Genomic DNA, 72,089 nt, shown 5'->3' on the forward strand with positions numbered 1-72,089 from the left:
AAAAAGATATGAGGCATAACAAAATGAAAATCTTAGTCAAAAAAATTTGAAAACTATAATAAATGTTAGTGAACGCACTAAAAATGAACTCCAAGTTTTGGTTATCCATGTTTGGGAAATTCCACTAGTACATCCCCAAATAATAAAATTGGTGGAATTTTATAGGAAATGGACTTCTAACTGATCCTAACATGCTTTAAATGTGGTTGACATGTATGCCGGTAACATGTTGAGGATGCAAGTGGCCTAATGATCCAAAAATTTGAAAGAGTAGAAAAAATCAAATTCTCAAGCGGTTGGATATTTCCCAGAGCCAAACAACCCACTTTCTTGCCTACCATTAAAAATCACAGATACTTTTTGGATTATATCTCTCAGCATTTGTACATTTCCAATTTGGATGTTCAATTTTTTTTTCAGATCCAAAACTCACTCTCCCATTTTTCTCGTAAACAAAAAAGATATTAGCCATAACAAAATGAAAATTTTATGCAAAAAAATTTGAAAACTATAATAAATGTGAGTGAACGCACTAAGAATGAACACCAAGGTTTTGTTATCCATGTTTGCGCGTAGTTCCTCTAGTACAACCTCTAATAATAAGCTTGGTGGAATTTTATAGGAAAGGGACTTCTAATTGATTCTAACATGCTTTAAATGTGGTGGACATACATGCCGGAAACATGTTGAGGATGCAAGTGGCCTAATGATCCAAAATTTTCAAGGAGTAGAACAAATCATATTCTCAAGTAGTCGGATATTTACCAGAGCCAAACAACCCACTTTTTGCCTATCCTTAAAAATCACAGATACTTTTTTGAATTATCTCTCTCCGCATTTGTGCATTTCCATTTTGGATGTCCAAATTTTTTTCAGATCCAAAACTCTCGCTCCCATTTTTCTCGTAAACAAAAAATACATGAGGTATAACAAAAAGAAAATTTTCCTCAAAAAAATTTTAAAACTATAATATATGTTAGAGAATGCACTAAGAATGAACTCCAATGTTTTTTTATCCATGTTTGGGAAATTGCACTAGTACAACTCCTAATAATAAGCTTGGTGGAATTTTATAGGAAAGGGACTTCTAACTGATCCTAACATGCTTTAAATGTGGTGGACATGCATGCCGGAAACATGTTGAGGATGCAAGTGACCTAATGATCCAAAACTTTCACGGAGAAGAAAAAATCAAATTCTCAAGTGGTTGGATATTTACCAGAGCCAAACAACCCACTTTTTGCCTATCCTTAAAAATCACAGATACTTTTTGGAATGATCTCACTCAGAATTTGTGCATTTACATTTTAGACATTCAAAATATTTTTTCAGATCCAAAACTCAATCTCCCATTTTGCTCGTAAAGAAAAAGATATGAGGCATAACAAAATGAAAATTTTAGTCAAAAAAATTTGAAAACTATAATAAATGTTAGTGAAGGCACTAAAAATGAACTCCAAGTTTTTGTTATCCATGTTTGGGAAATTCCACTAGTACATCCCCAAATAATAAAATTGGTGGAATTTTATAGGACATGGACTTCTAACTGATCCTAACATGCTTTAAATGTGGTTGACATGTATGCCGGTAACATGTTGAGGATGCAAGTGGCCTAATGATCCAAAAATTTGAAAGAGTAGAAAAAATAAAATTCTCAAGCGGTTGGATATTTACCAGAGCCAAACAACCCACTTTCTTGCCTACCATTAAAAATCACAGATACTTTTTGGAATTATATCTCTCAGCATTTGTGCATTTCCATTTTGGATGTTCAATTTCTTTTTTCAGATCCAAAACTCTCTCTCCCATTTTTCTCGAAAACAAAAAAGATATTAGCCATAACAAAATGAAAATTTTATGCAAAAAAATTTGAAAACTATAATAAATGTGAGTGAACGCACTAAGAATGAACACCAAGGTTTTGTTATCCATGTTTGCGTAATTCCTCTAGTACAACCTCTAATAATAAGCTTGGTGGAATTTTATAGGAAAGGGACTTCTAATTGATTCTAACATGCTTTAAATGTGGTGGACATGCATGCCGGAAACATGTTGAGGATGCAAGTGGCCTAATGATCCAAAACTTTCACGGAGTAAAAAAAATCATATTCTCAAGTGGTTGGATATTTACCAGAGCCAAACAAACCACTTTTTGCCTATCCTTAAAAATCACAGATACTTTTTGGAATGATCTCACTCAGAATTTGTGTATTTACATTTTGGACATTCAAATTTTTTTTTCAGATCCAAAACTCAATCTCCCATTTTGCTCGTAAAGAAAAAGATATGAGGCATAACAAAATGAAAATCTTAGTCAAAAAAATTTGAAAACTATAATAAATGTTAGTGAACGCACTAAAAATGAACTCCAAGTTTTGGTTATCCATGTTTGGGAAATTCCACTAGTACATCCCCAAATAATAAAATTGGTGGAATTTTATAGGAAATGGACTTCTAACTGATCCTAACATGCTTTAAATGTGGTTGACATGTATGCCGGTAACATGTTGAGGATGCAAGTGTCCTAATGATTCAAAAATTTGAAAGAGTAGAAAAAATCAAATTTTCAAGCGGTTGGATATTTACCAGAGCCAAACAACCCAATTTTTTGCCTATCATTAAAAATCACAGAAACTTTTTGGAATTATATCTCTCAGCATTTGTGCATTTCCATTTTGGATGTTCAATTTTTTTTTTTCAGATCCAAAGCTCAATCTCCCATTTTTCTCGTAAACAAAAAACATATTAGCCATAACAAAATGAAAATTTTATGAAAAAAAATTGTAAACTATAATAAATGTAAGTGAACGTACTAAGAAGGAACACCAAGGTTTTGTTATCCATGTTTGCGTAATTCCTCTAGTACAACCTCAAATAATAAGCTTGGTGGAATTTTATAGGAAAGGGACTTCTAATTGATTCTAACATGCTTTAAATGTGGTGGACATACATGCCGGAAACATGTTGAGGATGGAAGTGGCCTAATGATCCAAAATTTTCAAGGAGTAGAACAAATCATATTCTCAAGTAGTCGGATATTTACCAGAGCCAAACAACCCACTTTTTGCCAACCCTTAAAAATCACAGATACTTTTTCGAATTATCTCTCTCAGCATTTGTGCATTTCCATGTTGGATGTCCAAATTTTTTTTCAGATCCAAAACTCTCGCTCCCATTTTTCTCGTAAACAAAAAAGATATTAGCCATAACAAAATGAAAATTTTATGCAAAAAAATTTGAAAACTATAATAAATGTTAGTGAACGCACTAAAAATGAACTCCAAGTTTTTGTTATCCATGTTTGGGAAATTCCACTAGTACATCCCCAAATAATAAAATTGGTGGAATTTTATAGGAAATGGACTTCTAACTGATCCTAACATGCTTTAAATGTGGTTGACATGTATGCCGGTAACATGTTGAGGATGCAAGTGGCCTAATGATCCAAAAATTTGAAAGAGTAGAAAAAATCAAATTCTCAAGCGGTTGGATATTTACCAGAGCCAAACAACCCACTTTCTTGCCTACCATTAAAAATCACAGATACTTTTTGGAATTATATCTCTCAGCATTTGTGCATTTCCATTTTGGATGTTCAATTTCTTTTTTCAGATCCAAAACTCTCTCTCCCATTTTTCCCGTAAAAAAAAAAAGATATTAGCCATAACAAAATGAAAATTTTATGCAAAAAAATTTGAAAACAATAATAAATGTGAGTGAACGGACTAAGAATAAACACCAAGGTTTTGTTATCCATGTTTGCGTAATTCCTCTAGTACAACCTCTAATAATAAGCTTGGTGGAATTTTATAGGAAAGGGACTTCCAATTGATTCTAACATGCTTTAAATGTGGTGGACATACATGCCGGAAACATGTTGAGGATGCAAGTGGCCTAATGATCCAAAATTTTCAAGGAGTAGAACAAATCATATTCTCAAGTAGTCGGATATTTACCAGAGCCAAACAACCCACTTTTTGCCTATCCTTAAAAATCACAGATACTTTTTCGAATTATCTCTCTCAGCATTTGTGCATTTCCATTTTGGATGTCCAAATTTTTTTTCAGATCCAAAACTCTCGCTCCCATTTTTCTCGTAAACAAAAAATACATGAGGTATAACAAAAAGAAAATTTTCCTCAAAAAAATTTTAAAACTATAATATATGTTAGAGAATGCACTAAGAATGAACTCCAATGTTTTTTTATCCATGTTTGGGAAATTCCACTAGTACAACTCCTAATAATAAGCTTGGTGGAATTTTATAGGAAAGGGACTTCTAACTGATCCTAACATGCTTTAAATGTGGTGGACATGCATGCCGGAAACATGTTGAGGATGCAAGTGGCCTAATGATCCAAAACTTTCACGGAGAAGAAAAAATCAAATTCTCAAGTGGTTGGATATTTACCAGAGCCAAACAACCCACTTTTTGCCTATCCATAAAAATCACAGATACTTTTTGGAATTATATCTCTCAGCATTTGTGCATTCACATTTTGGATGTTCAAATTTTTTTTAGATCCAAAACTCACTCTCCCATTTTTCTCGTAAACAAAATAGATATGAGGCATAACCAAATGAAAATTTTACTCAAAAAAATTTGAAAACTATAATATATGTTAGAGAATGCACAAAAAATGAACTCCAAGGTTTTTTTTATCCATGTTTGAGAAATTCCATTAGTACAACTCCTAATAATAAGCTTGGTGGAATTTTATATGAAAGGGACTTCTAACTGATCCTAACATGCTTTAAATGTGGTGGACATGCATGCCGGAAACATGTTGAGGATGCAAGTGGCCTAATGATCCAAAACTTTCACGGAGTAGAACAAATCATATTCTCAAGTAGTCGGATATTTACCAGAGCCAAACAACCCACTTTTTGCCTATCCTTAAAAATCACAGATAATTTTTCGAATTATCTCTCTCAGTATTTGTGCATTTCCATTTTGGATGTCCAAATTTTTTTTCAGATCCAAAACTCTAGCTCCCATTTTTCTCGTAAACAAAAAATACATGAGGCATAACAAAAAGAAAATTTTACTCAAAAAATTTTTAAAACTATAATATATGTTAGAGAATGCACTAAAAATGAACTCCAATGTTTTTTTCTCCATGTTTGGGAAATTCCACTAGTACAACTCCTAATAATAAGCTTGGTGGAATTTTATAGGAAAGGGACTTCTAACTGATCCTAACATGCTTTAAATGTGGTGGACATGCATGCCGGAAACATGTTGAGGATGCAAGTGGCCTAATGATCCAAAACTTTCACGGAGTAGAAAAAATCATATTCTCAAGTGGTTAGATATTTACCAGAGCCAAACAAACCACTTTTTGCCTATCCTTAAAAATCACAGATACTTTTTGGAATGATCTCCCTCAGAATTTGTTCATTTACATTTTTGACATTCAAATTTTTTTTTCAGATCCAAAACTCAATCTCCCATTTTGCACGTAAAGAAAAAGATATGAGGCATAACAAAATGAAAATTTTAGTCAAAAAAATTTGAAAACTATAATAAATGTAAGTGAACGCACTAAAAATGAACTCCAAGTTTTTGTTATCCATGTTTGGGAAATTCCACTAGTACATCCCCAAATAATAAGCTTGGTGGAATTTTATAGGAAATGGACTTCTAACTGATCCTAACGTGCTTTAAATGTGGTTGACATGTATGCCGGTAACATGTTGAGGATGCAAGTGTCCTAATTATCCAAAAATTTGAAAGAGTAGGAAAAATCAAATTTTCAAGCGGTTGGATATTTACCAGAGCCAAACAACCCACTTTTTTGCCTATCATTAAAAATCACAGAAACTTTTTGGAATTATATCTCTCAGCTTTTGTGCATTTCCATTTTGGATGTTCAATTTTTTTTTTCAAAACCAAAACTCACTCTCCCATTTTTCTCGTAAACAAAAAAGATATTAGGCATAACAAAATGAAAATTTTATACAAAAATATTGTAAACTATAATAAATGTAAGTGAACGCACTAAGAATGAACACCAAGGTTTTGTTATCCATGTTTGCGTAATTCCTCTAGTACAACCTCAAATAATAAGCTTGGTGGAATTTTATAGGAAAGGGACTTCTAATTGATTCTAACATGCTTTAAATGTGGTGGACATACATGCCGGAAACATGTTGAGGATGGAAGTGGCATAATGATCCAAAATTTTCAAGGAGTAGAACAAATCGTATTCTCAAGTAGTCGGATATTTACCAGAGCCAAACAACCCACTTTTTGCCTACCCTTAAAAATCACAGATACTTTTTCGAATTATCTCTCTCAGCATTTGTGCATTTCCATTTTGGATGTCCAAATTTTTTTTCAGATCCAAAACTCTCGCTCCCATTTTTCTCGTAAACAAAAAATACATGAGTCATAACAAAAAGACAATTTTACTCAAAAAAATTTTAAAACTATAATATATGTTAGAGAATGCACTAAGAATGAACTCCAATGTTTTTTTATCCATGTTTGGGAAATTGCACTAGTACAACTCCTAATAATAAGCTTGGTGGAAATTTATAGGAAAGGGACTTCTAACTGATCCTAACATGCTTTAAATGTGGTGGACATGCATGCCGGAAACATGTTGAGGATGCAAGTGGCCTAATGATCCAAAACTTTCACGGAGTAAAAAAGATCATATTCTCAAGTGGTTGGATATTTACCAGAGCCAAACAAACCACTTTTTGCCTATCCTTAAAAATCACAGATACTTTTTGGAATGATCTCACTCAGAATTTGTGCATTTACATTTTGGACATTCAAATTTTTTTTTCGGATCCAAAACTCAATCTCCCATTTTGCTCGTAAAGAAAAAGATATGAGGCATAACAAAATGAAAATTTTAGTCAAAAAAATTTGAAAACTATAATAAATGTTATTGAACGCACTAAAAATGAACTCCAAGTTTTGGTTATCCATGTTTGGGAAATTCCACTAGTACATCCCCAAATAATAAAATTGGTGGAATTTTATAGGAAATGGACTTCTAACTGATCCTAACATGCTTTAAATGTGGTTGACATGTATGCCGGTAACATGTTGAGGATGCAAGTGGCCTAATGATCCAAAAATTTGAAAGAGTAGAAAAAATCAAATTCTCAAGCGGTTGGATATTTCCCAGAGCCAAACAACCCACTTTCTTGCCTACCATTAAAAATCACAGATACTTTTTGGATTATATCTCTCAGCATTTGTGCATTTCCATTTTGGTTGTTCAATTTTTTTTTTTCAGATCCAAAACTCACTCTCCCATTTTTCTCGTAAACAAAAAAGATATTAGCCATAACAAAATGAAAATTTTATGCAAAAAAATTTGAAAACTATAATAAATGTGAGTGAACGCACTAAGAATGAACACCAAGGTTTTGTTATCCATGTTTGCGTAATTCCTCTTGTACAACCTCTAATAATAAGCTTGGTGGAATTTTATAGGAAAGGGACTTCTAATTGATTCTAACATGCTTTAAATGTGGTGGACATACATGCCGGAAACATGTTGAGGATGCAAGTGGCCTAATGATCCAAAATTTTCAAGGAGTAGAACAAATCATATTCTCAAGTAGTCGGATATTTACCAGAGCCAAACAACCCACTTTTTGCCTATCCTTAAAAATCACAGATACTTTTTCGAATTATCTCTCTCAGCATTTGTGCATTTCCATTTTGGATGTCCAAATTTTTTTTCAGATCCAAAACTCTCGCTCCCATTTTTCTCGTAAACAAAAAATACATGAGGTATAACAAAAAGAAAATTTTCCTCAAAAAAATTTTAAAACTATAATATATGTTAGAGAATGCACTAGGAATGAACTCCAATGTTTTTTTATCCATGTTTGGGAAATTCCACTAGTACAACTCCTAATAATAAGCTTGGTGGAATTTTATAGGAAAGGGACTTCTAACTGATCCTAACATGCTTTAAATGTGGTGGACATGCATGCCGGAAACATGTTGAGGATGCAAGTGGCCTAATGATCCAAAACTTTCACGGAGTAGAAAAAATCATATTCTCAAGTGGTTAGATATTTACCAGAGCCAAACAAACCACTTTTTGCCTATCCTTAAAAATCACAGATACTTTTTGGAATGATCTCCCTCAGAATTTGTTCATTTACATTTTGGACATTCAAATTTTTTTTTCAGATCCAAAACTCAATCTCCCATTTTGCTCGTAAAGAAAAAGATATGAGGCATAACAAAATGAAAATTTTAGTCAAAAAAATTTGAAAACTATAATAAATGCAAAGTGAACGCACTAAAAATGAACTCCAAGTTTTTGTTATCCATGTTTGGGAAATTCCACTAGTACATCCCCAAATAATAAGCTTGGTGGAATTTTATAGGAAATGGACTTCTAACTGATCCTAACATGCTTTAAATGTGGTTGACATGTATGCCGGTAACATGTTGAGGATGCAAGTGTCCTAATGATCCATAAATTTGAAAGAGTAGAAAAAATCAAATTTTCAAGCGGTTGGATATTTACCAGAGCCAAACAACCCACTTTTTTGCCTATCATTAAAAATCACAGAAACTTTTTGGAATTATATCTCTCAGCTTTTGTGCATTTCCATTTTGGATGTTCAATTTTTTTTTTCAGATCCAAAACTCACTCTCCCATTTTTCTCGTAAACAAAAAAGATATTAGCCATAACAAAATGAAAATTTTATGCAAAAATATTGTAAACTATAATAAATGTAAGTGAACGCACTAAGAATGAACACCAAGGTTTTGTTATCCATGTTTGCGTAATTCCTCTAGTACAACCTCAAATAATAAGCTTGGTGGAATTTTATAGGAAAGGGACTTCTAATTGATTCTAACATGCTTTAAATGTGGAGGACATACATGCCGGAAACATGTTGAGGATGGAAGTGGCATAATGATCCAAAATTTTCAAGGAGTAGAACAAATCATATTCTCAAGTAGTCGGATATTTACCAGAGCCAAACAACCCACTTTTTGCCTACCCTTAAAAATCACAGATACTTTTTCGAATTATCTCTCTCAGCATTTGTGCATTTCCATTTTGGATGTCCAAATTTTTTTTCAGATCCAAAACTCTCGCTCCCATTTTTCTTGTAAACAAAAAATACATGAGTCATAACAAAAAGACAATTTTACTCAAAAAAATTTTAAAACTATAATATATGTTAGAGAATGCACTAAGAATGAACTCCAATGTTTTTTTATCCATGTTTGGGAAATTGCACTAGTACAACTCCTAATAATAAGCTTGGTGGAAATTTATAGGAAAGGGACTTCTAACTGATCCTAACATGCTTTAAATGTGGTGGACATGCATGCCGGAAACATGTTGAGGATGCAAGTGGCCTAATGATCCAAAACTTTCACGGAGTAAAAAAAATCATATTCTCAAGTGGTTGGATATTTACCAGAGCCAAACAAACCACTTTTTGCCTATCCTTAAAAATCACAGATACTTTTTGGAATGATCTCACTCAGAATTTGTGCATTTACATTTTGGACATTCAAATTTTTTTTTCAGATCCAAAACTCAATCTCCCATTTTGCTCGTAAAGAAAAAGATATGAGGCATAACAAAATGAAAATTTTAGTCAAAAAAATTTGAAAACTATAATAAATGTTAGTGAACGCACTAAAAATGAACTCCAAGTTTTGGTTATCCATGTTTGGGAAATTCCACTAGTACATCCCCAAATAATAAAATTGGTGGAATTTTATAGGAAATGGACTTCTAACTGATCCTAACATGCTTTAAATGTGGTTGACATGTATGCCGGTAACATGTTGAGGATGCAAGTGGCCTAATGATCCAAAAATTTGAAAGAGTAGAAAAAATCAAATTCTCAAGCGGTTGGATATTTCCCAGAGCCAAACAACCCACTTTCTTGCCTACCATTAAAAATCACAGATACTTTTTGGATTATATCTCTCAGCATTTGTGCATTTCCATTTTGGTTGTTCAATTTTTTTTTTTTCAGATCCAAAACTCACTCTCCCATTTTTCTCGTAAACAAAAAAGATATTAGCCATAACAAAATGAAAATTTTATGCAAAAAAATTTGAAAACTATAATAAATGTGAGTGAACGCACTAAGAATGAACACCAAGGTTTTGTTATCCATGTTTGCGTAATTCCTCTTGTACAACCTCTAATAATAAGCTTGGTGGAATTTTATAGGAAAGGGACTTCTAATTGATTCTAACATGCTTTAAATGTGGTGGACATACATGCCGGAAACATGTTGAGGATGCAAGTGGCCTAATGATCCAAAATTTTCAAGGAGTAGAACAAATCATATTCTCAAGTAGTCGGATATTTACCAGAGCCATACAACCCACTTTTTGCCTATCCTTAAAAATCACAGATACTTTTTCGAATTATCTCTCTCAGCATTTGTGCATTTCCATTTTGGATGTCCAAATTTTTTTTCAGATCCAAAACTCTCGCTCCCATTTTTCTCGTAAACAAAAAATACATGAGGTATAACAAAAAGAAAACTTTCCTCAAAAAAATTTTAAAACTATAATATATGTTAGAGAATGCACTAGGAATGAACTCCAATGTTTTTTTATCCATGTTTGGGAAATTCCACTAGTACAACTCCTAATAATAAGCTTGGTGGAATTTTATAGGAAAGGGACTTCTAACTGATCCTAACATGCTTTAAATGTGGTGGACATGCATGCCGGAAACATGTTGAGGATGCAAGTGGCCTAATGATCCAAAACTTTCACGGAGAAGAAAAAATCAAATTCTCAAGTGGTTGGATATCTACCAGAGCCTAACAACCCACTTTTTGCCTATCCATAAAAATCACAGATACTTTTTGGAATTATATCTCTCAGCATTTGTGCATTCACATTTTGGATGTTCAAATTTTTTTTAGATCCAAAACTCACTCTCCCATTTTTCTCGTAAACAAAATAGATATGAGGCATAACCAAATGAAAATTTTACTCAAAAAAATTTGAAAACTATAATATATGTTAGAGAATGCACAAAAAATGAACTCCAAGGTTTTTTTTATCCATGTTTGAGAAATTCCATTAGTACAACTCCTAATAATAAGCTTGGTGGAATTTTATAGGAAAGGGACTTCTAACTGATCCTAACATGCTTTAAATGTGGTGGACATGCATGCCGGAAACATGTTGAGGATGCAAGTGGCCTAATGATCCAAAACTTTCACGGAGTAGAACAAATCATATTCTCAAGTAGTCGGATATTTACCAGAGCCAAACAACCCACTTTTTGCCTATCCTTAAAAATCACAGATACTTTTTTGAATTATCTCTCTCAGCATTTGTGCATTTCCATTTTGGATGTCCAAATTTTTTTTCAGATCCAAAACTCTCGCACCCATTTTTCTCGTAAACAAAAAATACATGAGGCATAACAAAAAGAAAATTTTACTCAAAAAATTTTTAAAACTATAATCTATGTTAGAGAATGCACTAAAAATGAACTCCAATGTTTTTTTCTCCATGTTTGGGAAATTGCACTAGTACAACTCCTAATAATAAGCTTGGTGAAATTTTATAGGAAAGGGACTTCTAACTGATCCTAACATGCTTTAAATGTGGTGGACATGCATGCCGGAAACATGTTGAGGATGCAAGTGGCCTAATGATCCAAAACTTTCACGGAGTAGAAAAAATCATATTCTCAAGTGGTTAGATATTTACCAGAGCCAAACAAACCACTTTTTGCCTATCCTTAAAAATCACACATACTTTTTGGAATGATCTCCCTCAGAATTTGTTCATTTACATTTTGGACATTCAAATTTTTTTTTCAGATCCAAAACTCAATCTCCCATTTTGCTCGTAAAGAAAAAGATATGAGGCATAACAAAATGAAAATTTTAGTCAAAAAAATTTGAAAACTATAATAAATGTAAGTGAACGCACTAAAAATGAACTCCAAGTTTTTGTTATCCATGTTTGGGAAATTCCACTAGTACATCCCCAAATAATAAGCTTGGTGGAATTTTATAGGAAATGGACTTCTAACTGATCCTAACATGCTTTAAATGTGGTTGACATGTACGCCGGTAACATGTTGAGGATGCAAGTGTCCTAATGATCCAAAAATTTGAAAGAGTAGAAAAAATCAAATTTTCAAGCGGTTGGATATTTACCAGAGCCAAACAACCCACTTTTTTGCCTATCATTAAAAATCACAGAAACTTTTTGGAATTATATCTCTCAGCTTTTGTGCATTTCCATTTTGGATGTTCAATTTTTTTTTTCAGATCCAAAACTCACTCTCCCATTTTTCTCGTAAACAAAAAAGATATTAGCCATAACAAAATGAAAATTTTATGCAAAAAAATTGTAAACTATAATAAATGTAAGTGAACGCACTAAGAATGAACACCAAGGTTTTGTTATCCATGTTTGCGTAATTCCTCTAGTACAACCTCAAATAATAAGCTTGGTGGAATTTTATAGGAAAGGGACTTCTAATTGATTCTAACATGCTTTAAATGTGGTGGACATACATGCCGGAAACATGTTGAGGATGGAAGTGGCATAATGATCCAAAATTTTCAAGGAGTAGAACAAATCATATTCTCAAGTAGTCGGATATTTACCAGAGCCAAACAACCCACTTTTTACCTATCTTTAAAAATCACAGATACTTTTTCGAATTATCTCTCTCAGCATTTGTGCATTTCCATTTTGGATGTCCAATTTTTTTTCAGATCCAAAACTCTCGCTCCCATTTTTCTCGTAAACAAAAAATACATGAGTCATAACAAAAAGACAATTTTACTCAAAAAAATTTTAAAACTATAATATATGTTAGAGAATGCACTAAGAATGAACTCCGATGTTTTTTTATCCATGTTTGGGAAATTGCACTAGTACAACTCCTAATAATAAGCTTGGTGGAAATTTATAGGAAAGGGACTTCTAACTGATCCTAACATGCTTTAAATGTGGTGGACATGCATGCCGGAAACATGTTGAGGATGCAAGTGGCCTAGTGATCCAAAACTTTCACGGAGTAAAAAAAATCATATTCTCAAGTGGTTGGATATTTACCAGAGCCAAACAAACCACTTTTTGCCTATCCTTAAAAATCACAGATACTTTTTGGAATGATCTCACTCAGAATCTGTGCATTTACATTTTGGACATTCAAATTTTTTTTTCAGATCCAAAACTCAATCACCCATTTTGCTCGTAAAGAAAAAGATACGAGGCATAACAAAATGAAAATTTTAGTCAAAAAAATTTGAAAACTATAATAAATGTTAGTGAACGCACTAAAAATGAACTCCAAGTTTTGGTTATCCATGTTTGGGAAATTCCACTAGTACATCCCCAAATAATAAAATTGGTGGAATTTTATAGGAAATGGACTTCTAACTGATCCTAACATGCTTTAAATGTGGTTGACATGTATGCCGGTAACATGTTGAGGATGCAAGTGGCCTAATGATCCAAAAATTTGAAAGAGTAGAAAAAATCAAATTCTCAAGCGGTTGGATATTTACCAGAGCCAAACAACCCACTTTCTTGCCTACCATTAAAAATCACAGATACTTTTTGGATTATATCTCTCAGCATTTGTGCATTTCCATTTTGGATGTTCAATTTTTTTTTTTCAGATCCAAAACTCACTCTCCCATTTTTCTCGTAAACAAAAAAGATATTAGCCATAACAAAATGAAAATTTTATGCAAAAAAATTTGAAAACTATAATAAATGTGAGTGAACGCACTAAGAATGAACACCAAGGATTTGTTATCCATGTTTGCGTAATTCCTCTTGTACAACCTCTAATAATAAGCTTGGTGGAATTTTATAGGAAAGGGACTTCTAATTGATTCTAACATGCTTTAAATGTGGTGGACATACATGCCGGAAACATGTTGAGGATGCAAGTGGCCTAATGATCCAAAATTTTCAAGGAGTAGAACAAATCATATTCTCAAGTAGTCGGATATTTACCAGAGCCAAACAACCCACTTTTTGCCTATCCTTAAAAATCACAGATACTTTTTCGAATTATCTCTCTCAGCATTTGTGCATTTCCATTTTCGATTTCCAAATTTTTTTTCAGATCCAAAACTCTCGCTCCCATTTTTCTCGTAAACAAAAAATACATGAGGTATAACAAAAAGAAAATTTTCCTCAAAAAAATTTTAAAACTATAATATATGTTAGAGAATGCACTAAGAATGAACTCCAATGTTTTTTTATCCATGTTTGGGAAATTCCACTAGTACAACTCCTAATAATAAGCTTGGTAGAATTTTATAGGAAAGGGACTTCTAACTGATCCTAACATGCTTTAAATGTGGTGGACATGCATGCCAGAAACATGTTGAGGATGCAAGTGGCCTAATGATCCAAAACTTTCACGGAGAAGAAAAAATCAAATTCTCAAGTGGTTGGATATTTACCAGAGCCAAACAACCCACTTTTTGCCTATCCATAAAAATCACAGATACTTTTTGGAATTATATCTCTCAGCATTTGTGCATTCACATTTTGGATGTTCAAATTTTTTTTCAGATCCAAAACTCACTCTCCCATTTTTCTCGTAAACAAAATAGATATGAGGCATAACCAAATGAAAATTTTACTCAAAAAAATTTGAAAACTATAATATATGTTAGAGAATGCACTAAAAATGAACTCCAAGGTTATTTTTATCCATGTTTGGGAAATTCCACTAGTACAACTCCTCATAATAAGCTAGGTGGAATTTTATAGGAAAGGGACTTCTAACTGATCCTAACATGCTTTAAATGTGGTGGACATGCATGCCGGAAACATGTTGAGGATGCAAGTGGCCTAATGATCCAAAATTTTCAAGGAGAAGAAAAAATCAAATTCTCAAGTGGTTGGATATTTACCAGAGCCAAACAACCCACTTTTTGCCTATCCATAAAAATCACAGATACGTTTTGGAATTATATCTCTCAGCATTTGTGCATTTCCATTTTGGATGTTCAAATTTTTTTTCAGATCCAAAACTCACTCTCCCATTTTTCTCGTAAACAAAATAGATATGAGGCATAACCAAATGAAAATTTTACTCAAAAAAATTTGAAAACTATAATATATGTTAGAGAATGCACAAAAAATGAACTCCAAGGTTTTTTTTATCCATGTTTGAGAAATTCCATTAGTACAACTCCTAATAATAAGCTTGGTGGAATTTTATAGGAAAGGGACTTCTAACTGATCCTAACATGCTTTAAATGTGGTGGACATGCATGCCGGAAACATGTTGAGGATGCAAGTGGCCTAATGATCCAAAACTTTCACGGAGTAGAACAAATCATATTCTCAAGTAGTCGGATATTTACCAGAGCCAAACAACCCACTTTTTGCCTATCCTTAAAAATCACAGATACTTTTTCGAATTATCTCTCTCAGCATTTGTGCATTTCCATTTTGGATGTCCAAATTTTTTTTCAGATCCAAAACTCTCGCTCCCATTTTTCTCGTAAACAAAAAATACATGAGGCATAACAAAAAGAAAATTTTACTCAAAAAATTTTTAAAACTATAATATATGTTAGAGAATGCACTAAAAATGAACTCCAATGTTTTTTTCTCCATGTTTGGGAAATTCCACTAGTACAACTCCTAATAATAAGCTTGGTGGAATTTTATAGGAAAGGGACTTCTAACTGATCCTAACATGCTTTAAATGTGGTGGACATGCATGCCGGAAACATGTTGAGGATGCAATTGGCCTAATGATCCAAAACTTTCACGGAGTAGAAAAAATCATATTCTCAAGTGGTTAGATATTTACCAGAGCCAAACAAACCACTTTTTGCCTATCCTTAAAAATCACAGATACTTTTTGGAATGATCTCCCTCAGAATTTGTTCATTTACATTTTGGACATTCAAATATTTTTTCAGATCCAAAACTCAATCTCCCATTTTGCTTGTAAAGAAAAAGATATGAGGCATAACAAAATGAAAATTTTAGTCAAAAAAATTTGAAAACTATAATAAATGTAAGTGAACGCACTAAAAATGAACTCCAAGTTTTTGTTATCCATGTTTGGGAAATTCCACTAGTACATCCCCAAATAATAAGCTTGGTGGAATTTTATAGGAAATGGACTTCTAACTGATCCTAACATGCTTTAAATGTGGTTGACATGTACGCCGGTAACATGTTGAGGATGCAAGTGTCCTAATGATCCAAAAATTTGAAAGAGTAGAAAAAATCAAATTTTCAAGCGGTTGGATATTTACCAGAGCCAAACAACCCACTTTTTTGCCTATCATTAAAAATCACAGAAACTTTTTGGAATTATATCTCTCAGCTTTTGTGCATTTCCATTTTGGATGTTCAATTTTTTTTTTCAGATCCAAAACTCACTCTCCCATTTTTCTCGTAAACAAAAAAGATATTAGCCATAACAAAATGAAAATTTTATGCAAAAAAATTGTAAACTATAATAAATGTAAGTGAACGCACTAAGAATGAACACCAAGGTTTTGTTATCCATGTTTGCGTAATTCCTCTAGTACAACCTCAAATAATAAGCTTGGTGGAATTTTATAGGAAAGGGACTTCTAATTGATTCTAACATGCTTTAAATGTGGTGGACATACATGCCGGAAACATGTTGAGGATGGAAGTGGCATAATGATCCAAAATTTTCAAGGAGTAGAACAAATCATATTCTCAAGTAGTCGGATATTTACCAGAGCCAAACAACCCACTTTTTGCCTACCCTTAAAAATCACAGATACTTTTTCGAATTATCTCTCTCAGCATTTGTGCATTTCCATTTTGGATGTCCAAATTTTTTTTCAGATCCAAAACTCTCGCTCCCATTTTTCTCGTAAACAAAAAATACATGAGTCATAACAAAAAGACAATTTTACTCAAAAAAATTTTAAAACTATAATATATGTTAGAGAATGCACTAAGAATGAACTCCGATGTTTTTTTATCCATGTTTGGGAAATTGCACTAGTACAACTCCTAATAATAAGCTTGGTGGAAATTTATAGGAAAGGGACTTCTAACTGATCCTAACATGCTTTAAATGTGGTGGACATTCATGCCGGAAACATGTTGAGGATGCAAGTGGCCTAATGATCCAAAACTTTCACGGAGTAAAAAAAATCATATTCTCAAGTGGTTGGATATTTACCAGAGCCAAACAAACCACTTTTTGCCTATCCTTAAAAATCACAGATACTTTTTGGAATGATCTCACTCAGAATTTGTGCATTTACATTTTGGACATTCAAATTTTTTTTTCAAATCCAAAACTCAATCTCCCATTTTGCTCGTAAAGAAAAAGATATGAGGCATAACAAAATGAAAATTTTAGTCAAAAAAATTTGAAAACTATAATAAATGTTAGTGAACGCACTAAAAATCAACTCCAAGTTTTGGTTATCCATGTTTGGGAAATTCCACTAGTACATCCCCAAATAATAAAATTGGTGGAATTTTATAGGAAATGGACTTCTAACTGATCCTAACATGCTTTAAATGTGGTTGACATGTATGCCGGTAACATGTTGAGGATGCAAGTGGCCTAATGATCCAAAAATTTGAAAGACTAGAAAAAATCAAATTCTCAAGCGGTTGGATATTTCCCAGAGCCAAACAACCCACTTTCTTGCCTACCATTAAAAATCACAGATACTTTTTGGATTATATCTCTCAGCATTTGTGCATTTCCATTTTGGATGTTCAATTTTTTTTTTTCAGATCCAAAACTCACTCTCCCATTTTTCTCGTAAACAAAAAAGATATTAGCCATAACAAAATGAAAATTTTATGCAAAAGAATTTGAAAACTATAATAAATGTGAGTGAACGCACTAAGAATGAACACCAAGGTTTTGTTATCCATGTTTGCGTAATTCCTCTTGTACAACCTCTAATAATAAGCTTGGTGGAATTTTATAGGAAAGGGACTTCTAATTGATTCTAACATGCTTTAAATGTGGTGGACATACATGCCGGAAACATGTTGAGGATGCAAGTGGCCTAATGATCCAAAATTTTCAAGGAGTAGAACAAATCATATTCTCAAGTAGTCGGATATTTACCAGAGCCAAACAACCCACTTTTTGCCTATCCTTAAAAATCACAGATACTTTTTCGAATTATCTCTCTCAGCATTTGTGCATTTCCATTTTCGATTTCCAAATTTTTTTTCAGATCCAAAACTCTCGCTCCCATTTTTCTCGTAAACAAAAAATACATGAGGTATAACAAAAAGAAAATTTCCCTCAAAAAAAGTTTAAAACTATAATATATGTTAGAGAATGCACTAAGAATGAACTCCAATGTTTTTTTATCCATGTTTGGGAAATTCCACTAGTACAACTCCTAATAATAAGCTTGGTAGAATTTTATAGGAAAGGGACTTCTAACTGATCCTAACATGCTTTAAATGTGGTGGACATGCATGCCAGAAACATGTTGAGGATGCAAGTGGCCTAATGATCCAAAACTTTCACGGAGAAGAAAAAATCAAATTCTCAAGTGGTTGGATATTTACCAGAGCCAAACAACCCACTTTTTGCCTATCCATAAAAATCACAGATACTTTTTGGAATTATATCTCTCAGCATTTGTGCATTCACATTTTGGATGTTCAAATTTTTTTTCAGATCCAAAACTCACTCTCCCATTTTTCTCGTAAACAAAATAGATATGAGGCATAACCAAATGAAAATTTTACTCAAAAAAATTTGAAAACTATAATATATGTTAGAGAATGCACTAAAAATGAACTCCAAGGTTATTTTTATCCATGTTTGGGAAATTCCACTAGTACAACTCCTCATAATAAGCTTGGTGGAATTTTATAGGAAAGGGACTTCTAACTGATCCTAACATGCTTTAAATGTGGTGGACATGCATGCCGGAAACATGTTGAGGATGCAAGTGGCCTAATGATCCAAAATTTTCAAGGAGAAGAAAAAATCAAATTCTCAAGTGGTTGGATATTTACCAGAGCCAAACAACCCACTTTTTGCCTATCCATAAAAATCACAGATACGTTTTGGAATTATATCTCTCAGCATTTGTGCATTTCCATTTTGGATGTTCAAATTTTTTTTCAGATCCAAAACTCACTCTCCCATTTTTCTCGTAAACAAAATAGATATGAGGCATAACCAAATGAAAATTTTACTCAAAAAAATTTGAAAACTATAATATATGTTAGAGAATGCACAAAAAATGAACTCCAAGGTTTTTTTTATCCATGTTTGAGAAATTCCATTAGTACAACTCCTAATAATAAGCTTGGTGGAATTTTATAGGAAAGGGACTTCTAACTGATCCTAACATGCTTTAAATGTGGTGGACATGCATGCCGGAAACATGTTGAGGATGCACGTGGCCTAATGATCCAAAACTTTCACGGAGTAGAACAAATCATATTCTCAAGTAGTCGGATATTTACCAGAGCCAAACAACCCACTTTTTGCCTATCCTTAAAAATCACAGATACTTTTTCGAATTATCTCTCTCAGCATTTGTGCATTTCCATTTTGGATGTCCAAATTTTTTTTCAGATCCAAAACTCTCGCTCCCATTTTTCTCGTAAACAAAAAATACATGAGGCATAACAAAAAGAAAATTTTACTCAAAAAATTTTTAAAACTATAATATATGTTAGAGAATGCACTAAAAATGAACTCCAATGTTTTTTTCCCCATGTTTGGGAAATTCCACTAGTACAACTCCTAATAATAAGCTTGGTGGAATTTTATAGGAAAGGGACTTCTAACTGATCCTAACATGCTTTAAATGTGGTGGACATGCATGCCGGAAACATGTTGAGGATGCAAGTGGCCTAATGATCCAAAACTTTCACGGAGTAGAACAAATCATATTCTCAAGTAGTCGGATATTTACCAGAGCCAAACAACCCACTTTTTGCCTATCCTTAAAAATCACAGATACTTTTTCGAATTATCTCTCTCAGCATTTGTGCATTTCCATTTTGGATGTCCAAATTTTTTTTCAGATCCAAAACTCTCGCTCCCATTTTTCTCGTAAACAAAAAATACATGAGGCATAACAAAAAGAAAATTTTACTCAAAAAATTTTTAAAACTATAATATATGTTAGAGAATGCACTAAAAATGAACTCCAATGTTTTTTTCTCCATGTTTGGGAAATTCCACTAGTACAACTCCTAATAATAAGCTTGGTGGAATTTTATAGGAAAGGGACTTCTAACTGATCCTAACATGCTTTAAATGTGGTGGACATGCATGCCGGAAACATGTTGAGGATGCAAGTGGCCTAATGATCCAAAACTTTCACGGAGTAGAAAAAATCATATTCTCAAGTGGTTAGATATTTACCAGAGCCAAACAAACCACTTTTTGCCTATCCTTAAAAATCACAGATACTTTTTGGAATGATCTCCCTCAGAATTTGTTCATTTACATTTTGGACATTCAAATTTTTTTTTCAGATCCAAAACTCAATCTCCCATTTTGCTCGTAAAGAAAAAGATATGAGGCATAACAAAATGAAAATTTTAGTCAAAAAAATTTGAAAACTATAATAAATGTAAGTGAACGCACTAAAAATGAACTCCAAGTTTTTGTTATCCATGTTTGGGAAATTCCACTAGTACATCCCCAAATAATAAGCTTGGTGGAATTTTATAGGAAATGGACTTCTAACTGATCCTAACATGCTTTAAATGTGGTTGACATGTACGCCGGTAACATGTTGAGGATGCAAGTGTCCTAATGATCCAAAAATTTGAAAGAGTAGAAAAAATCAAATTTTCAAGCGGTTGGATATTTACCAGAGCCAAACAACCCACTTTTTTGCCTATCATTAAAAATCACAGAAACTTTTTGGAATTATATCTCTCAGCTTTTGTGCATTTCCATTTTGGATGTTCAATTTTTTTTTTTAGATCCAAAACTCACTCTCCCATTTTTCTCGTAAACAAAAAAGATATTAGCCATAACAAAATGAAAATTTTATGCAAAAAAATTGTAAACTATAATAAATGTAAGTGAACGCACTAAGAATGAACACCAAGGTTTTGTTATCCATGTTTGCGTAATTCCTCTAGTACAACCTCAAATAATAAGCTTGGTGGAATTTTATAGGAAAGGGACTTCTAATTGATTCTAACATGCTTTAAATGTGGTGGACATACATGCCGGAAACATGTTGAGGATGGAAGTGGCATAATGATCCAAAATTTTCAAGGAGTAGAACAAATCATATTCTCAAGTAGTCGGATATTTACCAGAGCCAAACAACCCACTTTTTGCCTACCCTTAAAAATCACAGATACTTTTTCGAATTATCTCTCTCAGCATTTGTGCATTTCCATTTTGGATGTCCAAATTTTTTTTCAGATCCAAAACTCTCGCTCCCATTTTTCTCGTAAACAAAAAATACATGAGTCATAACAAAAAGACAATTTTACTCAAAAAAATTTTAAAACTATAATATATGTTAGAGAATGCACTAAGAATGAACTCCGATGTTTTTTTATCCATGTTTGGGAAATTGCACTAGTACAACTCCTAATAATAAGCTTGGTGGAAATTTATAGGAAAGGGACTTCTAACTGATCCTAACATGCTTTAAATGTGGTGGACATGCATGCCGGAAACATGTTGAGGATGCAAGTGGCCTAATGATCCAAAACTTTCACGGAGTAAAAAAAATCATATTCTCAAGTGGTTGGATATTTACCAGAGCCAAACAAACCACTTTTTGCCTATCCTTAAAAATCACAGATACTTTTTGGAATGATCTCACTCAGAATTTGTGCATTTACATTTTGGACATTCAAATTTTTTTTTCAGATCCAAAACTCAATCTCCCATTTTGCTCGTAAAGAAAAAGATATGAGGCATAACAAAATAAAAATTTTAGTCAAAAAAATTTGAAAACTATAATAAATGTTAGTGAACGCACTAAAAATCAACTCCAAGTTTTGGTTATCCATGTTTGGGAAATTCCACTAGTACATCCCCAAATAATAAAATTGGTGGAATTTTATAGGAAATGGACTTCTAACTGATCCTAACATGCTTTAAATGTGGTTGACATGTATGCCGGTAACATGTTGAGGATACAAGTGGCCTAATGATCCAAAAATTTGAAAGAGTAGAAAAAATCAAATTCTCAAGCGGTTGGATATTTCCCAGAGCCAAACAACCCACTTTCTTGCCTACCATTAAAAATCACAGATACTTTTTGGATTATATCTCTCAGCATTTGTGCATTTCCATTTTGGATGTTCAATTTTTTTTTTTCAGATCCAAAACTCACTCTCCCATTTTTCTCGTAAACAAAAAAGATATTAGCCATAACAAAATGAAAATTTTATGCAAAAAAATTTGAAAACTATAATAAATGTGAGTGAACGCACTAAGAATGAACACCAAGGTTTTGTTATCCATGTTTGCGTAATTCCTCTTGTACAACCTCTAATAATAAGCTTGGTGGAATTTTATAGGAAAGGGACTTCTAATTGATTCTAACATGCTTTAAATGTGGTGGACATACATGCCGGAAACATGTTGAGGATGCAAGTGGCCTAATGATCCAAAATTTTCAAGGAGTAGAACAAATCATATTCTCAAGTAGTCGGATATTTACCAGAGCCAAACAACCCACTTTTTGCCTATCCTTAAAAATCACAGATACTTTTTCGAATTATCTCTCTCAGCATTTGTGCATTTCCATTTTGGATTTCCAAATTTTTTTTCAGATCCAAAACTCTCGCTCCCATTTTTCTCGTAAACAAAAAATACATGAGGTATAACAAAAAGAAAATTTTCCTCAAAAAAATTTTAAAACTATAATATATGTTAGAGAATGCACTAAGAATGAACTCCAATGTTTTTTTATCCATGTTTGGGAAATTCCACTAGTACAACTCCTAATAATAAGCTTGGTAGAATTTTATAGGAAAGGGACTTCTAACTGATCCTAACATGCTTTAAATGTGGTGGACATGCATGCCAGAAACATGTTGAGGATGCAAGTGGCCTAATGATCCAAAACTTTCACGGAGAAGAAAAAATCAAATTCTCAAGTGGTTGGATATTTACCAGAGCCAAACAACCCACTTTTTGCCTATCCATAAAAATCACAGATACTTTTTGGAATTATATCTCTCAGCATTTGTGCATTCACATTTTGGATGTTCAAATTTTTTTTCTGATCCAAAACTAACTCTCCCATTTTTCTCGTAAACAAAATAGATATGAGGCATAACCAAAAGAAAATTTTACTCAAAAAAATTTGAAAACTATAATATATGTTAGAGAATGCACTAAAAATGAACTCCAAGGTTATTTTTATCCATGTTTGGGAAATTCCACTAGTACAACTCTTCATAATAAGCTTGGTGGAATTTTATAGGAAAGGGACTTCTAACTGATCCTAACATGCTTTAAATGTGGTGGACATGCATGCCGGAAACATGTTGAGGATGCAAGTGGCCTAATGATCCAAAATTTTCAAGGAGAAGAAAAAATCAAATTCTCAAGTGGTTGGATATTTACCAGAGCCAAACAACCCACTTTTTGCCAATCCATAAAAATCACAGATACGTTTTGGAATTATATCTCTCAGCATTTGTGCATTTCCATTTTGGATGTTCAAATTTTTTTTCAGATCCAAAACTCACTCTCCCATTTTTCTCGTAAACAAAATAGATATGAGGCATAACCAAATGAAAATTTTACTCAAAAAAATTTGAAAACTATAATATATGTTAGAGAATGCACAAAAAATGAACTCCAAGGTTTTTTTTATCCATGTTTGCATAATTCCTCTAGTACAACCTCAAATAATAAGCTTGGTGGAATTTTATAGGAAAGGGACTTCTAATTGATCCTAACATGCTTTAAATGTGGTGGACATGCATGCCGGAAACATGTTGAGGATGCAAGTGGCCTAATGATCCAAAACTTTCACGGAGTAGAACAAATCATATTCTCAAGTAGTCGGATATTTACCAGAGCCAAACAACCCACTTTTTGCCTATCCTTAAAAATCACAGATACTTTTTCGAATTATCTCTCTCAGCATTTGTGCATTTCCATTTTGGATGTCCAAATTTTTTTTCAGATCCAAAACTCTCGCTCCCATTTTTCTCGTAAACAAAAAATACATGAGTCATAACAAAAAGACAATTTTACTCAAAAAAATTTTAAAACTATAATATATGTTAGAGAATGCACTAAGAATGAACTCCGATGTTTTTTTCTCCATGTTTGGGAAATTCCACTAGTACAACTCCTAATAATAAGCTTGGTGGAAATTTATAGGAAAGGGACTTCTAACTGATCCTAACATGCTTTAAATGTGGTGGACATGCATGCCGGAAACATGTTGAGGATGCAAGTGGCCTAATGATCCAAAACTTTCACGGAGTAAAAAAAATCATATTCTCAAGTGGTTGGATATTTACCAGAGCCAAACAAACCACTTTTTGCCTATCCTTAAAAATCACAGATACTTTTTGGAATGATCTCACTCAGAATTTGTGCATTTACATTTTGGACATTCAAATTTTTTTTTCAGATCCAAAACTCAATCTCCCATTTTGCTCGTAAAGAAAAAGATATTATGAGGCATAACAAAATGAAAATTTTAGTCAAAAAAATTTGAAAACTATAATAAATGTTAGTGAACGCACTAAAAATCAACTCCAAGTTTTGGTTATCCATGTTTGGGAAATTCCACTAGTACATCCCCAAATAATAAAATTGGTGGAATTTTATAGGAAATGGACTTCTAACTGATCCTAACATGCTTTAAATGTGGTTGACATGTACGCCGGTAACATGTTGAGGATGCAAGTGTCCTAATGATCCAAAAATTTGAAAGAGTAGAAAAAATCAAATTTTCAAGCGGTTGGATATTTACCAGAGCCAAACAACCCACTTTTTTGCCTATCATTAAAAATCACAGAAACTTTTTGGAATTATATCTCTCAGCTTTTGTGCATTTCCATTTTGGATGTTCAATTTTTTTTTTCAGATCCAAAACTCACTCTCCCTTTTTTCTCGTAAACAAAAAAGATATTAGCCATAACAAAATGAAAATTTTATGCAAAAAAATTGTAAACTATAATAAATGTAAGTGAACGCACTAAGAATGAACACCAAGGTTTTGTTATCCATGTTTGCATAATTCCTCTAGTACAACCTCAAATAATAAGCTTGGTGGAATTTTATAGGAAAGGGACTTCTAATTGATTCTAACATGCTTTAAATGTGGTGGACATACATGCCGGAAACATGTTGAGGATGGAAGTGGCATAATGATCCAAAATTTTCAAGGAGTAGAACAAATCATATTCTCAAGTAGTCGGATATTTACCAGAGCCAAACAACCCACTTTTTGCCTACCCTTAAAAATCACAGATACTTTTTCGAATTATCTCTCTCAGCATTTGTGCATTTCCATTTTGGATGTCCAAATTTTTTTTCAGATCCAAAACTCTCGCTCCCATTTTTCTCGTAAACAAAAAATACATGAGTCATAACAAAAAGACAATTTTACTCAAAAAAATTTTAAAACTATAATATATGTTAGAGAATGCACTAAGAATGAACTCCGATGTTTTTTTATCCATGTTTGGGAAATTGCACTAGTACAACTCCTAATAATAAGCTTGGTGGAAATTTATAGGAAAGGGACTTCTAACTGATCCTAACATGCTTTAAATGTGGTGGACATGCATACCGGAAACATGTTGAGGGTGCAAGTGGCCTAATGATCCAAAACTTTCACGGAGTAAAAAAAATCATATTCTCAAGTGGTTGGATATTTACCAGAGCCAAACAAACCACTTTTTGCCTATTCTTAAAAATCACAGATACTTTTTGGAATGATCTCTCTCAGCATTTGTGCATTCACATTTTGGATGTTCAAATTTTTTTTTCAGATCCAAAACTCAATCTCCCATTTTGCTCGTAAAGAAAATAGATATGAGGCATAACCAAATGAAAATTTTACTCAAAAAAATTTGAAAACTATAATATATGTTAGAGAATGCACTAAAAATGAACTCCAAGGTTATTTTTATCCATGTTTGGGAAATTCCACTAGTACAACTCCTCATAATAAGCTTGGTGGAATTTTATAGGAAAGGGACTTCTAACTGATCCTAACATGCTTTAAATGTGGTGGACATGCATGCCGGAAACATGTTGAGGATGCAAGTGGCCTAATGATCCAAAATTTTCAAGGAGAAGAAAAAATCAAATTCTCAAGTGGTTGGATATTTACCAGAGCCAAACAACCCACTTTTTGCCTATCCATAAAAATCACAGATACGTTTTGGAATTATATCTCTCAGCATTTGTGCATTTCCATTTTGGATGTTCAAATTTTTTTTCAGATCCAAAACTCACTCTCCCATTTTTCTCGTAAACAAAATAGATATGAGGCATAACCAAATGAAAATTTTACTCAAAAAAATTTGAAAACTATAATATATGTTAGAGAATGCACAAAAAATGAACTCCAAGGTTTTTTTTATCCATGTTTGAGAAATTCCATTAGTACAACTCCAAATAATAAGCTTGGTGGAATTTTATAGGAAAGGGACTTCTAACTGATCCTAACATGCTTTAAATGTGGTGGACATGCATGCCGGAAACATGTTGAGGATGCAAGTGGCCTAATGATCCAAAACTTTCACGGAGTAGAACAAATCATATTCTCAAGTAGTCGGATATTTACCAGAGCCAAACAACCCACTTTTTGCCTATCCTTAAAAATCACAGATACTTTTTCGAATTATCTCTCTCAGCATTTGTGCATTTCCATTTTGGATGTCCAAATTTTTTTTCAGATCCAAAACTCTCGCTCCCATTTTTCTCGTAAACAAAAAATACATGAGGCATAACAAAAAGAAAATTTTACTCAAAAAATTTTTAAAACTATAATATATGTTAGAGAATGCACTAAAAATGAACTCCAATGTTTTTTTCTCCATGTTTGAGAAATTCCATTAGTACAACTCCAAATAATAAGCTTGGTGGAATTTTATAGGAAAGGGACTTCTAACTGATCCTAACATGCTTTAAATGTGGTGGACATGCATGCCGGAAACATGTTGAGGATGCAAGTGGGCTAATGATCCAAAACTTTCACGGAGTAGAACAAATCATATTCTCAAGTAGTCGGATATTTACCAGAGCCAAACAACCCACTTTTTGCCTATCCTTAAAAATCACAGATACTTTTTCGAATTATCTCTCTCAGCATTTGTGCATTTCCATTTTGGATGTCCAAATTTTTTTTCAGATCCAAAACTCTCGCTCCCATTTTTCTCGTAAACAAAAAATACATGAGGCATAACAAAAAGAAAATTTTACTCAAAAAATTTTTAAAACTATAATATATGTTAGAGAATGCACTAAAAATGAACTCCAATGTTTTTTTCTCCATGTTTGGGAAATTCCACTAGTACAACTCCTAATAATAAGCTTGGTGGAATTTTATAGGAAAGGGACTTCTAACTGATCCTAACATGCTTTAAATGTGGTGGACATGCATGCCGGAAACATGTTGAGGATGCAAGTGGCCTAATGATCCAAAACTTTCACGGAGTAGAAAAAATCATATTCTCAAGTGGTTAGATATTTACCAGAGCCAAACAAACCACTTTTTTTCCTATCCTTAAAAATCACAGATACTTTTTGGAATGATCTCCCTCAGAATTTGTTCATTTACATTTTGGACATTCAAATTTTTTTTTCAGATCCAAAACTCAATCTCCCATTTTGCTCGTAAAGAAAGAGATATGAGGCATAACAAAATGAAAATTTTAGTCAAAAAAATTTGAAAACTATAATAAATATAAGTGAACGCACTAAAAATGAACTCCAAGTTTTTGTTATCCATGTTTGGGAAATTCCACTAGTACATCCCCAAATAATAAGCTTGGTGGAATTTTATAGGAAAGGGACTTCTAATTGATTCTAACATGCTTTAAATGTGGTGGACATACATGCCGGAAACATGTTGAGGATGGAAGTGGCATAATGATCCAAAATTTTCAAGGAGTAGAACAAATCATATTCTCAAGTAGTCGGATATTTACCAGAGCCAAACAACCCACTTTTTGCCTACCCTTAAAAATCACAAATACTTTTTCGAATTATCTCTCTCAGCATTTGTGCATTTCCATTTTGGATGTCCAAATTTTTTTTCAGATCCAAAACTCTCGCTCCCATTTTTCTCGTAAACAAAAAATACATGAGGCATAACAAAAAGAAAATTTTACTCAAAAAATTTTTAAAACTATAATATATGTTAGAGAATGCACTAAAAATGAACTCCAATGTTTTTTTCTCCATGTTTGGGAAATTCCACTAGTACAACTCCTAATAATAAGCTTGGTGGAATTTTATAGGAAAGGGACTTCTAACTGATCCTAACATGCTTTAAATGTGGTGGACATGCATGCCGGAAACATGTTGAGGATGCAAGTGGCCTAATGATCCAAAACTTTCACGGAGTAGAAAAAATCATATTCTCAAGTGGTTAGATATTTACCAGAGCCAAACAAACCACTTTTTTTCCTATCCTTAAAAATCACAGATACTTTTTGGAATGATCTCCCTCAGAATTTGTTCATTTACATTTTGGACATTCAAATTTTTTTTTCAGATCCAAAACTCAATCTCCCATTTTGCTCGTAAAGAAAAAGATATGAGGCATAACAAAATGAAAATTTTAGTCAAAAAAATTTGAAAACTATAATAAATGTAAGTGAACGCACTAAAAATGAACTCCAAGTTTTTGTTATCCATGTTTGGGAAATTCCATTAGTACAACTCCAAATAATAAGCTTGGTGGAATTTTATAGGAAAGGGACTTCTAACTGATCCTAACATGCTTTAAATGTGGTGGACATGCATGCCGGAAACATGTTGAGGATGCAAGTGGCCTAATGATCCAAAACTTTCCCGGAGAAGAAAAAATCAAATTCTCAAGTGGTTGGATATTTACCAGAGCCAAACAACCCACTTTTTGCCTATCCATAAAAATCACAGATACTTTTTGGAATTATATCTCTCAGCATTTGTGCATTCACATTTTGGATCTTCAAATTTTTTTTCAGATCCAAAACTCACTCTCCCATTTTTCTCGTAAACAAAATAGATATGAGGCATAACCAAATGAAAATTTTACTCAAAAAAATTTGAAAACTATAATATATGTTAGAGAATGCACAAAAAATGAACTCCAAGGTTTTTTTTATCCATGTTTGAGAAATTCCATTAGTACAACTCCTAATAATAAGCTTGGTGGAATTTTATAGGAAAGGGACTTCTAACTGATCCTAACATCCTTTAAATGTGGTGGACATGCATGCCGGAAACATGTTGAGGATGCAAGTGGCCAAATGATCCAAAACTTTCACGGAGTAGAACAAATCATATTCTCAAGTAGTCGGATATTTACCAGAGCCAAACAACCCACTTTTTGCCTATCTTTAAAAATCACAGATACTTTTTCGAATTATCTCTCTCAGCATTTGTGCATTTCCATTTTGGATGTCCAAATTTTTTTTCAGATCCAAAACTCTCGCTCCCATTTTTCTCGTAAACAAAAAAGATATTAGCCATAACAAAATGAAAATTTTATGCAAAAAAATTTGAAAACTATAATAAATGTGAGTGAACGCACTGAGAATGAACACCAAGGTTTTGTTATCCATGTTTGCGTAATTCCTCTAGTACAACCTCTAATAATAAGCTTGGTGGAATTTTATAGGAAAGGGACTACTAATTGATTCTAACATGCTTTAAATGTGGTGGACATACATGCCGGAAACATGTTGAGGATGCAAGTGCCCTAATGATCCAAAATTTTCGAGTAGAACAAATCATATTCTCAAGTAGTCGGATATTTACCAGAGCCAAACAACCCACTTTTTGCCTATCCTTAAAAATCACAGATACTTTTTCGAATTATCTCTCTCAGCATTTGTGCATTTCCATTTTGGATGTCCAAATTTTTTTTCAGATCCAAAACTCTCGCTCCCATTTTTCTCGTAAACAAAAAATGCATGAGGTATAACAAAAAGAAAATTTTCCTCAAAAAATTTTAAAACTATAATATATGTTAGAGAATGCACTAAGAATGAACTCCAATGTTTTTTTATCCATGTTTGGGAAATTCCCTTAGTACAACTCCTAATAATAAGCTTGGTGGAATTTTATAGGAAAGGGACTTCTAACTGATCCTAACATGCTTTAAATGTGGTGGACATGCATGCCGGAAACATGTTAAGGATGCAAGTGGCCTAATGATCCAAAACTTTCACGGAGAAGAAAAAATCAAATTCTCAAGTGGTTGGATATTTACCAGAGCCAAACAACCCACTTTTTGCCTATCCATAAAAATCACAGATACTTTTTGGAATTATATCTCTCAGCATTTGTGCATTCACATTTTGGATCTTCAAATTTTTTTTCAGATCCAAAACTCACTCTCCCATTTTTCTCGTAAACAAAATAGATATGAGGCATAACCAAATGAAAATTTTACTCAAAAAAATTTGAAAACTATAATATATGTTAGAGAATGCACAAAAAATGAACTCCAAGCTTTTTTTTATCCATGTTTGAGAAATTCCATTAGTACAACTCCTAATAATAAGCTTGGTGGAATTTTATAGGAAAGGGACTTCTAACTGATCCTAACATGCTTTAAATGTGGTGGACATGCATGCCGGAAACATGTTGAGGATGCAAGTGGCCAAATGATCCAAAACTTTCACGGAGTAGAACAAATCATATTCTCAAGTAGTCGGATATTTACCAGAGCCAAACAACCCACTTTTTGCCTATCTTTAAAAATCACAGATACTTTTTCGAATTATCTCTCTCAGCATTTGTGCATTTCCATTTTGGATGTCCAAATTTTTTTTCAGATCCAAAACTCTCGCTCCCATTTTTCTCGTAAACAAAAAATACATGAGGCATAACAAAAAGAAAATTTTACTCAAAAAAATTTTAAAACTATAATATATGTTAGAGAATGCACTAAAAATGAACTCCAATGTTTTTTTATCCATGTTTGGGAAATTCCACTAGTACAACTCCTAATAATAAGCTTGGTGGAATTTTATAGGAAAGGGACTTCTAACTAATCCTAACATGCTTTAAATGTGGTGGACATGCATGCCGGAAACATGTTGAGGATGCAAGTGGCCTAATGATCCAAAACTTTCACGGAGAAGAAAAAATCAAATTCTCAAGTGGTTGGATATTTACCAGAGCCAAACAACCCACTTTTTGCCTATCCATAAAAATCACAGATACTTTTTGGAATTATATCTCTCAGCATTTGTGCATTCACATTTTGGATCTTCAAATTTTTTTTCAGATCCAAAACTCACTCTCCCATTTTTCTCGTAAACAAAATAGATATGAGGCATAACCAAATGAAAATTTTACTCAAAAAAATTGAAAACTATAATATATGTTAGAGAATGCACAAAAAATGAACTCCAAGGTTTTTTTTATCCATGTTTGAGAAATTCCATTAGTACAACTCCTAATAATAAGCTTGGTGGAATTTTATAGGAAAGGGACTTCTAACTGATCCTAACATGCTTTAAATGTGGTGGACATGCATGCCGGAAACATGTTGAGGATGCAAGTGGCCTAATGATCCAAAACTTTCACGGAGTAGAACAAATCATATTCTCAAGTAGTCGGATATTTACCAGAGCCAAACAACCCACTTTTTGCCTATCTTTAAAAATCACAGATACTTTTTCGAATTATCTCTCTCAGCATTTGTGCATTTCCATTTTGGATGTCCAAATTTTTTTTCAGATCCAAAACTCTCGCTCCCATTTTTCTCGTAAACAAAAAATACATGAGGCATAACAAAAAGAAAATTTTACTCAAAAAATTTTTAAAACTATAATATATGTTAGAGAATGCACTAAAAATGAACTCCAATGTTTTTTTATCCATGTTTGGGAAATTCCACTAGTACAACTCCTAATAATAAGCTTGGTGGAATTTTATAGGAAAGGGACTTCTAACTGATCCTAACATGCTTTAAATGTGGTGGACATGCATGCCGGAAACATGTTGAGGATGCAAGTGGCCTAATGATCCAAAACTTTCACGGAGTAGAAAAAATCATATTCTCAAGTGGTTAGATATTTACCAGAGCCAAACAAACCACTTTTTGCCTATCCTTAAAAATCACAGATACTCTTTGGAAATATCTCCCTCAGAATTTGTTCATTTACATTTTGGACATTCAAATTTTTTTTTCAGATCCAAAACTCAATCTCCCATTTTGCTCGTAAAGAAAAAGATATGAGGCAAAACAAAATGAAAATTTTAGTCAAAAAAATTTGAAAACTATAATAAATGTAAGTGAACGCACTAAAAATGAACTCCAAGTTTTTGTTATCCATGTTTGGGAAATTCCACTAGTACATCCCCAAATAATAAGCTTGGTGGAATTTTATAGGAAATGGACTTCTAACTGATCCTAACATGCTTTAAATGTGGTTGACATGTATGCCGGTAACATGTTGAGGATGCAAGTGTCCTAATGATCCAAAAATTTGAAAGAGTAGAAAAAATCAAATTTTCAAGCGGTTGGATATTAACCAGAGCCAAACAACCCACTTTTTTGCCTATCATTAAAAATCACAGAAACTTTTTGGAATTATATCTCTCAGCATTTGTGCATTTCCATTTTGGATGTTCAATTTTTTTTTCAGATCCAAAACTCACTCTCCCATTTTTCTCGTAAACAAAAAACATATTAGCCATAACAAAATGAAAATTTTATGCAAAAAAATTTGAAAACTATAATAAATGTGAGTGAACGCACTAAGAATGAACACCAAGGTTTTGTTATCCATGTTTGCGTAATTCCTCTAGTACAACCTCTAATAATAAGCTTGGTGGAATTTTATAGGAAAGGGACTTCTAATTGATTCTAACATGCTTAAAATGTGGTGGACATGCATGCCGGAAAACTGTTGAGGATGCAAGTGGCCTAATGATCCAAAACTTTCACGGAGTAGAACAAATCATATTCTCAAGTAGTCGGATATTTACCAGAGCCAAACAACCCACTTTTTGCCAATCCTTAAAAATCACAGATACTTTTTCGAATTATCTCTCTCAGCATTTGTGCATTTCCATTTTGGATGTCCAAATTTTTTTTCAGATCCAAAACTCTCGCTCCCATTTTTCTCGTAAACAAAAAATACATGAGGCATAACAAAAAGAAAATTTTACTCAAAAAATTTTTAAAACTATAATATATGTTAGAGAATGCACTAAAAATGAACTCCAATGTTTTTTTATCCATGTTTGGGAAATTCCACTAGTACAACTCCTAATAATAAGCTTGGTGGAATTTTATAGGAAAGGGACTTCTAACTGATCCTAACATGCTTTAAATGTGGTGGACATGCATGCCGGAAACATGTTGAGGATGCAAGTGGCCTAATGATCCAAAACTTTCACGGAGTAGAAAAAATCATATTCTCAAGTGGTTAGATATTTACCAGAGCCAAACAAACCACTTTTTGCCTATCCTTAAAAATCACAGATACTCTTTGGAATGATCTCCCTCAGAATTTGTTCATTTACATTTTGGACATTCAAATTTTTTTTTCTGATCCAAAACTCAATCTCCCATTTTGCTCGTAAAGAAAAAGATATGAGGCAAAACAAAATGAAAATTTTAGTCAAAAAAATTTGAAAACTATAATAAATGTAAGTGAACGCACTAAAAATGAACTCCAAGTTTTTGTTATCCATGTTTGGGAAATTCCACTAGTACATCCCCAAATAATAAGCTTGGTGGAATTTTATAGGAAATGGACTTCTAACTGATCCTAACATGCTTTAAATGTGGTTGACATGTATGCCGGTAACATGTTGAGGATGCAAGTGTCCTAATGATTCAAAAATTTGAAAGAGTAGAAAAAATCAAATTTTCAAGCGGTTGGATATTTACCAGAGCCAAACAACCCAATTTTTTGCCTATCATTAAAAATCACAGAAACTTTTTGGAATTATATCTCTCAGCATTTGTGCATTTCCATTTTGGATGTTCAATTTTTTTTTTTCAGATCCAAAGCTCAATCTCCCATTTTTCTCGTAAACAAAAAACATATTAGCCATAACAAAATGAAAATTTTATGAAAAAAAATTGTAAACTATAATAAATGTAAGTGAACGTACTAAGAAGGAACACCAAGGTTTTGTTATCCATGTTTGCGTAATTCCTCTAGTACAACCTCAAATAATAAGCTTGGTGGAATTTTATAGGAAAGGGACTTCTAATTGATTCTAACATGCTTTAAATGTGGTGGACATACATGCCGGAAACATGTTGAGGATGGAAGTGGCCTAATGATCCAAAATTTTCAAGGAGTAGAACAAATCATATTCTCAAGTAGTCGGATATTTACCAGAGCCAAACAACCCACTTTTTGCCAACCCTTAAAAATCACAGATACTTTTTCGAATTATCTCTCTCAGCATTTGTGCATTTCCATGTTGGATGTCCAAATTTTTTTTCAGATCCAAAACTCTCGCTCCCATTTTTCTCGTAAACAAAAAAGATATTAGCCATAACAAAATGAAAATTTTATGCAAAAAAATTTGAAAACTATAATAAATGTGAGTGAACGCACTGAGAATGAACACCAAGGTTTTGTTATCCATGTTTGCGTAATTCCTCTAGTACAACCTCTAATAATAAGCTTGGTGGAATTTTATAGGAAAGGGACTACTAATTGATTCTAACATGCTTTAAATGTGGTGGACATACATGCCGGAAACATGTTGAGGATGCAAGTGGCCTAATGATACAAAATTTTCAAGGAGTAGAACAAATCATATTCTCAAGTAGTCGGATATTTACCAGAGCCAAACAACCCACTTTTTGCCTATCCTTAAAAATCACAGATACTTTTTCGAATTATCTCTCTCAGCATTTGTGCATTTCCATGTTGGATGTCCAAATTTTTTTTCAGATCCAAAACTCTCGCTCCCATTTTTCTCGTAAACAAAAAAGATATTAGCCATAACAAAATGAAAATTTTATGCAAAAAAATTTGAAAACTATAATAAATGTGAGTGAACGCACTGAGAATGAACACCAATGTTTTTTTATCCATGTTTGGGAAATTCCACTAGTACAACTCCTAATAATAAGCTTGGTGGAATTTTATAGGAAAGGGACTTCTAACTGATCCCAACATGCTTTAAATGTGGTGGACATGCATGCCAGAAACATGTTGAGGATGCAAGTGGCCTAATGATCCAAAACTTTCACGGAGAAGAAAAAATCAAATTCTCAAGTGGTTGGATATTTACCAGAGCCAAACAACCCACTTTTTGCCTATCCATAAAAATCACAGATACTTTTTGGAATTATATCTCTCAGCATTTGTGCATTCACATTTTGGATCTTCAACTTTTTTTTCAGATCCAAAACTCACTCTCCCATTTTTCTCGTAAACAAAATAGATATGAGGCATAACCAAATGAAAATTTTACTCAAAAAAATTTGAAAACTATAATATATGTTAGAGAATGCACTAAAAATGAACTCCAAGGTTATTTTTATCCATGTTTGGGAAATTCCACTAGTACAACTCCTCATAATAAGCTTGGTGGAATTTTATAGGAAAGGGACTTCTAACTGATCCTAACATGCTTTAAATGTGGTGGACATGCATGCCGGAAACATGTTAAGGATGCAAGTGGCCTAATGATCCAAAACTTTCACGGAGAAGAAAAAATCAAATTCTCAAGTGGTTGGATATTTACCAGAGCCAAACAACCCACTTTTTGCCTATCCATAAAAATCACAGATACTTTTTGGAATTATATCTCTCAGCATTTGTGCATTCACATTTTGGATCTTCAAATTTTTTTTCAGATCCAAAACTCACTCTCCCATTTTTCTCGTAAACAAAATAGATATGAGGCATAACCAAATGAAAATTTTACTCAAAAAAATTTGAAAACTATAATATATGTTAGAGAATGCACAAAAAATGAACTCCAAGCTTTTTTTTATCCATGTTTGAGAAATTCCATTAGTACAACTCCTAATAATAAGCTTGGTGGAATTTTATAGGAAAAGGACTTCTAACTGATCCTAACATGCTTTAAATGTGGTGGACATGCATGCCGGAAACATGTTGAGGATGCAAGTGGCCAAATGATCCAAAACTTTCACGGAGTAGAACAAATCATATTCTCAAGTAGTCGGATATTTACCAGAGCCAAACAACCCACTTTTTGCCTATCTTTAAAAATCACAGATACTTTTTCGAATTATCTCTCTCAGCATTTGTGCATTTCCATTTTGGATGTCCAAATTTTTTTTCAGATCCAAAACTCTCGCTCCCATTTTTCTCGTAAACAAAAAATACATGAGGCATAACAAAAAGAAAATTTTACTCAAAAAAATTTTAAAACTATAATATATGTTAGAGAATGCACTAAAAATGAACTCCAATGTTTTTTTATCCTTGTTTGGGAAATTCCACTAGTACAACTCCTAATAATAAGCTTGGTGGAAATTTATAGGAAAGGGACTTCTAACTGATCCTAACATGCTTTAAATGTGGTGGACATGCATGCCGGAAACATGTTGAGGATGCAAGTGGCCTAATGATCCAAAACTTTCACGGAGAAGAAAAAATCAAATTTTCAAGTGGTTGGATATTTACCAGAGCCAAACAACCCACTTTTTGCCTATCCATAAAAATCACAGATACTTTTTGGAATTATATCTCTCAGCATTTGTGCATTCACATTTTGGATGTTCAAATTTTTTTTCAGATCCAAAACTCACTCTCCCATATTTCTCGTAAACAAAATAGATATGAGGCATAACCAAATGAAAATTTTACTCAAAAAAATTTGAAAACTATAATATATGTTAGAGAATGCACAAAAAATGAACTCCAAGGTTTTTTTTATCCATGTTTGAGAAATTCCATTAGTACAACTCCTAATAATAAGCTTGGTGGAATTTTATAGGAAAGGGACTTCTAACTGATCCTAACATGCTTTAAATGTGGTGGACATGCATGCCGGAAACATGTTGAGGATGCAAGTGGCCTAATAATCCAAAACTTTCACGGAGTAGAACAAATCATATTCTCAAGTAGTCGGATATTTACCAGAGCCAAACAACCCACTTTTTGCCTATCTTTAAAAATCACAGATACTTTTTCGAATTATCTCTCTCAGCATTTGTGCATTTCCATTTTGGATGTCCAAATTTTTTTTCAGATCCAAAACTCTCGCTCCCATTTTTCTCGTAAACAAAAAATACATGAGGCATAACAAAAAGAAAATTTTACTCAAAAATTTTTTAAAACTATAATATATGTTAGAGAATGCACTAAAAATGAACTCCAATGTTTTTTTATCCATGTTTGGGAAATTCCACTAGTACAACTCCTAATAATAAGCTTGGTGGAATTTTATAGGAAAGGGACTTCTAACTAATCCTAACATGCTTTAAATGTGGTGGACATGCATGCCAGAAACATGTTGAGGATGCAAGTGGCCTAATGATCCAAAACTTTCACGGAGTAGAAAAAATCAAATTCTCAAGTGGTTGGATATTTACCAGAGCCAAACAAACCACTTTTTGCCTATCCTTAAAAATCACAGATACTCTTTGGAATGATCTCCCTCAGAATTTGTGCACTTACATTTTTGATATTCAAAATATTTTTTCAGATCCAAAACTCAATCTCCCATTTTGCTCGTAAAGAAAAAGATATGAGGCATAACAAAATGAAAATTTTAGTCAAAAAAATTTGAAAACTATAATAAATGTAAGTGAACGCACTAAAAATGAACTCCAAGTTTTTGTTATCCATGTTTGGGAAATTCCACTAGTACATCCCCAAATAATAAGCTTGGTGGAATTTTATAGGAAATGAACTTCTAACTGATCCTAACATGCTTTAAATGTGGTTGACATGTATGCCGGTAACATGTTGAGGATGCAAGTGTCCTAATGATCCAAAAATTTGAAAGAGTAGAAAAAATCAAATTTTCAAGCGGTTGGATATTTACCAGAGCCAAACAACCCACTTTTTTGCCTATCATTAAAAATCACAGAAACTTTTTGGAATTATATCTCTCAGCATTTGTGCATTTCCATTTTGGATGTTCAATTTTTTTTTTCAGATCCAAAACTCGCTCTCCCATTTTTCTCGTAAATAAAAAAGATATTAGCCATAACAAAATAAAAATTTTATGCAAAAAAATTTGAAAACTATAATAAATGTGAGTGAACGCACTAAGAATGAACACCAAGTTTTGTTATCCATGTTTGCGTAATTCCTCTTGTACAACCTCTAATAATAAGCTTGGTGGAATTTTATAGGAAAGGGACTTCTAATTGATTCCAACATGCTTTAAATGTGGTGGACATACATGCCGGAAACATGTTGAGGATGCAAGTGGCCTAATGATCCAAAATTTTCAAGGAGTAGAACAAATCATATTCTCAAGTAGTCGGATATTTACTAGAGCCAAACAACCCACTTTTTGCCTATCCTTAAAAATCACAGATACTTTTTCGAATTATCTCTCTCAGTATTTTTGCATTGCCATTTTGGATGTCCAAATTTTTTTTCAGATCCAAAACTCTCGCTCCCATTTTTCTCGTAAACAAAAAATACATGAGGTATAACAAAAAGAAAATTTGCCTCAAAAAAATTTTAAAACTATAATATATGTTAGAGAATGCACTAAGAATGAACTCCAATGTTTTTTTATCCATGTTTGGGAAATTCCACTAGTACAACTCCTAATAATAAGCTTGGTGGAATTTTATAAGAAAGGGACTTCTAACTGATCCTAACATGCTTTAAATGTGGTGGACATGCATGCCAGAAACATGTTGAGGATGCAAGTGGCCTAATGATCCAAAACTTTCACGGAGAAGAAAAAATCAAATTCTCAAGTGGTTGGATATTTACCAGAGCCAAACAACCCACTTTTTGCCTATCCATAAAAATCACAGATACTTTTTGGAATTATATCTCTCAGCATTTGTGCAGTCACATTTTGGATCTTCAAATTTTTTTTCAGATCCAAAACTCACTCTCCCATTTTTCTCGTAAACAAAATAGATATGAGGCATAACCAAATGAAAATTTTACTCAAAAAAATTTGAAAACTATAATATATGTTAGAGAATGCACAAAAAATGAACTCCAAGGTTTTTTTTATCCATGTTTGAGAAATTCCATTAGTACAACTCCTAATAATAAGCTTGGTGGAATTTTATAGGAAAGGGACTTCTAACTGATCCTAACATGCTTTAAATGTGGTGGACATGCATGCCGGAAACATGTTGAGGATGCAAGTGGCCTAATGATCCAAAACTTTCACGGAGTAGAACAAATCATATTCTCAAGTAGTCGGATATTTACCAGAGCCAAACAACCCACTTTTTGCCTATCTTTAAAAATCACAGATACTTTTTCGAATTATCTCTCTCAGCATTTGTGCATTTCCATTTTGGATGTCCAAATTTTTTTTCAGATCCAAAACTCTCGCTCCCATTTTTCTCGTAAACAAAAAATACATGAGGCATAACAAAAAGAAAATTTTACTCAAAAAATTTTTAAAACTATAATATATGTTAGAGGATGCACTAAAAATGAACTCCAATGTTTTTTTATCCATGTTTGGGAAATTCCACTAGTACAACTCCTAATAATAAGCTTGGTGGAATTTTATAGGAAAGGGACTTCTAACTAATCCTAACATGCTTTAAATGTGGTGGACATGCATGCCGGAAACATGTTGAGGATGCAAGTGGCCTAATGATCCAAAACTTTCACGGAGTAGAAAAAATCAAATTCTCAAGTGGTTGGATATTTACCAGAGCCAAACAAACCACTTTTTGCCTATCCTTAAAAATCACAGATACTCTTTGGAATGATCTCCCTCAGAATTTGTGCATTTACATTTTTGATATTCAAAATATTTTTTCAGATCCAAAACTCAATCTCCCATTTTGCTCGTAAAGAAAAAGATATGAGGCATAACAAAATGAAAATTTTAGTCAAAAAAATTTGAAAACTATAATAAATGTAAGTGAACGCACTAAAAATGAACTCCAAGTTTTTGTTATCCATGTTTGGGAAATTCCACTAGTACATCCCCAAAGAATAAGCTTGGTGGAATTTTATAGGAAATGGACTTCTAACTGACCGTAACATGCTTTAAATGTGGTTGACATGTATGCCGGTAACATGTTGAGGATGCAAGTGTCCTAATGATCCAATTATTTGAAAGAGTAGAAAAAATCAAATTTTCAAGCGGTTGGATATTTACCAGAGCCAAACAACCCACTTTTTTGCCTATCATTAAAAATCACAGAAACTTTTTGGAATTATATCTCTCAGCATTTGTGCATTTCCATTTTGGATGTTCAATTTTTTTTTCAGATCCAAAACTCACTCTCCCATTTTTCTCGTAAACAAAAAAGATATTAGCCATAACAAAATGAAAATTTTATGCAAAAAAATTTGAAAACTATAATAAATGTGAGTGAACGCACTAAGAATGAACACCAAGGTTTTGTTATCCATGTTTGCGTAATTCCTCTAGTACAACCTCTAATAATAAGCTTGGTGGAATTTTATAGGAAAGGGACTTCTAATTGATTCTAACATGCTTTAAATGTGGTGGACATGCATGCCGGAAACATGTTGAGGATGCAAGTGGCCTAATGATCCAAAACTTTCATGGAGTAGAACAAATCATATTCTCAAGTAGTCGGATATTTACCAGAGCCAAACAACCCACTTTTTGCCTATCCTTAAAAATCACAGATACTTTTTCGAATTATCTCTCTCAGCATTTGTCCATTTCCATTTTGGATGTCCAAATTTTTTTTCAGATCCAAAACTCTCGCTCCCATTTTTCTCGTAAACAAAAAATACATGAGGCATAACAAAAAGAAAATTTTACTCAAAAAATTTTTAAAACTATAATATATGTTAGAGAATGCACTAAAAATGAACTCCAATGTTTTTTTATCCACGTTTGGGAAATTCCACTAGTACAACTCCTAATAATAAGCATGGTGGAATTTTATAGGAAAGGGACTTCTAACTGATCCTAACATGCTTTAAATGTGGTGGACATGCATGCCGGAAACATGTTGAGGATGCAAGTGGCCTAATGATCCAAAACTTTCACGGAGTAGAAAAAATCATATTCTCAAGTGGTTAGATATTTACCAGAGCCAAACAAACCACTTTTTGCCTATCCTTAAAAATCACAGATACTCTTTGGAATGATCTCCCTCAGAATTTGTTCATTTACATTTTGGACATTCAAATTTTTTTTTCAGATCCAAAACTCAATCTCCCATTTTGCTCGTAAAGAAAAAGATATGAGGCAAAACAAAATGAAAATTGTAGTCAAAAAAATTTGAAAACTATAATAAATGTAAGTGAACGCACTAAAAATGAACTCCAAGTTTTTGTTATCCATGTTTGGGAAATTCCACTAGTACATCCCCAAATAATAAGCTTGGTGGAATTTTATAGGAAATGGAGTTCTAACTGATCCTAACATGCTTTAAATGTGGTTGACATGTATGCCGGTAACATGTTGAGGATGCAAGTGGCCTAATGATCCAAAAATTTGAAAGAGTAGAAAAAATCAAATTCTCAAGCGGTTGGATATTTCCCAGAGCCAAACAACCCACTTTCTTGCCTACCATTAAAAATCACAGATACTTTTTGGATTATATCTCTCAGCATTTGTGCATTTCCATTTTGGATGTTCAATTTTTTTTTTCAGATCCAAAAACTCATTCTCCCATTTTTCTCGTAAACAAAAAAGATATTAGCCATAACAAAATGAAAATTTTATGCAAAAAAATTTGAAAACTATAATAAATGTGAGTGAACGCACTAAGAATGAACCAAGGTTTTGTTATCCATGTTTGCGTAATTCCTCTTGTACAACCTCTAATAATAAGCTTGGTGGAATTTTATAGGAAAGGGACTTCTAATTGATTCTAACATGCTTTAAATGTGGTGGACATACATGCCGGAAACATGTTGAGGATGCAAGTGGCATAATGATCCAAAATTTTCAAGGAGTAGAACAAATCATATTCTCAAGTAGTCGGATATTTACCAGAGCCAAACAACCCACTTTTTGCCTACCCTTAAAAATCACAGATACTTTTTCGAATTATCTCTCTCAGCATCTGTGCATTTCCATGTTGGATGTCCAAATTTTTTTTCAGATCCAAAACTCTCGCTCCCATTTTTCTCGTAAACAAAAAAGATATTAGCCATAACAAAATGAAAATTTTATGCAAAAAAATTTGAAAACTGTAATAAATGTGAGTGAACGCACTAAGAATGAACACCAAGGTTTTGTTATCCATGTTTGCGTAATTCCTCTAGTACAACCTTTAATAATAAGCTTGGTGGAATTTTATAGGAAAGGGACTACTAATTGATTCTAACATGCTTTAAATGTGGTGGACATACATGCCGGAAACATGTTGAGGATGCAAGTGGCCTAATGATCCAAAATTTTCAAGGAGTAGAACAAATCATATTCTCAAGTAGTCGGATATTTACCAGAGCCAAACAACCCACTTTTTGCCTATCCTTAAAAATCACAGATACTTTTTCGAATTATCTCTCTCAGCATTTGTGCATTTCCATTTTGGATGTCCAAATTTTTTTTCAGATCCAAAACTCTCGCTCCCATTTTTCTCGTAAACAAAAAATACATGAGGTATAACAAAAAGAAAATTTTCCTCAAAAAAATTTTAAAACTATAATATATGTTAGAGAATGCACTAAGAATGAACTCCAATGTTTTTTTATCCATGTTTGGGAAATTCCACTAGTACAACTCCTAATAATAAGCTTGGTGGAATTTTATAGGAAAGGGACTTCTAACTGATCCTTACATGCTTTAAATGTGGTGGACATGCATGCCAGAAACATGTTGAGGATGCAAGTGGCTAATGATCCAAAACTTTCACGGAGAAGAAAAAATCAAATTCTCAAGTGGTTGGATATTTACCAGAGCCAAACAACCCACTTTTTGCCTATCCATAAAAATCACAGATACTTTTTGGAATTATATCTCTCAGCATTTGTGCATTCACATTTTGGATCTTCAAATTTTTTTTCAGATCCAAAACTCACTCTCCCATTTTTCTCGTAAACAAAATAGATATGAGGCATAACCAAATGAAAATTTTACTCAAAAAAATTTGAAAACTATAATATATGTTAGAGAATGCACAAAAAATGAACTCCAAGGTTTTTTTTATCCATGTTTGAGAAATTCCATTAGTACAACTCCTAATAATAAGCTTGGTGGAATTTTATAGGAAAGGGACTTCTAACTGATCCTAACATGCTTTAAATGTGGTGGACATGCATGCCGGAAACATGTTGAGGATGCAAGTGGCCTAATGATCCAAAACTTTCACGGAGTAGAACAAATCATATTCTCAAGTAGTCGGATATTTACCAGAGCCAAACAACCCACTTTTTGCCTATCTTTAAAAATCACAGATACTTTTTCGAATTATCTCTCTCAGCATTTGTGCATTTCCATTTTGGATGTCCAAATTTTTTTTCAGATCCAAAACTCTCGCTCCCATTTTTCTCGTAAACAAAAAATACATGAGGCATAACAAAAAGAAAATTTTACTCAAAAAAATTTTAAAACTATAATATATGTTAGAGAATGCACTAAAAATGAACTCCAATGTTTTTTTATCCATGTTTGGGAAATTCCACTAGTACAACTCCTAATAATAAGCTTGGTGGAATTTTATAGGAAAGGGACTTCTAACTAATCCTAACATGCTTTAAATGTGGTGGACATGCATGCCGGAAACATGTTGAGGATGCAAGTGGCCTAATGATCCAAAACTTTCACGGAGTAGAAAAAATCAAATTCTCAAGTGGTTGGATATTTACCAGAGCCAATCAAACCACTTTTTGCCTATCCTTAAAAATCACAGATACTCTTTGGAATGATCTCCCTCAGAATTTGTGCATTTACATTTTTGATATTCAAAATATTTTTTCAGAGCCAAAACTCAATCTCCCATTTTGTTCGTAAACAAAAAGATATGAGGCATAACAAAATGAAAATTTTAGTTAAAAAAATTTGAAAACTATAATAAATGTAAGTGAACGCACTAAAAATGAACTCCAAGTTTTTGTTATCCATGTTTGGGAAATTCCACTAGTACATCCCCAAATAATAAGCTTGGTGGAATTTTATAGGAAATGGACTTCTAACTGATCCTAACATGCTTTAAATGTGGTTGACATGTATGCCGGTAACATGTTGAGGATGCAAGTGTCCTAATGATCCAAAAATTTGAAAGAGTAGAAAAAATCAAATTTTCAAGCGGTTGGATATTTACCAGAGCCAAACAACCCACTTTTTTGCCTATCATTAAAAATCACAGAAACTTTTTGGAATTATATCTCTCAGCTTTTGTGCATTTCCATTTTGGATGTTCAATTTTTTTTTTTCAGATCCAAAGCTCACTCTCCCATTTTTCTCGTAAACAAAAAACATATTAGCCATAACAAAATGAAAATTTTATGAAAAAAAATTGTAAACTATAATAAATGTAAGTGAACGTACTAAGAATGAACACCAAGGTTTTGTTATCCATGTTTGCGTAATTCCTCTAGTACAACCTCAAATAATAAGCTTGGTGGAATTTTATAGGAAAGGGACTTCTAATTGATTCTAACATGCTTTAAATGTGGTGGACATACATGCCGGAAACATGTTGAGGATGGAAGTGGCCTAATGATCCAAAATTTTCAAGGAGTAGAACAAATCATATTCTCAAGTAGTCGGATATTTACCAGAGCCAAACAACCCACTTTTTGCCAACCCTTAAAAATCACAGATACTTTTTCGAATTATCTCTCTCAGCATTTGTGCATTTCCATTTTGGATGTCCAAATTTTTTTTCAGATCCAAAACTCTCGCTCCCATTTTTGTCGTAAACAAAACATACATGAGTCATAACAAAAAGACAATTTTACTCAAAAAAATTTTAAAACTATAATATATGTTAGAGAATGCACTAAGAATGAACTCCAAAGTGTTTTTATCCATGTTTGGGAAATTCCACTAGTACAACTCCTAATAATAAGCTTGGTGGAATTTTATAGGAAAGGGACTTCTAACTGATCCTAACATGCTTTAAATGTGGTGGACATGCATGCCGGAAACATGTTGAGGATGCAAGTGGCCTAATGATCCAAAACTTTCACGGAGTAGAAAAAATCATATTCTCAAGTGGTTGGATATTTACCAGAGCCAAACAAACCACTTTTTGCCTATCCTTAAAAATCACAGATACTTTTTGGAATGATCTCACTCAGAATTTGTGCATTTACATTTTGGACATTCAAATTTTTTTTTCAGATCCAAAACTCTATCTCCCATTTTGCTCGTAAAGAAAAAGATATGAGGCATAACAAAATGAAAATTTTAGTCAAAAAAGTTTGAAAACTATAATAAATGTAAGTGAACGCACTAAAAATGAACTCCAAGTTTTTGTTATCCATGTTTGGGAAATTCCACTAGTACATCCCCAAATAATAAGCTTGGTGGAATTTTATAGGAAATGGAGTTCTAACTGATCCTAACATGCTTTAAATGTGGTTGACATGTATGCCGGTAACATGTTGAGGATGCAAGTGTCCTAATGATTCAAAAATTTGAAAGAGTAGAAAAAATCAAATTTTCAAGCGGTTGGATATTTACCATAGCCAAACAACCCACTTTTTTGCCTATCATTAAAAATCACAGAAACTTTTTCGAATTATATCTCTCAGCATTTGTGCATTTCCATTTTGGATGTTCAATTTTTTTTTTTCAGATCCAAAACTCACTCTCCCATTTTTCTCGTGAACAAAAAACATATTAGCCATAACAAAATGAAAATTTTATGAAAAAAAATTGTAAACTATAATAAATGTAAGTGAACTTACTAAGAATGAACACCAAGGTTTTGTTATCCATGTTTGCGTAATTCCTCTAGTACAACCTCAAATAATAAGCTTGGTGGAATTTTATAGGAAAGGGACTTCTAATTGATTCTAACATGCTTTAAATGTGGTGGACATACATGCCGGAAACATGTTGAGGATGGAAGTGGCCTAATGATCCAAAATTTTCAAGGAGTAGAACAAATCATATTCTCAAGTAGTCGGATATTTACCAGAGCCAAACAACCCACTTTTTGCCTACCCTTAAAAATCACAGATACTTTTTCGAATTATCTCTCTCAGCATTTGTGCATTTCCATGTTGGATGTCCAAATTTTTTTTCAGATCCAAAACTTTCGCTCCCATTTTTCTCGTAAACAAAACATACATGAGTCATAACAAAAAGACAATTTTACTCAAAAAAATTTTAAAACTATAATATACGTTAGAGAATGCACTAAGAATGAACTCCAAAGTTTTTTTATCCATGTTTGGGAAATTCCACTAGTACAACTCCTAATAATAAGCTTGGTGGAATTTTATAGGAAAGGGACTTCTAACTGATCCTAACATGCTTTAAATGTGGTGGACATGCATGCCGGAAACATGTTGAGGATGCAAGTGGCCTAATGATCCAAAACTTTCACGGAGTAGAAAAAATCATATTCTCAAGTGGTTGGATATTTACCAGAGCCAAACAAACCACTTTTTGCCTATACTTAAAAATCACAGATACTTTTTGTAATGATCTCACTCAGAATTTGTGCATTTACATTTTGGACATTCAAATTTTTTTTTCAGATCCAAAACTCAATCTCCCATTTTGCTCGTAAACAAAAAGATATGAGGCATAACAAAATGAAAATTTTAGTCAAAAAAATTTGAAAACTATAATAAATGTAAGTGAACGCACTAAAAATGAACTCCAAGTTTTTGTTATCCATGTTTGGGAAATTCCACTAGTACATCCCCAAATAATAAGCTTGGTGGAATTTTATAGGAAATGGACTTCTAACTGATCCTAACATGCTTTAAATGTGGTTGACATGTATGCCGGTAACATGTTGAGGATGCAAGTGTCCTAATGATCCAAATATTTGAAAGAGTAGAAAAAATCAAATTTTCAAGCGGTTGGATATTTACCAGAGCCAAACAACCCACTTTTTTGCCTATCATTAAAAATCACAGAAACTTTTTGGAATTATATCTCTCAGCATTTGTGCATTTCCATTTTGGATGTTCAATTTTTTTTTTCAGATCCAAAACTCACTCTCCCATTTTTCTCGTAAACAAAAAAGATATTTGCCATAACAAAATGAAAATTTTATGCAAAAAAATTGTAAACTATAATAAATGTAAGTGAACGCACTAAGAATGAACACCAAGGTTTTGTTATCCATGTTTGCGTAATTCCTCTAGTACAACCTCAAATAATAAGCTTGGTGGAATTTTATAGGAAAGGGACTTCTAATTGATTCTAACATGCTTTAAATGTGGTGGACATACATGCCGGAAACATGTTGAGGATGGAAGTGGCATAATGATCCAAAATTTTCAAGGAGTAGAACAAATCATATTCTCAAGTAGTCGGATATTTACCAGAGCCAAACAACCCACTTTTTGCCTACCCTTAAAAATCACAGATACTTTTTCAAATTATCTCTCTCAGCATTTGTGCATTTCCATGTTGGATGTCCAAATTTTTTTTCAGATCCAAAACTCTCGCTCCCATTTTTCTCGTAAACAAAAAAGATATTAGCCATAACAAAATGAAAATTTTATGCAAAAAAATTTGAAAACTATAATAAATGTGAGTGAACGCACTAAGAATGAACACTAAGGTTTTGTTATCCATGTTTGCGTAATTCCTCTAGTACAACCTCTAATAATAAGCTTGGTGGAATTTTATAGGAAAGGGACTACTAATTGATTCTAACATGCTTTAAATGTGGTGGACATACATGCCGGAAACATGTTGAGGATGCAAGTGGCCTAATGATCCAAAATTTTCAAGGAGTAGAACAAATCATATTCTCAAGTAGTCGGATATTTACCAGAGCCAAACAACCCACTTTTTGCCTATCCATAAAAATCACAGATACTTTTTGGAATTATATCTCTCTGCATTTGTGCATTCACATTTTGGATCTTCAAATTTTTTTTCAGATCCAAAACTCACTCTCCCATTTTTCTCGTAAACAAAATAGATATGAGGCATAACCAAATGAAAATTTTACTCAAAAAAATTTGAAAACTGTAATATATGTTAGAGAATGCACAAAAAATGAACTCCAAGGTTTTTTTTATCCATGTTTGAGAAATTCCATTAGTACAACTCCTAATAATAAGCTTGGTGGAATTTTATAGGAAAGGGACTTCTAACTGATCCTAACATGCTTTAAATGTGGTGGACATGCATGCCGGAAACATGTTGAGGATGCAAGTGGCCTAATGATCCAAAACTTTCACGGAGTAGAACAAATCATATTCTCAAGTAGTCGGATATTTACCAGAGCCAAACAACCCACTTTTTGCCTATCTTTAAAAATCACAGATACTTTTTCGAATTATCTCTCTCAGCATTTGCGCATTTCCATTTTGGATGTCCAAATTTTTTTTCAGATCCAAAACTCTCGCTCCCATTTTTCTCGTAAACAAAAAATACATGAGGCATAACAAAAAGAAAATTTTACTCAGAAAATTTTTAAAACTATAATATATGTTAGAGAATGCACTAAAAATGAACTCCAATGTTTTTTTATCCATGTTTGGGAAATTCCACTAGTACAACTCCTAATAATAAGCTTGGTGGAATTTTATAAGAAAGGGACTTCTAACTAATCCTAACATGCTTTAAATGTGGTGGACATGCATGCCGGAAACATGTTGAGGATGCAAGTGGCCTAATGATCCAAAATTTTCAAGGAGAAGAAAAAATCAAATTCTCAAGTGGTTGGATATTTACCAGAGCCAAACAACCCACTTTTTGCCTATCCATACAAATCACAGATACTTTTTGGAATTATATCTCTCAGCATTTGTGCATTCACATTTTGGATCTTCAAATTTTTTTTCAGATCCAAAACTCACTCTCCCATTTTTCTCGTAAACAAAATAGATATGAGGCATAACCAAATGAAAATTTTACTCAAAAAAATTAGAAAACTATAATATATGTTAGAGAATGCACAAAAAATGAACTCCAAGGTTTTTTTTATCCATCTTTGAGAAATTCCATTAGTACAACTCCTAATAATAAGCTTGGTGGAATTTTATAGGAAAGGGACTTCTAACTGATCCTAACATGCTTTAAATGTGGTGGACATGCATGCCGGAAACATGTTGAGGATGCAAGTGGCCTAATGATCGAAAACTTTCACGGAGTAGAACAAATAATATTCTCAAGTAGTCGGATATTTACCAGAGCCAAACAACCCACTTTTTGAATAATTTTAAAAATCATAGATACTTTTTCGAATTATCTCTCTCAGCATTTGTGCATTTCCATTTTGGATGTCCAAATTTTTTTTCAGATCCAAAACTCTCGCTCCCATTTTTCTCGTAAACAAAAAATACATGAGGCATAACAAAAAGAAAATTTTACTCAAAAAATTTTTAAAACTATAATATATGTTTGAGAATGCACTAAAAATGAACTCCAATGTTTTTTTATCCATGTTTGGGAAATTCCACTAGTACAACTCCTAATAATAAGCTTGGTGGAATTTTATAGGAAAGGGACTTCTAACTAATCCTAACATGCTTTAAATGTGGTGGACATGCATGCCGGAAACATGTTGAGGATGCAAGTGGCCTAATGATCCAAAACTTTCACGGAGTAGAAAAAATCAAACTCTCAAGTGGTTGGATATTTACCAGAGCCAAACAACCCACTTTTTGCCTATCCTTAAAAATCACAGATATTCTTTGGAATGATCTCCCTCAGAATTTGTGCATTTACATTTTTGATATTCAAAATATTTTTTCAGATCCAAAACTCAATCTCCCATTTTGCTCGTAAACAAAAAGATATGAGGCATAACAAAATGAAAATTTTAGTCAAAAAAATTTGAAAACTATAATAAATGTAAGTGAACGCACTAAAAATGAACTCCAAGTTTTTGTTACCCATGTTTGGGAAATTCCACTAGTACAACTCCTAATAATAAGCTTGGTGGAATTTTATAGGAAAGGGACTTCTAACTGATCCTAACATGCTTTAAATGTGGTGGACATGCATGCCGGAAACATGTTGAGGATACAAGTGGCCTAATGATCCAAAACTTTCACGGAGAAGAAAAAATCAAATTCTCAAGTGGTTGGATATTTACCAGAGCCAAACAACCCACTTTTTGCCTATCCTTAAAAATCACAGATACTTTTTGGAATGATCTCACTCAGAATTTGTGCATTTACATTTTAGACATTCAAATTTTTTTTTCAGATCCAAAACTCAATCTCCCATTTTGCTCGTAAACAAAAAGATATGAGGCATAACAAAATGAAAATTTTAGTCAAAAAAATTTGAAAACTATAATAAATGTTAGTGAACGCACTAAAAATGAACTCCAAGTTTTTGTTATCCATGTTTGGGAAATTCCACTAGTACATCCCCAAATAATAAAATTGGTGGAATTTTATAGGAAATGGACTTCTAACTGATCCTAACATGCTTTAAATGTGGTTGACATGTATGTCGGTAACATGTTGAGGATGCAAGTGGCCTAATGATCAAAAAATTTGAAAGAGTAGAAAAAATCAAATTCTCAAGCGGTTGGATATTTACCAGAGCCAAACAACCCACTTTCTTGCCTACCATTAAAAATCACAGATACTCTTTGGAATTATATCTCTCAGCATTTGTGCATTTCCATTTTGGATGTTCAATTTTTTTTTTCAGATCCAAAACTCTCTCTCCCATTTTTCTCGTAAACAAAAAAGATATTAGCCATAACAAAATGAAAATTTTATGCAAAAAAATTTGTAAACTATAATAAATGTGAGTGAACGCACTAAGAATAAACACCAAGGTTTTGTTATCCATGTTTGCGTAATGCTCTAGTACAACCTCTAATAATAAGCTTGGTGGAATTTTATAGGAAAGGGACTTCTAATTGATTCTAACATGCTTTAAATGTGGTGGACATACATGCCGGAAACATGTTGAGGATGGAAGTGGCCTAATGATCCAAAATTTTCAAGGAGTAGAACAAATCATATTTTCAAGTAGTCGGATATTTACCACAGCCAAACAACCCACTTTTTGCCTATCCTTAAAAATCACAGATACTTTTTCGAATTATCTCTCTCAGCATTTGTGCATTTCCATTTTGGATGTCCAATTTTTTTTTCAGATCCAAAACTCTCGCTCCCATTTTTCTCGTGAACAAAAAATACATGAGGTATAACAAAAAGAAAATTTTCCTCAAAAAAATTTTAAAACTATAATATATGTTAGAGAATGCACTAAGAATGAACTCCAATGTTTTTTTATCCATGTTTGGGAAATTCCACTAGTACAACTCCTAATAATAAGCTTGGTGGAATTTTATAGGAAAGGGACTTCTAACTGATCCTAACATGCTTTAAATGTGGTGGACATGCATGCCGGAAACATGTTGAGGATGCATGTGGCCTAATGATCCAAAACTTTCACGGAGAAGAAAAAATCAAATTCTCAAGTGGTTGGATATTTACCAGAGCCAAACAACCCACTTTTTGCCTATCCATACAAATCACAGATACTTTTTGGAATTATATCTCTCAGCATTTGTGCATTCACATTTTGGATGTTCAAATTTTTTTTCAGATCCAAAACTCACTCTCCCATTTTTCTCGTAAACAAAATAGATATGAGGCATAACCAAATGAAAATTTTACTCAAAAAAATTTGAAAACTATAATATATGTTAGAGAATGCACAAAAAATGAAATCCAAGCTTTTTTTTATCCATGTTTGAGAAATTCCATTAGTACAACTCCTAATAATAAGCTTGGTGGAATTTTATAGGAAAGGGACTTCTAACTGATCCTAACATGCTTTAAATGTGGTGGACATGCATGCCGGAAACATGTTGAGGATGCAAGTGGCCTAATGATCCAAAACTTTCACGGAGTAGAACAAATCATATTCTCAAGTAGTCGGATATTTACCAGAGCCAAACAACCCACTTGTTGCCTATCCTTAAAAATCACAGATACTTTTTCGAATTATCTCTCTCAGCATTTGTGCATTTCCATTTTGGATGTCCAAATTTTTTTTCAGATCCAAAACTCTCGCTCCCATTTTTCTCGTAAACAAAAAATACATGAGGCATAACAAAAAGAAAATTTTACTCAAAAAATTTTTAAAACTATAATATATGTTTGAGAATGCACTAAAAATGAACTCCAATGTTTTTTTATCCATGTTTGGGAAATTCCACTAGTACAACTCCTAATAATAAGCTTGGTGGAATTTTATAGGAAAGGGACTTCTAACTAATCCTAACATGCTTTAAATGTGGTGGACATGCATGCCGGAAACATGTTGAGGATGCAAGTGGCCTAATGATCCAAAACTTTCACGGAGTAGAAAAAATCAAATTCTCAAGTGGTTGGATATTTACCAGAGCCAAACAACCCACTTTTTGCCTACCCTTAAAAATCACAGATACTCTTTGGAATGATCTCCCTCAGAATTTGTGCATTTACATTTTTGATATTCAAAATATTTTTTCAGATCCAAAACTCAATCTCCCATTTTGCTCGTAAACAAAAAGATATGAGGCATAACAAAATGAAAATTTTAGTCAAAAAAATTTGAAAACTATAATAAATGTAAGTGAACGCACTAAAAATGAACTCCAAGTTTTTGTTATCCATGTTTGGGAAATTCCACTAGTACAACTCCTAATAATAAGCTTGGTGGAATTTTATAGGAAAGGGACTTCTAACTGATCCTAACATGCTTTAAATGTGGTGGACATGCATGCCGGAAACATGTTGAGGATACAAGTGGCCTAATGATCCAAAACTTTCACGGAGAAGAAAAAATCAAATTCTCAAGTGGTTGGATATTTACCAGAGCCAAACAACCCACTTTTTTTCTATCCTTAAAAATCACAGATACTTTTTGGAATGATCTCACTCAGAATTTGTGCATTTACATTTTAGACATTCAAATTTTTTTTTCAGATCCAAAACTCAATCTCCCATTTTGCTCGTAAACAAAAAGATATGAGGCATAACAAAATGAAAATTTTAGTCAAAAAAATTTGAAAACTATAATAAATGTTAGTGAACGCACTAAAAATGAACTCCAAGTTTTTGTTATCCATGTTTGGGAAATTCCACTAGTACATCCCCAAATAATAAAATTGGTGGAATTTTATAGGAAATGGACTTCTAACTGATCCTAACATGCTTTAAATGTGGTTGACATGTATGTCGGTAACATGTTGAGGATGCAAGTGGCCTAATGATCCAAAAATTTGAAAGAGTAGAAAAAATCAAATTCTCAAGCGGTTGGATATTTACCAGAGCCAAACAACCCACTTTCTTGCCTACCATTAAAAATCACAGATACTCTTTGGAATTATATCTCTCAGCATTTGTGCATTTCCATTTTGGATGTTCAATTTTTTTTTTCAGATCCAAAACTCTCTCTCCCATTTTTCTCGTAAACAAAAAAGATATTAGCCATAACAAAATGAAAATTTTATGCAAAAAAATTTGAAAACTATAATAAATGTGAGTGAACGCACTAAGAATAAACACCAAGGTTTTGTTATCCATGTTTGCGTAATGCTCTAGTACAACCTCTAATAATAAGCTTGGTGGAATTTTATACGAAAGGGACTTCTAATTGATTCTAACATGCTTTAAATGTGGTGGACATACATGCCGGAAACATGTTGAGGATGCAAGTGGCCTAATGATCCAAAATTTTCAAGGAGTAGAACAAATCATATTTTCAAGTAGTCGGATATTTACCAGAGCCAAACAACCCACTTTTTGCCTATCCTTAAAAATCACAGATACTTTTTCGAATTATCTCTCTTAGCATTTGTGCATTTCCATTTTGGATGTCCAATTTTTTTTTCAGATCCAAAACTCTCGCTCCCATTTTTCTCGTGAACAAAAAATACATGAGGTATAACAAAAAGAAAATTTTCCTCAAAAAAATTTTAAAACTATAATATATGTTAGAGAATGCACTAAGAATGAACTCCAATGTTTTTTTATCCATGTTTGGGAAATTCCACTACTACAACTCCTAATAATAAGCTTGGTGGAATTTTATAGGAAAGGGACTTCTAACTGATCCTAACATGCTTTAAATGTGGTGGACATGCATGCCGGAAACATGTTGAGGATGCAAGTGGCCTAATGATCCAAAACTTTCACGGAGAAGAAAAAATCAAATTCTCAAGTGGTTGGATATTTACCAGAGCCAAACAACCCACTTTTTGCCTATCCATACAAATCACAGATACTTTTTGGAATTATATCTCTCAGCATTTGTGCATTCACATTTTGGATGTTCAAATTTTTTTTCAGATCCAAAACTCACTCTCCCATTTTTCTCGTAAACAAAATAGATATGAGGCATAACCAAATGAAAATTTTACTCAAAAAAATTTGAAAACTATAATATATGTTAGAGAATGCACAAAAAATGAACTCCAAGCTTTTTTTTATCCATGTTTGAGAAATTCCATTAGTACAACTCCTAATAATAAGCTTGGTGGAATTTTATAGGAAAGGGACTTCTAACTGATCCTAACATGCTTTAAATGTGGTGGACATGCATGCCGGAAACATGTTGAGGATGCAAGTGGCCTAATGATCCAAAACTTTCACGGAGTAGAACAAATCATATTCTCAAGTAGTCGGATATTTACCAGAGCCAAACAACCCACTTGTTGCCTATCCTTAAAAATCACAGATACTTTTTCGAATTATCTCTCTCAGCATTTGTGCATTTCCATTTTGGATGTCCAAATTTTTTTTCAGATCCAAAACTCTCGCTCCCATTTTTCTCGTAAACAAAAAATACATGAGGCATAACAAAAAGAAAATTTTACTCAAAAAATTTTTAAAACTATAATATATGTTTGAGAATGCACTAAAAATGAACTCCAATGTTTTTTTATCCATGTTTGGGAAATTCCACTAGTACAACTCCTAATAATAAGCTTGGTGGAATTTTATAGGAAAGGGACTTCTAACTAATCCTAACATGCTTTAAATGTGGTGGACATGCATGCCGGAAACATGTTGAGGATGCAAGTGGCCTAATGATCCAAAACTTTCACGGAGTAGAAAAAATCAAATTCTCAAGTGGTTGGATATTTACCAGAGCCAAACAACCCACTTTTTGCCTATCCTTAAAAATCACAGATACTCTTTGGAATGATCTCCCTCAGAATTTGTGCATTTACATTTTTGATATTCAAAATATTTTTTCAGATCCAAAACTCAATCTCCCATTTTGCTCGTAAACAAAAAGATATGAGGCATAACAAAATGAAAATTTTAGTCAAAAAAATTTGAAAACTATAATAAATGTAAGTGAACGCACTAAAAATGAACTCCAAGTTTTTGTTATCCATGTTTGGGAAATTCCACTAGTACAACTCCTAATAATAAGCTTGGTGGAATTTTATAGGAAAGGGACTTCTAACTGATCCTAACATGCTTTAAATGTGGTGGACATGCATGCCGGAAACATGTTGAGGATACAAGTGGCCTAATGATCCAAAACTTTCACGGAGAAGAAAAAATCAAATTCTCAAGTGGTTGGATATTTACCAGAGCCAAACAACCCACTTTTTGCCTATCCTTAAAAATCACAGATACTTTTTGGAATGATCTCACTCAGAATTTGTGCATTTACATTTTAGACATTCAAATTTTTTTTTCAGATCCAAAACTCAATCTCCCATTTTGCTCGTAAACAAAAAGATATGAGGCATAACAAAATGAAAATTTTAGTCAAAAAAATTTGAAAACTATAATAAATGTTAGTGAACGCACTAAAAATGAACTCCAAGTTTTTGTTATCCATGTTTGGGAAATTCCACTAGTACATCCCCAAATAATAAAATTGGTGGAATTTTATAGGAAATGGACTTCTAACTGATCCTAACATGCTTTAAATGTGGTTGACATGTATGTCGGTAACATGTTGAGGATGCAAGTGGCCTAATGATCCAAAAATTTGAAAGAGTAGAAAAAATCAAATTCTCAAGCGGTTGGATATTTACCAGAGCCAAACAACCCACTTTCTTGCCTACCATTAAAAATCACAGATACTCTTTGGAATTATATCTCTCAGCATTTGTGCATTTCCATTTTGGATGTTCAATTTTTTTTTTCAGATCCAAAACTCTCTCTCCCATTTTTCTCGTAAACAAAAAAGATATAAGCCATAACAAAATGAAAATTTTATGCAAAAAAATTTGAAAACTATAATAAATGTGAGTGAACGCACTAAGAATAAACACCAAGGTTTTGTTATCCATGTTTGCGTAATGCTCTAGTACAACCTCTAATAATAAGCTTGGTGGAATTTTATACGAAAGGGACTTCTAATTGATTCTAACATGCTTTAAATGTGGTGGACATACATGCCGGAAACATGTTGAGGATGCAAGTGGCCTAATGATCCAAAATTTTCACGGAGTAGAAAAAATCAAATTCTCAAGTGGTTGGATATTTACCAGAGCCAAACAACCCACTTTTTGCCTATCCTTAAAAATCACAGATACTCTTTGGAATGATCTCCCTCAGAATTTGTGCATTTACATTTTTGATATTCAAAATATTTTTTCAGATCCAAAACTCAATTTCCCATTTTGCTCGTAAACAAAAAGATATGAGGCATAACAAAATGAAAATTTTAGTCAAAAAAATTTGAAAACTATAATAAATGTAAGTGAACGCACTAAAAATGAACTCCAAGTTTTTGTTACCCATGTTTGGGAAATTCCACTAGTACAACTCCTAATAATAAGCTTGGTGGAATTTTATAGGAAAGGGACTTCTAACTGATCCTAACATGCTTTAAATGTGGTGGACATGCATGCCGGAAACATGTTGAGGATACAAGTGGCCTAATGATCCAAAACTTTCACGGAGAAGAAAAAATCAAATTCTCAAGTGGTTGGATATTTACCAGAGCCAAACAACCCACTTTTTGCCTATCCTTAAAAATCACAGATACTTTTTGGAATGATCTCACTCAGAATTTGTGCATTTACATTTTAGACATTCAAATTTTTTTTTCAGATCCAAAACTCAATCTCCCATTTTGCTCGTAAACAAAAAGATATGAGGCATAACAAAATGAAAATTTTAGTCAAAAAAATTTGAAAACTATAATAAATGTTAGTGAACGCACTAAAAATGAACTCCAAGTTTTTGTTATCCATGTTTGGGAAATTCCACTAGTACATCCCCAAATAATAAAATTGGTGGAATTTTATAGGAAATGGACTTCTAACTGATCCTAACATGCTTTAAATGTGGTTGACATGTATGTCGGTAACATGTTGAGGATGCAAGTGGCCTAATGATCCAAAATTTTGAAAGAGTAGAAAAAATCAAATTCTCAAGCGGTTGGATATTTACCAGAGCCAAACAACCCACTTTCTTGCCTACCATTAAAAATCACAGATACTCTTTGGAATTATATCTCTCAGCATTTGTGCATTTCCATTTTGGATGTTCAATTTTTTTTTTCAGATCCAAAACTCTCTCTCCCATTTTTCTCGTAAACAAAAAAGATATAAGCCATAACAAAATGAAAATTTTATGCAAAAAAATTTGAAAACTATAATAAATGTGAGTGAACGCACTAAGAATAAACACCAAGGTTTTGTTATCCATGTTTGCGTAATGCTCTAGTACAACCTCTAATAATAAGCTTGGTGGAATTTTATACGAAAGGGACTTCTAATTGATTCTAACATGCTTTAAATGTGGTGGACATACATGCCGGAAACATGTTGAGGATGCAAGTGGCCTAATGATCCAAAATTTTCACGGAGTAGAAAAAATCAAATTCTCAAGTGGTTGGATATTTACCAGAGCCAAACAACCCACTTTTTGCCTATCCTTAAAAATCACAGATACTCTTTGGAATGATCTCCCTCAGAATTTGTGCATTTACATTTTTGATATTCAAAATATTTTTTCAGATCCAAAACTCAATCTCCCATTTTGCTCGTAAACAAAAAGATATGAGGCATAACAAAATGAAAATTTTAGTCAAAAAAATTTGAAAACTATAATAAATGTAAGTGAACGCACTAAAAATGAACTCCAAGTTTTTGTTACCCATGTTTGGGAAATTCCACTAGTACAACTCCTAATAATAAGCTTGGTGGAATTTTATAGGAAAGGGACTTCTAACTGATCCTAACATGCTTTAAATGTGGTGGACATGCATGCCGGAAACATGTTGAGGATACAAGTGGCCTAATGATCCAAAACTTTCACGGAGAAGAAAAAATCAAATTCTCAAGTGGTTGGATATTTACCAGAGCCAAACAACCCACTTTTTTTCTATCCTTAAAAATCACAGATACTTTTTGGAATGATCTCACTCAGAATTTGTGCATTTACATTTTAGACATTCAAATTTTTTTTTCAGATCCAAAACTCAATCTCCCATTTTGCTCGTAAACAAAAAGATATGAGGCATAACAAAATGAAAATTTTAGTCAAAAAAATTTGAAAACTATAATAAATGTTAGTGAACGCACTAAAAATGAACTCCAAGTTTTTGTTATCCATGTTTGGGAAATTCCACTAGTACATCCCCAAATAATAAAATTGGTGGAATTTTATAGGAAATGGACTTCTAACTGATCCTAACATGCTTTAAATGTGGTTGACATGTATGTCGGTAACATGTTGAGGATGCAAGTGGCCTAATGATCCAAAAATTTGAAAGAGTAGAAAAAATCAAATTCTCAAGCGGTTGGATATTTACCAGAGCCAAACAACCCACTTTCTTGCCTACCATTAAAAATCACAGATACTCTTTGGAATTATATCTCTCAGCATTTGTGCATTTCCATTTTGGATGTTCAATTTTTTTTTTCAGATCCAAAACTCTCTCTCCCATTTTTCTCGTAAACAAAAAAGATATTAGCCATAACAAAATGAAAATTTTATGCAAAAAAATTTGAAAACTATAATAAATGTGAGTGAACGCACTAAGAATAAACACCAAGGTTTTGTTATCCATGTTTGCGTAATGCTCTAGTACAACCTCTAATAATAAGCTTGGTGGAATTTTATACGAAAGGGACTTCTAATTGATTCTAACATGCTTTAAATGTGGTGGACATACATGCCGGAAACATGTTGAGGATGCAAGTGGCCTAATGATCCAAAATTTTCAAGGAGTAGAACAAATCATATTTTCAAGTAGTCGGATATTTACCAGAGCCAAACAACCCACTTTTTGCCTATCCTTAAAAATCACAGATACTTTTTCGAATTATCTCTCTTAGCATTTGTGCATTTCCATTTTGGATGTCCAATTTTTTTTTCAGATCCAAAACTCTCGCTCCCATTTTTCTCGTGAACAAAAAATACATGAGGTATAACAAAAAGAAAATTTTCCTCAAAAAAATTTTAAAACTATAATATATGTTAGAGAATGCACTAAGAATGAACTCCAATGTTTTTTTATCCATGTTTGGGAAATTCCACTACTACAACTCCTAATAATAAGCTTGGTGGAATTTTATAGGAAAGGGACTTCTAACTGATCCTAACATGCTTTAAATGTGGTGGACATGCATGCCGGAAACATGTTGAGGATGCAAGTGGCCTAATGATCCAAAACTTTCACGGAGTAGAACAAATCATATTCTCAAGTAGTCGGATATTTACCAGAGCCAAACAACCCACTTGTTGCCTATCCTTAAAAATCACAGATACTTTTTCGAATTATCTCTCTCAGCATTTGTGCATTTCCATTTTGGATGTCCAAATTTTTTTTCAGATCCAAAACTCTCGCTCCCATTTTTCTCGTAAACAAAAAATACATGAGGCATAACAAAAAGAAAATTTTACTCAAAAAATTTTTAAAACTATAATATATGTTTGAGAATGCACTAAAAATGAACTCCAATGTTTTTTTATCCATGTTTGGGAAATTCCACTAGTACAACTCCTAATAATAAGCTTGGTGGAATTTTATAGGAAAGGGACTTCTAACTAATCCTAACATGCTTTAAATGTGGTGGACATGCATGCCGGAAACATGTTGAGGATGCAAGTGGCCTAATGATCCAAAACTTTCACGGAGTAGAAAAAATCAAATTCTCAAGTGGTTGGATATTTACCAGAGCCAAACAACCCACTTTTTGCCTATCCTTAAAAATCACAGATACTCTTTGGAATGATCTCCCTCAGAATTTGTGCATTTACATTTTTGATATTCAAAATATTTTTTCAGATCCAAAACTCAATCTCCCATTTTGCTCGTAAACAAAAAGATATGAGGCATAACAAAATGAAAATTTTAGTCAAAAAAATTTGAAAACTATAATAAATGTAAGTGAACGCACTAAAAATGAACTCCAAGTTTTTGTTATCCATGTTTGGGAAATTCCACTAGTACAACTCCTAATAATAAGCTTGGTGGAATTTTATAGGAAAGGGACTTCTAACTGATCCTAACATGCTTTAAATGTGGTGGACATGCATGCCGGAAACATGTTGAGGATACAAGTGGCCTAATGATCCAAAACTTTCACGGAGAAGAAAAAATCAAATTCTCAAGTGGTTGGATATTTACCAGAGCCAAACAACCCACTTTTTGCCTATCCTTAAAAATCACAGATACTTTTTGGAATGATCTCACTCAGAATTTGTGCATTTACATTTTAGACATTCAATTTTTTTTTTCAGATCCAAAACTCAATCTCCCATTTTGCTCGTAAACAAAAAGATATGAGGCATAACAAAATGAAAATTTTAGTCAAAAAAATTTGAAAACTATAATAAATGTTAGTGAACGCACTAAAAATGAACTCCAAGTTTTTGTTATCCATGTTTGGGAAATTCCACTAGTACATCCCCAAATAATAAAATTGGTGGAATTTTATAGGAAATGGACTTCTAACTGATCCTAACATGCTTTAAATGTGGTTGACATGTATGTCGGTAACATGTTGAGGATGCAAGTGGCCTAATGATCCAAAAATTTGAAAGAGTAGAAAAAATCAAATTCTCAAGCGGTTGGATATTTACCAGAGCCAAACAACCCACTTTCTTGCCTACCATTAAAAATCACAGATACTCTTTGGAATTATATCTCTCAGCATTTGTGCATTTCCATTTTGGATGTTCAATTTTTTTTTTCAGATCCAAAACTCTCTCTCCCATTTTTCTCGTAAACAAAAAAGATATAAGCCATAACAAAATGAAAATTTTATGCAAAAAAATTTGAAAACTATAATAAATGTGAGTGAACGCACTAAGAATAAACACCAAGGTTTTGTTATCCATGTTTGCGTAATGCTCTAGTACAACCTCTAATAATAAGCTTGGTGGAATTTTATACGAAAGGGACTTCTAATTGATTCTAACATGCTTTAAATGTGGTGGACATACATGCCGGAAACATGTTGAGGATGCAAGTGGCCTAATGATCCAAAATTTTCACGGAGTAGAAAAAATCAAATTCTCAAGTGGTTGGATATTTACCAGAGCCAAACAACCCACTTTTTGCCTATCCTTAAAAATCACAGATACTCTTTGGAATGATCTCCCTCAGAATTTGTGCATTTACATTTTTGATATTCAAAATATTTTTTCAGATCCAAAACTCAATTTCCCATTTTGCTCGTAAACAAAAAGATATGAGGCATAACAAAATGAAAATTTTAGTCAAAAAAATTTGAAAACTATAATAAATGTAAGTGAACGCACTAAAAATGAACTCCAAGTTTTTGTTACCCATGTTTGGGAAATTCCACTAGTACAACTCCTAATAATAAGCTTGGTGGAATTTTATAGGAAAGGGACTTCTAACTGATCCTAACATGCTTTAAATGTGGTGGACATGCATGCCGGAAACATGTTGAGGATACAAGTGGCCTAATGATCCAAAACTTTCACGGAGAAGAAAAAATCAAATTCTCAAGTGGTTGGATATTTACCAGAGCCAAACAACCCACTTTTTGCCTATCCTTAAAAATCACAGATACTTTTTGGAATGATCTCACTCAGAATTTGTGCATTTACATTTTAGACATTCAAATTTTTTTTTCAGATCCAAAACTCAATCTCCCATTTTGCTCGTAAACAAAAAGATATGAGGCATAACAAAATGAAAATTTTAGTCAAAAAAATTTGAAAACTATAATAAATGTTAGTGAACGCACTAAAAATGAACTCCAAGTTTTTGTTATCCATGTTTGGGAAATTCCACTAGTACATCCCCAAATAATAAAATTGGTGGAATTTTATAGGAAATGGACTTCTAACTGATCCTAACATGCTTTAAATGTGGTTGACATGTATGTCGGTAACATGTTGAGGATGCAAGTGGCCTAATGATCCAAAAATTTGAAAGAGTAGAAAAAATCAAATTCTCAAGCGGTTGGATATTTACCAGAGCCAAACAACCCACTTTCTTGCCTACCATTAAAAATCACAGATACTCTTTGGAATTATATCTCTCAGCATTTGTGCATTTCCATTTTGGATGTTCAATTTTTTTTTTCAGATCCAAAACTCTCTCTCCCATTTTTCTCGTAAACAAAAAAGATATAAGCCATAACAAAATGAAAATTTTATGCAAAAAAATTTGAAAACTATAATAAATGTGAGTGAACGCACTAAGAATAAACACCAAGGTTTTGTTATCCATGTTTGCGTAATGCTCTAGTACAACCTCTAATAATAAGCTTGGTGGAATTTTATACGAAAGGGACTTCTAATTGATTCTAACATGCTTTAAATGTGGTGGACATACATGCCGGAAACATGTTGAGGATGCAAGTGGCCTAATGATCCAAAATTTTCACGGAGTAGAAAAAATCAAATTCTCAAGTGGTTGGATATTTACCAGAGCCAAACAACCCACTTTTTGCCTATCCTTAAAAATCACAGATACTCTTTGGAATGATCTCCCTCAGAATTTGTGCATTTACATTTTTGATATTCAAAATATTTTTTCAGATCCAAAACTCAATCTCCCATTTTGCTCGTAAACAAAAAGATATGAGGCATAACAAAATGAAAATTTTAGTCAAAAAAATTTGAAAACTATAATAAATGTAAGTGAACGCACTAAAAATGAACTCCAAGTTTTTGTTACCCATGTTTGGGAAATTCCACTAGTACAACTCCTAATAATAAGCTTGGTGGAATTTTATAGGAAAGGGACTTCTAACTGATCCTAACATGCTTTAAATGTGGTGGACATGCATGCCGGAAACATGTTGAGGATACAAGTGGCCTAATGATCCAAAACTTTCACGGAGAAGAAAAAATCAAATTCTCAAGTGGTTGGATATTTACCAGAGCCAAACAACCCACTTTTTTTCTATCCTTAAAAATCACAGATACTTTTTGGAATGATCTCACTCAGAATTTGTGCATTTACATTTTAGACATTCAAATTTTTTTTTCAGATCCAAAACTCAATCTCCCATTTTGCTCGTAAACAAAAAGATATGAGGCATAACAAAATGAAAATTTTAGTCAAAAAAATTTGAAAACTATAATAAATGTTAGTGAACGCACTAAAAATGAACTCCAAGTTTTTGTTATCCATGTTTGGGAAATTCCACTAGTACATCCCCAAATAATAAAATTGGTGGAATTTTATAGGAAATGGACTTCTAACTGATCCTAACATGCTTTAAATGTGGTTGACATGTATGTCGGTAACATGTTGAGGATGCAAGTGGCCTAATGATCCAAAAATTTGAAAGAGTAGAAAAAATCAAATTCTCAAGCGGTTGGATATTTACCAGAGCCAAACAACCCACTTTCTTGCCTACCATTAAAAATCACAGATACTCTTTGGAATTATATCTCTCAGCATTTGTGCATTTCCATTTTGGATGTTCAATTTTTTTTTTCAGATCCAAAACTCTCTCTCCCATTTTTCTCGTAAACAAAAAAGATATTAGCCATAACAAAATGAAAATTTTATGCAAAAAAATTTGAAAACTATAATAAATGTGAGTGAACGCACTAAGAATAAACACCAAGGTTTTGTTATCCATGTTTGCGTAATGCTCTAGTACAACCTCTAATAATAAGCTTGGTGGAATTTTATACGAAAGGGACTTCTAATTGATTCTAACATGCTTTAAATGTGGTGGACATACATGCCGGAAACATGTTGAGGATGCAAGTGGCCTAATGATCCAAAATTTTCAAGGAGTAGAACAAATCATATTTTCAAGTAGTCGGATATTTACCAGAGCCAAACAACCCACTTTTTGCCTATCCTTAAAAATCACAGATACTTTTTCGAATTATCTCTCTTAGCATTTGTGCATTTCCATTTTGGATGTCCAATTTTTTTTTCAGATCCAAAACTCTCGCTCCCATTTTTCTCGTGAACAAAAAATACATGAGGTATAACAAAAAGAAAATTTTCCTCAAAAAAATTTTAAAACTATAATATATGTTAGAGAATGCACTAAGAATGAACTCCAATGTTTTTTTATCCATGTTTGGGAAATTCCACTACTACAACTCCTAATAATAAGCTTGGTGGAATTTTATAGGAAAGGGACTTCTAACTGATCCTAACATGCTTTAAATGTGGTGGACATGCATGCCGGAAACATGTTGAGGATGCAAGTGGCCTAATGATCCAAAACTTTCACGGAGAAGAAAAAATCAAATTCTCAAGTGGTTGGATATTTACCAGAGCCAAACAACCCACTTTTTGCCTATCCATACAAATCACAGATACTTTTTGGAATTATATCTCTCAGCATTTGTGCATTCACATTTTGGATGTTCAAATTTTTTTTCAGATCCAAAACTCACTCTCCCATTTTTCTCGTAAACAAAATAGATATGAGGCATAACCAAATGAAAATTTTACTCAAAAAAATTTGAAAACTATAATATATGTTAGAGAATGCACAAAAAATGAACTCCAAGCTTTTTTTTATCCATGTTTGAGAAATTCCATTAGTACAACTCCTAATAATAAGCTTGGTGGAATTTTATAGGAAAGGGACTTCTAACTGATCCTAACATGCTTTAAATGTGGTGGACATGCATGCCGGAAACATGTTGAGGATGCAAGTGGCCTAATGATCCAAAACTTTCACGGAGTAGAACAAATCATATTCTCAAGTAGTCGGATATTTACCAGAGCCAAACAACCCACTTGTTGCCTATCCTTAAAAATCACAGATACTTTTTCGAATTATCTCTCTCAGCATTTGTGCATTTCCATTTTGGATGTCCAAATTTTTTTTCAGATCCAAAACTCTCGCTCCCATTTTTCTCGTAAACAAAAAATACATGAGGCATAACAAAAAGAAAATTTTACTCAAAAAATTTTTAAAACTATAATATATGTTTGAGAATGCACTAAAAATGAACTCCAATGTTTTTTTATCCATGTTTGGGAAATTCCACTAGTACAACTCCTAATAATAAGCTTGGTGGAATTTTATAGGAAAGGGACTTCTAACTAATCCTAACATGCTTTAAATGTGGTGGACATGCATGCCGGAAACATGTTGAGGATGCAAGTGGCCTAATGATCCAAAACTTTCACGGAGTAGAAAAAATCAAATTCTCAAGTGGTTGGATATTTACCAGAGCCAAACAACCCACTTTTTGCCTATCCTTAAAAATCACAGATACTCTTTGGAATGATCTCCCTCAGAATTTGTGCATTTACATTTTTGATATTCAAAATATTTTTTCAGATCCAAAACTCAATCTCCCATTTTGCTCGTAAACAAAAAGATATGAGGCATAACAAAATGAAAATTTTAGTCAAAAAAATTTGAAAACTATAATAAATGTAAGTGAACGCACTAAAAATGAACTCCAAGTTTTTGTTATCCATGTTTGGGAAATTCCACTAGTACAACTCCTAATAATAAGCTTGGTGGAATTTTATAGGAAAGGGACTTCTAACTGATCCTAACATGCTTTAAATGTGGTGGACATGCATGCCGGAAACATGTTGAGGATACAAGTGGCCTAATGATCCAAAACTTTCACGGAGAAGAAAAAATCAAATTCTCAAGTGGTTGGATATTTACCAGAGCCAAACAACCCACTTTTTGCCTATCCTTAAAAATCACAGATACTTTTTGGAATGATCTCACTCAGAATTTGTGCATTTACATTTTAGACATTCAAATTTTTTTTTCAGATCCAAAACTCAATCTCCCATTTTGCTCGTAAACAAAAAGATATGAGGCATAACAAAATGAAAATTTTAGTCAAAAAAATTTGAAAACTATAATAAATGTTAGTGAACGCACTAAAAATGAACTCCAAGTTTTTGTTATCCATGTTTGGGAAATTCCACTAGTACATCCCCAAATAATAAAATTGGTGGAATTTTATAGGAAATGGACTTCTAACTGATCCTAACATGCTTTAAATGTGGTTGACATGTATGTCGGTAACATGTTGAGGATGCAAGTGGCCTAATGATCCAAAAATTTGAAAGAGTAGAAAAAATCAAATTCTCAAGCGGTTGGATATTTACCAGAGCCAAACAACCCACTTTCTTGCCTACCATTAAAAATCACAGATACTCTTTGGAATTATATCTCTCAGCATTTGTGCATTTCCATTTTGGATGTTCAATTTTTTTTTTCAGATCCAAAACTCTCTCTCCCATTTTTCTCGTAAACAAAAAAGATATAAGCCATAACAAAATGAAAATTTTATGCAAAAAAATTTGAAAACTATAATAAATGTGAGTGAACGCACTAAGAATAAACACCAAGGTTTTGTTATCCATGTTTGCGTAATGCTCTAGTACAACCTCTAATAATTAGCTTGGTGGAATTTTATACGAAAGGGACTTCTAATTGATTCTAACATGCTTTAAATGTGGTGGACATACATGCCGGAAACATGTTGAGGATGCAAGTGGCCTAATGATCCAAAATTTTCAAGGAGTAGAACAAATCATATTTTCAAGTAGTCGGATATTTACCAGAGCCAAACAACCCACTTTTTGCCTATCCTTAAAAATCACAGATACTTTTTCGAATTATCTCTCTCAGCATTTGTGCATTTCCATTTTGGATGTCCAATTTTTTTTTCAGATCCAAAACTCTCGCTCCCATTTTTCTCGTGAACAAAAAATACATGAGGTATAACAAAAAGAAAATTTTCCTCAAAAAAATTTTAAAACTATAATATATGTTAGAGAATGCACTAAGAATGAACTCCAATGTTTTTTTATCCATGTTTGGGAAATTCCACTAGTACAACTCCTAATAATAAGCTTGGTGGAATTTTATAGGAAAGGGACTTCTAACTGATCCTAACATGCTTTAAATGTGGTGGACATGCATGCCGGAAACATGTTGAGGATGCAAGTGGCCTAATGATCCAAAACTTTTACGGAGAAGAAAAAATCAAATTCTCAAGTGGTTGGATATTTACCAGAGCCAAACAACCCACTTTTTGCCTATCCATACAAATCACAGATACTTTTTGGAATTATATCTCTCAGCATTTGTGCATTCACATTTTGGATGTTCAAATTTTTTTTCAGATCCAAAACTCACTCTCCCATTTTTCTCGTAAACAAAATAGATATGAGGCATAACCAAATGAAAATTTTACTCAAAAAAATTTGAAAACTATAATATATGTTAGAGAATGCACAAAAAATGAACTCCAAGCTTTTTTTTATCCATGTTTGAGAAATTCCATTAGTACAACTCCTAATAATAAGCTTGGTGGAATTTTATAGGAAAGGGACTTCTAACTGATCCTAACATGCTTTAAATGTGGTGGACATGCATGCCGGAAACATGTTGAGGATGCAAGTGGCCTAATGATCCAAAACTTTCACGGAGTAGAACAAATCATATTCTCAAGTAGCCGGATATTTACCAGAGCCAAACAACCCACTTGTTGCCTATCCTTAAAAATCACAGATACTTTTTCGAATTATCTCTCTCAGCATTTGTGCATTTCCATTTTGGATGTCCAAATTTTTTTTCAGATCCAAAACTCTCGCTCCCATTTTTCTCGTAAACAAAAAATACATGAGGCATAACAAAAAGAAAATTTTACTCAAAATTTTTTTAAAACTATAATATATGTTTGAGAATGCACTAAAAATGAACTCCAATGTTTTTTTATCCATGTTTGGGAAATTCCACTAGTACAACTCCTAATAATAAGCTTGGTGGAATTTTATAGGAAAGGGACTTCTAACTAATCCTAACATGCTTTAAATGTGGTGGACATGCATGCCAGAAACATGTTGAGGATGCAAGTGGCCTAATGATCCAAAACTTTCACGGAGTAGAAAAAATCAAATTCTCAAGTGGTTGGATATTTACCAGAGCCAAACAACCCACTTTTTGCCTATCCTTAAAAATCACAGATACTCTTTGGAATGATCTCCCTCAGAATTTGTGCATTTACATTTTTGATATTCAAAATATTTTTTCAGATCCAAAACTCAATCTCCCATTTTGCTCGTAAACAAAAAGATATGAGGCATAACAAAATGAAAATTTTAGTCAAAAAAATTTGAAAACTATAATAAATGTAAGTGAACGCACTAAAAATGAACTCCAAGTTTTTGTTATCCATGTTTGGGAAATTCCACTAGTACAACTCCAAATAATAAAATTGGTGGAATTTTATAGGAAATGGACTTCTAACTGATCCTAACATGCTTTAAATGTGGTGGACATGCATGCCGGAAACATGTTGAGGATACAAGTGGCCTAATGATCCAAAACTTTCACGGAGAAGAAAAAATCAAATTCTCAAGTGGTTGGATATTTACCAGAGCCAAACAACCCACTTTTTGCCTATCCTTAAAAATCACAGATACTTTTTGGAATGATCTCACTCAGAATTTGTGCATTTACATTTTAGACATTCAAATTTTTTTTTCAGATCCAAAACTCAATCTCCCATTTTGCTCGTAAACAAAAAGATATGAGGCATAACAAAATGAAAATTTTAGTCAAAAAAATTTGAAAACTATAATAAATGTTAGTGAACGCACTAAAAATGAACTCCAAGTTTTTGTTATCCATGTTTGGGAAATTCCACTAGTACATCCCGAAATAATAAAATTGGTGGAATTTTATAGGAAATGGACTTCTAACTGATCCTAACATGCTTTAAATGTGGTTGACATGTATGTCGGTAACATGTTGAGGATGCAAGTGGCCTAATGATCAAAAAATTTGAAAGAGTAGAAAAAATCAAATTCTCAAGCGGTTGGATATTTACCAGAGCCAAACAACCCACTTTCTTGCCTACCATTAAAAATCACAGATACTCTTTGGAATTATATCTCTCAGCATTTGTGCATTTCCATTTTGGATGTTCAATTTTTTTTTTCAGATCCAAAACTCTCTCTCCCATTTTTCTCGTAAACAAAAAAGATATTAGCCATAACAAAATGAAAATTTTATGCAAAAAAATTTGAAAACTATAATAAATGTGAGTGAACGCACTAAGAATAAACACCAAGGTTTTGTTATCCATGTTTGCGTAATGCTCTAGTACAACCTCTAATAATAAGCTTGGTGGAATTTTATAGGAAAGGGACTTCTAATTGATTCTAACATGCTTTAAATGTGGTGGACATACATGCCGGAAACATGTTGAGGATGCAAGTGGCCTAATGATCCAAAATTTTCAAGGAGTAGAACAAATCATATTTTCAAGTAGTCGGATATTTACCAGAGCCAAACAACCCACTTTTTGCCTATCCTTAAAAATCACAGATACTTTTTTGAATTATCTCTCTCAGCATTTGTGCATTTCCATTTTGGATGTCCAATTTTTTTTTCAGATCCAAAACTCTCGCTCCCATTTTTCTCGTGAACAAAAAATACATGAGGTATAACAAAAAGAAAATTTTCCTCAAAAAAATTTTAAAACTATAATATATGTTAGAGAATGCACTAAGAATGAACTCCAATGTTTTTTTATCCATGTTTGGGAAATTCCACTAGTACAACTCCTAATAATAAGCTTGGTGGAATTTTATAGGAAAGGGACTTCTAACTGATCCTAACATGCTTTAAATGTGGTGGACATGCATGCCGGAAACATGTTGAGGATGCAAGTGGCCTAATGATCCAAAACTTTCACGGAGAAGAAAAAATCAAATTCTCAAGTGGTTGGATATTTACCAGAGCCAAACAACCCACTTTTTGCCTATCCATACAAATCACAGATACTTTTTGGAATTATATCTCTCAGCATTTGTGCATTCACATTTTGGATGTTCAAATTTTTTTTCAGATCCAAAACTCACTCTCCCATTTTTCTCGTAAACAAAATAGATATGAGGCATAACCAAATGAAAATTTTTCTCCAAAAAATTTGAAAACTATAATATATGTTAGAGAATGCACAAAAAATGAACTCCAAGCTTTTTTTTATCCATGTTTGAGAAATTCCATTAGTACAACTCCTAATAATAAGCTTGGTGGAATTTTATAGGAAAGGGACTTCTAACTGATCCTAACATGCTTTAAATGTGGTGGACATGCATGCCGGAAACATGTTGAGGATGCAAGTGGCCTAATGATCCAAAACTTTCACGGAGTAGAACAAATCATATTCTCAAGTAGTCGGATATTTACCAGAGCCAAACAACCCACTTGTTGCCTATCCTTAAAAATCACAGATACTTTTTCGAATTATCTCTCTCAGCATTTGTGCATTTCCATTTTGGATGTCCAAATTTTTTTTCAGATCCAAAACTCTCGCTCCCATTTTTCTCGTAAACAAAAAATACATGAGGCATAACAAAAAGAAAATTTTACTCAAAAAATTTTTAAAACTATAATATATGTTAGAGAATGCACTAAAAATGAACTCCAATGTTTTTTTCTCCATGTTTGGGAAATTCCACTAGTACAACTCCTAATAATAAGCTTGGTGGAATTTTATAGGAAAGGGACTTCTAACTGATCCTAACATGCTTTAAATGTGGTGGACATGCATGCCGGAAACATGTTGAGGATGCAAGTGGCCTAATGATCCAAAACTTTCATGGAGTAGAAAAAATCATATTCTCAAGTGGTTAGATATTTACCAGAGCCAAACAAACCACTTTTGGCCTATCCTTAAAAATCACAGATACTTTTTGGAATGATCTCCCTCAGAATTTGTTCATTTACATATTGGACATTCAAATTTTTTTTTCAGATCCAAAACTCAATCTCCCATTTTGCTCGTAAACAAAAAGATATGAGACATAACAAAATGAAAATTTTAGTCAAAAAAATTTGAAAACTATAATAAATGTAAGTGAACGCACTAAAAATGAACTCCAAGTTTTTGTTATCCATGTTTGGGAAATTCCACTAGTACATCCCCAAATAATAAAATTGGTGGAATTTTATAGGAAATGGACTTCTAACTGATCCTAACATGCTTTAAATGTGGTTGACATGTATGCCGGTAACATGTTGAGGATGCAAGTGGCCTAATGATCCAAAAATTTGAAAGAGTAGAAAAAATCAAATTCTCAAGTGGTTGGTTATTTACCAGAGCCAAACAACCCACTTTCTTGCCTACCATTAAAAATCACAGATACTTTTTGGAATTATATCTCTCAGCATTTGTGCATTTCCATTTTGGATGTTCAATTTTTTTTTCAGATCCAAAACTCACTCTCCCATTTTTCTCGTAAACAAAATAGATATGAGGCATAACCAAATGAAAATTTTACTCAAAAAAATTTGAAAACTATAATATATGTTAGAGAATGCACAAAAAATGAACTCCAAGGTTTTTTTTATCCATGTTTGAGAAATTCCATTAGTA

The sequence above is a fragment of the Aristolochia californica genome, unplaced genomic scaffold, assembly GCF_029961685.1.
Source record: "Aristolochia californica isolate CCGP_79_NKW_82.1479 unplaced genomic scaffold, dmAriCali1.0.hap1 SCAF_11, whole genome shotgun sequence".
Lineage (NCBI taxonomy): Eukaryota > Viridiplantae > Streptophyta > Magnoliopsida > Piperales > Aristolochiaceae > Aristolochia > Aristolochia californica.